Source organism: Gallinula chloropus, assembly GCF_964237585.1.
Source record: "Gallinula chloropus genome assembly, chromosome: 1".
Taxonomy (NCBI): domain Eukaryota; kingdom Metazoa; phylum Chordata; class Aves; order Gruiformes; family Rallidae; genus Gallinula; species Gallinula chloropus.
In genome coordinates, this window is record NC_140085.1 from 63,047,110 (window position 1) to 63,102,181 (window position 55,072).

The 55,072-nt window shown below is 43.6% G+C and overlaps 5 protein-coding genes across 5 annotated transcripts in view; 2 read left to right on the plus strand and 3 right to left on the minus strand.

The window, feature by feature from the left end:
• The window catches only part of KRR1 (KRR1 small subunit processome component homolog), a 6,489-nt gene extending 1,651 nt beyond the window's left edge, over positions 1-4,838 (plus strand). The window contains exons 4-10 of the mRNA XM_084279136.1: positions 72-197; positions 293-376; positions 1,014-1,070; positions 1,578-1,748; positions 1,917-1,994; positions 2,107-2,200; positions 4,204-4,838. Of these exons, the coding sequence (XP_084135262.1) occupies positions 72-197; positions 293-376; positions 1,014-1,070; positions 1,578-1,748; positions 1,917-1,994; positions 2,107-2,200; positions 4,204-4,346 (753 nt within the window). The 3' untranslated portion in view covers positions 4,347-4,838. The remainder of the gene's footprint in view (positions 1-71; positions 198-292; positions 377-1,013; positions 1,071-1,577; positions 1,749-1,916; positions 1,995-2,106; positions 2,201-4,203) is intronic.
• Positions 4,839-8,637: 3,799 nt separating this feature from the next.
• On the minus strand, positions 8,638-19,128 carry GLIPR1 (GLI pathogenesis related 1; the record flags this gene model as incomplete). The annotated part of the gene is made up of 6 exons (XM_084264150.1): positions 18,901-19,128; positions 14,549-14,794; positions 11,765-11,874; positions 10,058-10,140; positions 8,873-8,899; positions 8,638-8,789 (listed from the first exon to the last, which is right to left on the minus strand). Exons 1-6 carry the CDS (start codon positions 19,078-19,080, stop codon positions 8,638-8,640), a joined length of 798 nt encoding a protein of 265 aa, XP_084120276.1. The 5' UTR covers positions 19,081-19,128.
• A 1,985-nt stretch (positions 19,129-21,113) lies between these two features.
• Positions 21,114-27,178, minus strand: LOC311198371 (glioma pathogenesis-related protein 1-like; the record flags this gene model as incomplete). Its single annotated transcript, XM_084272301.1, has 6 exons — positions 21,114-21,770; positions 21,858-21,884; positions 23,147-23,229; positions 24,315-24,427; positions 24,846-25,091; positions 26,999-27,178. 6 exons carry the CDS (start codon positions 27,176-27,178, stop codon positions 21,559-21,561), a joined length of 861 nt encoding a protein of 286 aa, XP_084128427.1. The 3' UTR covers positions 21,114-21,558.
• Positions 27,179-32,210: 5,032 nt separating this feature from the next.
• Positions 32,211-42,580, minus strand: LOC311191930 (glioma pathogenesis-related protein 1-like; the record flags this gene model as incomplete). Its single annotated transcript, XM_084264286.1, has 5 exons — positions 32,211-33,060; positions 34,252-34,340; positions 38,384-38,487; positions 40,288-40,533; positions 42,410-42,580. 5 exons carry the CDS (start codon positions 42,578-42,580, stop codon positions 32,906-32,908), a joined length of 765 nt encoding a protein of 254 aa, XP_084120412.1. The 3' UTR covers positions 32,211-32,905.
• A 55-nt stretch (positions 42,581-42,635) lies between these two features.
• Positions 42,636-51,463, plus strand: CCDC107 (coiled-coil domain containing 107). The gene is made up of 6 exons (XM_084279643.1): positions 42,636-42,973; positions 45,895-46,100; positions 47,274-47,340; positions 49,020-49,110; positions 50,189-50,298; positions 50,847-51,463. The coding sequence occupies exons 1-6, from the start codon at positions 42,805-42,807 to the stop codon at positions 51,116-51,118; spliced, it is 915 nt and encodes a 304-aa protein (XP_084135769.1). The 5' UTR covers positions 42,636-42,804; the 3' UTR covers positions 51,119-51,463.
• Positions 51,464-55,072: the final 3,609 nt, after the last annotated feature.

Here is a 55,072-nt window from a genome sequence, read left to right on the forward strand (position 1 = left end):
AATAAAGTGCCCTGTTGCCTTCTGAATAATACATTTGCATTCAGATGATATTGCTTGTTTCTTGCCTCTAGGCAGTTCGGATCCTTCAGGATGACGTTGCATGTGACATCATTAAAATAGGCTCCCTGGTAAGAAAGAGAGAGACTTTTATAAAAAGAAGAGGACGACTTCTTGGGCCAAAAGGATCTACTCTGAAGGTATTTCCGATAGGTGCAATAACCATAAAATTCTTACTGACAAGTTTGTGTCAGGTCCTCAGTTTACACTTGATTAATTTCCTTTTCTGGTGTAGGCTCTGGAACTGCTAACAAACTGTTACATTATGGTGCAAGGCAACACCGTTTCAGCTCTTGGACCCTTTAGTGGCCTGAAAGAGGTAAGGAAAGGCAGATGAGCAGCTTCTGTTAGCATACTCCTCTGCCCAGCTCGAGCAGACAAGAGGCAAAATCTCGCAACCTTGAGAGTATCTCACTGACTTTTCAGCAGTGTCTTAGTAAGCCACATTGACATGAATGTCCATAGCATCTTAGCTGTTGAATTTTGTTTAGACCCTGAGATCTTTCTGTCTTGGAAGTAAAAAAAGGTATTTGTGAACAGTTTTTGTACTTTGCATTTGAGGTATAAGAGTTAAAATAGTGCAGAGTTAATGATGTATTGCAGACTTAATGATGTATAACCTTAAGGAACATCTGCTGGTTTTAGTAACTACATAGGAGAAGAATGCTTGTCAAAAGGAGGAGTTTCTCATGACACCACAAAATCTGTGGTAACATGGAAGTAGTGTTTGTGGGGTATGCTGGAGTCTATTGGAAATGCATCAGTGTTTTTGATACTTCTGAAGTGTCGTGTCTTCTGCTTAGCCACTTGTGTTATCTCTTTAAATCTACCTACTTTTGGGGCTGGGGAAGAGAGGATGTTCAGTAGTATACCTGGTATTGTAACCAATTAGAATATGAAGTGCTTGTTGAGTTTTCTGTTCTTTTTCCTTTTTTTTTTTTCCTTATTAAATACAGGTTAGAAAAGTTGTTCTGGACACAATGAAGAATATACATCCCATATATAACATTAAGGTTGGCGTCATACACTGTGCATCTTTCTTTATAAGGAAGTACTATTTCCTCTTAGAGAGGTATTTGTTAATAATTTACAAGTTTCTGTGCAGTAACCTCTTCCTGGGAATTTCTGCACTGTGCCTCATTAAAAAAAACCTGTCTCTGATACCCTCCATTTTACCAGGACATAATTTTAATGATATTATGGCATTATCTGAGAAAACATCAAAGGAAAAGTGTAAATAAATTTCCCTCCATATGATTGTTCACTTGATACTTGCTCACTTCAACTGAGGCACCTTCTCCAGTGCATTCTGTTTCCATTTTTAGACATAGTTCTCTCTCTGGTTCTGCAGTTTGTAATTGAACCCCTCTCCTCTTACTGAAGTGAGAGGTGGCAGGTCCAGATGTAGCACAGTCATTGTAAGAAAGTTTAGCAAAACTTGTAGTTTGGAGCTCTTCATTACTACTGCAATATTTATTTTGTTCTAATAACTTCTTTGTGACGTTCTAAAACCACTGAAGACTTTGATGATCAAAAGGGAGTTATCCAAAGATCCTGAACTGAGGTCACAGAGTTGGGAAAGATTTTTGCCTAAGTTCAAGAAGAAGAACTTGAAAAAACGCAAGGAGCCAAAGAAGAAAAATACTAAGAAGGAATACACACCGTTCCCACCTCCACAGCCAGAAAGCCAGGTCAGCTGAAACTTCAGTGTGGTTATGCAGGCATATAGCATGACCTGAAATCAGGTTCTTGCTGACAGGAGGTTGGGAGACCTTTTCTGCCAAGTTCTGATTTGCTGATACTATGCACCTGGCGCTTAATGCACAGTTATCTAAAGTTTTGCTACTTGTCTTACACAGATTGATAAAGAACTGGCAAGTGGAGAATACTTCTTGAAAGACAGGCAGAAGAAACGCAAGCGAGTGGAAGAGATAAAGGTAAAGATCTTCTGACCTGTTCATGTAAAAAACCATTTGGAATTACATTGTCTTTTGTCCCTTTTGCCCTGCTGGACTGGTTACTTCACCTTTCTGTCGGTAACTTTATTAGGCAAAGCAAGCAGATGCAATCAAGAAAAGACAAGAAGAAAGAAATAAAGCTTTTATCCCACCAAAGGAAAAGCCAGTTGTGAAAACAAAGAAAGGTAACCTTTCTTTTCTTCTGTCTTTTTAATTCCCTTGTTTGAAAACTTTCTGCTGTGGATTCCTTCACTGAGTGATTTTGTAGAGATACAGCTGTAGGAGATAAGAAAGGTCACACAAAAAAGTCCTAGTGGTTAGTTCTGTGGCTGGAGTTGCCAGTGGCCCGAGAAGGATCATGCAGCCCCTGTACCTATAAAATGACTGTTCTCTGTAGACTGCTTCCCTCATGGAGATGTTGGGGTGGCCATCTCAATTGATTCCTCTGGCTATGTCAATTTTTGGTTTCCAGTCTTGTAGTGAAGCTGCCATAACTTCTGCACTCAAGTGGCTTTTCTGTTTGGAAGCCCAGAAGCAGTACTGGCTGGGAATCTCATGCCACGAGTGTGGGTGTAAGATAAAGAGCTTTGTTGAAAGTTGAAGCGAAACTCCACTGCATGCAGAGTAGGAGCTTGTGTTCTCAGGTTATTTGTTTTTTTTCACTAGAGAACTAAGTCTCATTTCCTTGGATTCCTTGGTTATACTACATATTCATTTTGTTAGATATACCGTGTACACCTTGTATTAGATATACTACTGACATAATATTACACAGAATCACAAGGTTGGAAAAGACCTTTAAGATCACTGAGTCAACCGTTCCTGTCCTGTGCTAAATCATATCCCTAAGTACCTCATCTACCCTTTTTTTTAAACACATCCAGCGATGGTGACTCAGCCTCCTCCCTGGGCAGCCTGTTCCAGGCCCTGACTACTCTTTCAGTGAAAGTTTTTTTCCTGACATCTAATGTGAACCTGCCCTGACACAGCTTTGTGCCATTTCCCCTTGTCTTATCTCCTGTCACCTGGCTGAAGAGACCATCACCCACCTCTCTACAACCTCCTTTCAGGTGGTAGTAGGCAGTGATAAGGTCTCCTCTCAGCCTCCTCTTCTCCAGGCTAAACATCCCCAGCTCCCTCAGCTGCTCCTCATAGGATTAGTGCACAGTTTCTTATGAACTGAAAAGCTTGTGTTTCTTGAGAAGCCTGTGTGTTCTGCAGCATTGCTGAAGAGCTCCTTTGTGATGGCAGGAAGTTTTTGGTAGTCCTGCACAGTACCTCAGATGCTGTGCTTTTCTAGCTGCGGCGTTTTTTGGCCTGAAATCCTTCGGTCTTCTAGGAGTAAATGACAGTGATAGCTTGTATGTAGGGAAGAACTGAAATCCAAGGACGGCTGGTACCCGTGCTGAGATGTTGGGATGAACTGTGGGAGATAGGGGGGTGAGATCCAGACTCGTGACTCATGCCCAAGAGAGAAAATGCCATCACCTCGATGATTATATGAGTAGGTTATTCATGTTAATCACTGGCACTCCCTGTGGAAGTCTGCTATAAAGGTCTTTGTGAAGGGATCGGATCAGAGAGGTGTATCATATCCTCTCAGCCCACCTCATCTTGTTTCTGGCCAGAAAACAAGTGTAAGGGTGGGACAGGCATGTTTGGGATCTTACCACCTTAGTTCTGTGCAGAAAGACAGAATGCTCTGAAACCTTCCCCAGCTATAAAAGCTCAATAATTAATTTATTCTTTTAATAATTATACCCCTGGATATAAGAACTCAGTAATTGATTTCTTCTCCTATGTGAGACAATCCAAGCCAATGGGCCTATATCCAAGAGAGTATTCATTAATTTCAGAGGAGTACATCTGTGACCCAAGACATGGGTGATAGTAGTTTGTGTGGGTGCAGAGCCTGGCACCTCTGTTCCTAGGCAGTTGTACAGGATTGTTTGTATGACTGTTCTGCTTCGAATTCTGCTGAAAGAGGTTTGTGGGTAATACTAGTTCCAACAACAACAACAGAGTATTAGAATAGTTTATAAAATCATTAGTGAACATAAAATGAGTCATAGCCAGTGTTACAGGATGCAGCTTTACTGTGTTTACATATGAAGTCATCTTGTAGACCGTTAAAATTTAAAAAAGGTTAAATTAATGTCTGTTATCTTTGTGGGTTTTAACTATGCAGCCTCCACTGAGAAAAAAATTGACATTGAAGCCATCAAGGAAAAGGTAAAGAATGCCAAGAAGAAGAAATTAGGAGCACTTCCTATGGAAGAAGTCAAGTTAAAAATGGCAGCAGATGAAAAGAAAAAAAAGAAAAAGAAATAATTCACCACCTGAGGTGCTCACTTTTCTCCCACCTTAATGAACGTTTTCACGCTTGGAAGATGTGGGACTTCTTGCTGTCAGTAAAATTTGGACAAGAAAAGAATAGGTAGAAAGATCATTCTCTTCTCATGAGCTGACTTTAAATAGTGGACCTGAAGCAGCTATGCGAATCCACCGGGGTTGGTGAAGAATACCTGTGCTGCTACGGTGCTTGAGAGAGCGGGTAACACCCATCCTGCCTAAAGGGAAGGTTTCCTCATGGAAACACTTGGGAGTTTGATGCAGGATGTTCAAACATTAGAGACAGAGAACTCAGTGGGAGTTCAAGGTAATTTGTCTGTGAAAGACTACCAGACCGTATGCAGCCTCCATTACGGTGATAACTTTGGCAGAACAGGCAAGATTTATTACTGTGTTATGCTTTTGTTTCTGTAAAAGCTGATTATTTTTGTGTGTCTTGTCTTGGTGTCAATAAACTATTTTAATACGTTGGTTTTAAGTCCTTCAATTAGTCAGCTATGTCACGACCTACATCTTGTTTTCCAGGAAACAAGCTCACAGCTTCGTGTGAGAATTAGATAAACCATAGTCTTAATATTGAATGCCATTAATGAATTGTCATTTATTAGCATTATCCTGGAGGCTGTTAGACATGATGTGGTACAAAGCAAGTGTCTTTCCACACAGACTGTGTGCTGTCTTGTTAGCTTCCTTTAAATATGTTCTTGCTTGCAAACAAGTCTTAAGAAATTGTGTTCCTCTTTTTTGTTTTTTTTCTTGAGGCCCTTCCTTTTATTTTTAAAGAAGTTTAGAAGTTCTTAGTTTCCTGAAAATGGAAATGGTGGTGAAGTGAAGTTCACCAGAAGAGCAGATGTGGCTTGTTTCATACATCTGATATTAAAGAAGCGAGAGTAATGATTGGGAGGTGGTAGAGCCACACCAGAAGGGGTGCTTTTCTACGTGCTTGCCACTTAGGGGTGGGGTCAGTGTTAGTGTTCCTGAGCTTTCCCTGATGTGATCACTTCATTGTTAAGGGAACAACACAATCCTTTTAAGGACTGCATTGTTCAGAAAAGGTGGTTTAATTGCTTGCAGAATCAATCAGGAAAATACAATTCAATGGCTGTTTTGCTGAGAACATGATCAATAAATCACAAGTGTCCACCTTGGAAATGGCAGTGAGCTGACGGCTTTAGTGATACCAGCGCTATGAAAGCTGTACAGTTCTGTACCAGTCGGGTATTTCAGACCTCTCACTGGGTGAAGGGACTAATCTCAGCAGGAGGCACTGCAGTACTTGAGTATTAACCCCCCGGGAAGGAGTGCTTCGGCAGAGCAGCCTGCAGAGCTGGAAGTCCGCCAGGAGGAGCCTGGCTGCAGCCGGGGAAAGAGCATGAGGGGAGCCGGAGTCCTCGGTTCTAATCTGAACAGGATGGGGCATCTTTCACTGCAGAGGACTGGCACTACTGTTGCTCTGTGGTTTGAAAAAGCTAAAATTAGAAACCCACCGGTCTTGCAGGCTGGTGTTCCGTGTAGGGAACCTGACCCAGCTGTAAGTGCCCAACAAAGTGACTGTTACTGGCAGTCACTGCATGGTTGCCTGAGTCATAGTGCAGCTGGGTGGCAGCCTGGCCATAAATTACATACATTGCCACACAAGAGGGCATCTTTTAATTTGGAACCCAGGGCTGAGGCATCTATGCAGCTTTTGCATTAATTCTGATCTGAGGTAAAACTCTAGATGGACTTGAGGGAGGCATATCCAGCTGTTGTTACGGGGCAAAGAGGCTTTGCGTTGTGTTCAGTCTTTTACAGTCCTTGTGCTTGACAGGTCTCAAGGATTGCTGTTTGGACATTTCTTTACTACAACTGGAAAATGAAGAAAGGCTACTCATGCTTCTGCTGGCAGGCTAAACTGAATGATTTATCGGCTTAGAGTCCCTGTCTGAATGGTCACTGCCTGCATGGGCTCACTCTTGGCGCTTTTTGCACCTGTTTTCTCAGAGAATGGCAAAACACTTGTGTAAGAAAAGGAAGAATAGAAAGCTAAGTGGCTTTGGTATTTTCAGAACAGCTTGAACTACTACAAGTTATCTCCTTAAAGCGATTTTAGAGCTATTGATATATCAGTTTTGCATTTATCATACAGAATTCATGGGTTTATGTTGTAAGATAAATGTGGACAACTCAAAGTGGTTTAATCATTAGGAGTTAAATACCTAGATTTTTGGATGTCCTTAAGTTGGGATGCAGTACTTGTTTAGCTTCGACTTCTCGACTTTCAGGCTTTTTGTTTGAAAGGTACCATGTTGTAAAGTTTGGGTGTTTTTTCCCCGTGAGCCCCAGTGATTTACTGACATTTTTTAAATGAAGGGTTTTCTACAGTATTTCCTTAGAGCTGCTGAAGCATATAGTTAAATGACCGTGCTGGGAATGTTCTGAACTTTAAGGGCTCGGTGTTCTGTTTGCTCTCCTGGAAACCAAGCATAGATAAAACTTGGCAGGAGAGAATTCCTGCTGAGCTCATTTTTGCTCCTTGGCAAAAATTAATGTCAAAAAGGCAAGTGGGAAGAAAAAAATAGCTGCTCTTTTTAACAGATAAGACGCTTGGTCTCACTTTCGCAATGGGGTTTTTTTTTTAAACACCCTAACCTTGGCCTTGGCAGTGCTACATTAACTTGATGAACTTAAAGGTCTTTTCCAACCAAAATGATTCTATGATTTGATTGTTTTGTGGAGTTAGGAAGACAACTGAGTTTGTCTCTCTCCCAAGTAAAACCCGCATGGGTACTGGGACACTGGTCAATGGAGCGTGGAAAAGAAACTGCTCATCTCCTGTCTGGGAGTGTGATGTCTGGGCAACAGAGGCTCTGGAAGCCAACAAACTAAATATATAAAGTCCAGAATTTTGTCTCCAGTCATATTTGCATTTTCAAAAAATGATGCTTTCAGGAAATGCTGTGAGGCTGAGATGATGTGAGTGCAATTACGTACCTGGAAAAATAACGTGGGAAACTTTGTGTCCCGGTTCCAGCGTTTCCAGGTAAGACCCTTCCCTGCAGTGGGGTTGGGAGTGGGTATGCAGGAACACCAACAGGCAATACCCCAGAAACAAATCAGGGAGGGGAAGTTCACAGCCTCCTTTTCAGGAGTGTCTGTGCCTTGCAGAGGGGCATGGTGTGGAGGCATCGAACCCCACCTCTGAATACAAGAAGGATCAGGATCACTGTGGTCCCTCTGCGAGCTGCTGCAGCTCTGCTCCTTCCAGCCTTTGCTGGAGCCCAGTGATTGCCATCGGTAGAGGACGGTCCCAGCTGAGGACAGCAGCTGTCCCTGCTGCTCCAGATGTGCAGATGCCGGGAGACTGATCCCTTGGCAGCTGTTGATCCAAAGGCTTAACCGTGGGCCCAGCATGATTTGGAGGTCAATGCCATCTTTACTGGCCAGGACTGTGTTTCTCAGTGTTGTACAGGTGGGAGCTGAAGGTGGAGTTTTCCTGTGTGCCAGCAGTTATCAGTAGATCCATGTTGCAAATACACGATTGCTGTTCATGGGAAGCAGGGAGTAGTGATTTATTGTTTGAAACAGCAGCCTGAAACTGCTCTGCTCAGAAAAACACAAACAAAAAAACAAACGAGTAATGACTGCAGTGATAAGGTGAAACTATGTCTTGGCACAGAGGAAGTGTGTTTAAAACCAAATTCTAAGGAAAGAGAAGTACCAGTGGCCGCAGTGCACCACGAGACTGCGAAGCACACTGCCTGCCCCAGGGTGCAAATGGCAGAGCTCACAGGGGTCCAAAAATTCTTCAAAATAAAATATTTAAATGAAAAACCTCTCCAGGCGACCCTGCATTGCTCTGCGTGGAAGAGTATCCAAGGAAGTAGTGCAATAGGAACAAGGGAGGTGTGTGCTCCGCCTGGGACCTTGGCCAGGGCTGGGGCAGCGCTCCTGGGCTGGGCACCCTCCAGCCCTTGCTGAGGAGGCACCACGGGCAGCTGCCTGTGCCTCAGGGTGCGGCCTGGGCAGCGTGCTCCCTTACCAGCTCACACCACTTGACTTTGAAATAAATAAATAAATGGGTAATTTAAGAACAGTTACTGGTTCTGGGCAACGAGAAAGCTGCTTATCAGCTCTCCTGGCTGCTGCTTGCACTGAAGGTGGTGTTTCTGTACCCTTAAATCAGCTGTGGATGCAAACAATGTCTCAACCAATCTTTGTGCTGCCAGGGGCTTATGTATAGGGAAGGGTTGAGTTGATCCAGGTGTTCTCATGGCCATCTGCACGTGCATCACGCACTGGCCGGTGTGATAGTCCAGTATTTTGGTAGGAGCCAGGTAGCCAAAATTGTCAGTATAAGGAGCAATGGCCTTAAAGCGATAATGGTGATGCAGTACTCATCACATGCAGGTCTGTCCCACTCTGGGTACCACTTGGAATCACCTATGAACAGAACAAGTTACTTGTTTTCAAGTATAACTGCACCAAGGGCAACAAATGGAAGCAATAATTCTGGTGATACTTACTAATGACTTTGTCACGCTCTGCATTTTCTGGAGAAGGAAGAGAAGTAAAGGTCAGCAGACTTGCACAGTACAAACAATTTGATTCTAGGTAAAAGGGGATTAAGCATGAGCCTCATGATGGCCTTGCAAATGCAGCTATGGCAGCTGCGTTGCTTTCCAGGAAGAAGCAAAGACCTGCTGATTTTGGGAGAGCCCTGCAGCAGCTCTCAGGGCTTTGCTGGGGAGCGTTTGATCACACTTTGTTGACTTCTCCCTCACCAGTGGCTGGCACAAAGAGGACTTGTACCCCCCAGGCAGGCTTCACAAGATCACTTTGGGTTTTGCCCAGCGCCCTGTGTTTAAGATCCTCAGCCTGTAGCTAACATTGAACAGCCCTGTGAGCCAGGCACTTCCTCTCGTTTCTGTGGTGCTGGTGTTTCTACACTGCCTTCCTGCTCCATCAGTTCACCTGAGGTCAAGTGCTGGGGAGAAGTGTGACCATACCCTCAGGTTTCCCTAGACAGATGTTCACAGCACAGTGCTTTTTCAGAAGGTCTCCTCTCCTCCTCCTCTCCATCTGTCCTTCACAAAAGCAAGCACAGGTGAATTGAGCAGGCTGCCAGGGGCTCAGGTGAGCACCACGTCCCTGTGAAGGGCTCTCACACCGGTTCATGTCCGTGTCAGCATGGCTTTCTCCTGAGGCTTAAGGGAAAGCAGATGGCCTGGCCAACGTTCAGTGGAGCGAGCAGCTTTGGCAGCACTGTGGCAGCGTTTCCCCCAGGCAGCAGCACGGTGGGGACAAGGCATGTTTGGACCTGCATGAGCTTAAGTTGCAGCTCATGTGCCAAGCAGTGGCTCCCGGGGGAAAGGAGGTGTAGCCCCTTCTCTGTTTCCCATTTCTGAAGACAGTAGCTTCTGGCAGGCTAACAAACCCTTAGACTGCAGCCAAATGTATCCCCTGCATTGTATACCCAGCACCTGAAAAACAGACCCCACCCTGTCACTCCCCAGGGTAGAAAACAGTCTCTGCCCACCCTTCTCCCCCCTCTTTGCACATCACTGCTCACTGGGCTTCTGACAGCAGTTTCTCAGACTATCTTTAGGAACAGGAGAGCAGCATGCCTGCCTCCTGCCAGCATCTTTCAAGTGCTCTTTCCCCTTCTACGTGTGCTTGGGGAGGAGGGCTGGGTTTTCTCTTCTACTTACTGCACAGCTGGCTGGCACACCGCTCGCCTTTGCAGTCGCTGCACGGTGCTCCTGTCTTGTATGGGTGCCTTGGGTAATTCCCACTGTGAAGGAAAGGAACAGCACTCTTCAAACTGCCTGGGCTCTTGGCTGGGTACTACTACCTTGCCACCTCTGACATGGCACCAAACGCAGTTCAGCACTTCTGCTTCACTTGGTGCGTGGCCAAAGCGAGCTCTGCAGCATGCCTCCAGCTACCGGTGGAGACGTGGAGAGGCAGTTTACGTGCCTGCAGTCGCAGCAGTGCTAAACTTCATGGCTCAGCCTCCTTACCCACGGCAAGGTGAGGCTGTCACTGCTTTGTCTCAGCTGAAGGAAGCCCTTTGGAGTACATTTCACCTTAGGAATTGAAATTGTGCACGCATCTTGCTGTGGCCCTTGGCAATTGAAAGCAATTAAAGAGGAGAAAAATAAAGAACTTCTGCTCTGCTTCTCAAAACCCCAACTTCTTAATAGGCAACAGTTCACAAGGTCCCCACCCAGCAGGGAAGAGCCCAGCTTTAAAGCCCTCTCTAGAGCTCCTTGCCTGCCACAGAGCACACTTTCTCTTTGCTGGGTGCTGTTGAGCATTAAGGTCAGCCCTCCCCTTCCCCATGGGGTCCCTGCTGATGCAGAGCAAGCAATCCAGCATGACTTTTGTCCTCTGCACCATGCAGATACTGGCTAAGGGGTGAGAGGAGGAAGGCTTGTCTTTCTGGAAGATCCAGGCATGAGGCTTGAGGGACAGAGCATCTCCCGACAGTGCTGGGGTACTGCTTGCCTGTGCACAGGGTTTCTGCACCATCTGGCATAGTGGGGTGGATAGCAAGTGCTGAGAAGGGAAAGGTGAGGTTGTCCTGGGGGATCGGTGCCTTTTGGCTTGAGAACTGGCAGAGGCAATGGTCCCTCATCCCATTTGAGTGTGGGGCTTCTGGGGAGAGTGGTTTTGTGTCTTTGGCACAGCAGCAACCCTGTCATTTGTAGGTATCTGGTCAGGGGTACATGGTCTTCAAGGATGAAGCATGGACAACAGGAACATCAAACTTGTTCAGGTTCATGGGCTGGCGTGGCCTTGGCCCAACATGCTATGCCTGTAAAGCTGTTAAAGCTGGATGCAGATGGACATTAGCTGGCTGGAGAAGGGTAGAAACCATCCAATTTAGATGCAACAAATACCCTAGTGGCCATGCATATGAAGGACCTTCAGATATACTTTTGCCTTGAGGAGCCCCAGCCTCACAGGTAGTCCTCAGCCTCAAACTCTCATGCTAAAGCAAAGACTGCAGCTGCAAAGCATTCCACACTTCAATATTTACCCAAACCATTGACCTAGAGGCTTAATTCCCCTGGTGCATGTGTAAATATTTTTGGATTTTGGGCTGGCACCTTGGCAACTCTCTGGGGCTGTCTTGGCACTCAGAAGCGAAGGATTTGTTTTCAAGTGATCACTTTAGTATTTCCATTTTAGTATCTTAAATTTTACCCTTTCTATCAGTGCCAATGCTTGTGGCTACGATACATAGCGCTCCCCTAGCCAAAAGCACAGGCTTGTACCTCCTTCTCTATTCTGGGGACCCTTTCCTCCCACAAAACACACAAATGGACGGACTGGTCTAATAAAGTTGCATGTTGTTAGGGGGAAGGGATAGGACCCAAACCCTGTGAAATGTTTATAATGAGATGTCTTACGCGGGGCCGTAGTTGCAGATGAAGTGTGCTGCGTTGGTTATGGAGGAGTACGCTACCCTGCTGCAGAAGTGGACAGCACAGCCGACCTTGTAGCTTGTAGCCCAAACAGTCTGCAAAGACAGAGGGGTACACTGGTGACAAAAGCTTTGCCTCAGCACCTGAAGTGTTAAAGAGAAGACCTGCCTTCTGTTTCATGACAACAAATTGACTGAGGAGCACTCAGGAGCACTGGGCAGGCTTCATGGGGGAAAGCAGCAGTGATGGATCTCAAAATCATAGTTTGTTTCTGAAAAATACCTGATTGCTTTGCCCAATTTTCCAGATATTTGTTAAAAGTACTCTGAACGAAAGAATAACTGGCTGTAACAGAAATTTTTCCTTTCTTGCAAAGAAGAAGGTGAGGTTCATTTCCTCTGCTCCAAGGTAATCTGTTAGCTTTCTGTCTTTCCTACTGGGGAACAGCAGATCAAATCTGTGCAGAAAAGGCCCTGTGACCTGCTCCAGCTCCTACAAGGGCTGATTGCCCCCATGCTAAACCCAGCAGCGATGTATAGGCAAATTGCCAGAAGACATGGTGCTGTGGGAGGAGCAGGGAGAAGGAACATGTCCAGGCTGTGGTCCTGCCTTTTAGCATCACAGCCATAACTAAGACAATCTAGAGGAGGGGGCATTACATCTGCCTACCACAATCCATTCAATTCAATCCAGCATCCTGTATCCATCTTAAAGGTTACAGTGCAGCCAAATCCTCCAGTCTTGGAACAACAAACCCAGCCCATTACAGAAGCAGAGGGATGACAAGGGTGCAGCACTACCTGGGGGCAGTACAGCATGGCTACATGAGGGATGTAGAGAGATCCTGGCAGCACAGGAGATGGAGAAACACACTTGCATCTCCACCAACTCAAGGAAAGTCCTGGCCCTTGCTGTTTGTGCCTGTCTTGGTGCCAGCTCTGGAAGAGGGGACAATCCTCAGGTTCCTGAGGGTATTAGTGCAGCGGCAGCGCAGAGACTGCTCCTGACATCAGTGGTAGACAACTACATCCCTGAAGGCAGCGAAGGACCCAGTCATGGGACCATTCCCATTCCAGGAGGCCACTGGCTGCATTTGTGGTAACTGCAGTAATTGTACCTGTGGGAAACTTCTATTCTCCTCTGCTGCAAAGGATGGAGAGGAACAAAGCGTTCCCCAAAGGTGCAGGCCCAAGGTCACCTCCCAAAGCTGGCATACAATGCAACTTCTAACTACAGTCACTATCACCACTAATCATCTATTACTATCAATACTATCACCAAGTACTAATAATCTTGTCTCACTCTCAGCTACCTGGGCTGCTCCTCTGCAAACAACGTGGCAAAGAGGACTGCACCAGGTGCGGCACCGCACCAGGTAGGGTGCGTGTCACCCCCCGTTCCAGGCGCTCACTCTTGCTGTTTCCTTGTGAGCAAGGTCAGGAAAGCAACACACTGCCACCTCTCGCAGCTCCCGCATCCAAGTATCTTCTCTGCACACTGCTAACCTGCTGGCATCATTCAGACACACCACCAGCTTCAGCTCATCTCTTCAAGTCCTAAATGTGTACGTGTATCTCCGCAGAAAATACTAAACAGCTGTGGATGAACACCTAATTCCTAGAGCCACTGTTGCTGGCAGTCCTGCTCTCCCGTAGGTTGGCAGTTGGTTGCACGGCAGTGGTACTCCTCTTCCTCACTTTGCCCCTTGTCTTTGGGAATCATGGTTGGTGAATATGTGCACGTGATGCTCACGGAGCTGCCAATATCCCTTTACATGCTGGTATTTCCCCAGCTCTTGGCATGTGGAGGCTGCCTGCCAGAACTGGGAACTCATCCCACCATGCAGCCCACAGCCATTGCTCTTGCAAGGTTTTTTTGGCCACTGCTTGGATAAATGTGACTGTGGTCCTGTTTCCCTCCTTGGAGCAAATACAACTGGCATATCTAAAATAAAAATGCAGTGATAACTCCTCCCTGCGATGGGGACAGGAGAGCAGCTTGTGCACACAGGCATATAATCACAGAATCATAGGGGTTGGAAGGGACCTCCAGAGATCAGCGGGTCCAACCCCCCTGCCAGAGCAGCTCCCCAGCTCATATTGCACAGATAGGCGTCCAGACGAGTCTTGAATATCTCCAGAGAAGGAGACTCCACCACCTCCCTGGGCAGCCTGTCCCAGGGCTCTGTCACCCTCACTGTGAAAAAGTTCTTCTGCATGTTGGTGCGGAACTTCCTGTGCTCCAACTTGCAGCCATTGCCCCTTGTCCTGTCTCCACAGACCACTGAAAAGGGGCTGGCCATTTCCCCCTGCATCCTATACTTAAGATATTTATAAACATTAATAAGGTCCCCCCTTAGTCTTCTTTTCTCTAGGCTGAACTGTCCCATCTCACTCAGCCTTTCCTCATAGGGGAGATGCTCCAGGCCCTTAATCATTTTTGTAGCCCTTCTCTGGACTCTTTCCAGGAGATCCCTGTCTTTTTTATACCAGGGAGCCCAGAACTGGACACAATACTCCAGGTAGGGCCTGACCAGGGCAGAGTAGGTGGGGAGGATCACCTCCTTTGACCTGCTGGCTACACTCCTCTTGATGCACCCCAGGATCCCTCCCATCGGCTCTCTTAGCCACTAGGGCACACTGCTGGTTCATGGCAAATAATAAAACTCCAGCACTTGGAAAACAGCTCGCTGACTCTTCAATATAAATAGAGTTTGTGTCAAAATGGCAATGCCGGTTCACGGTTTGGGTGGAGAAAGGCAAAGCCTACCTGCGTATAGTGGCCGCACACTCCTCGGCATTTATTGCTTGCATAACTGTAGTCTTTGACTTCATTGTACCAAGAGGTGATGGCTGCTTCCGGGGTAAAAAGAGGAAGTGAGCCAGTCCAAAGGTTTTCTCCGACGGATGTAAATTTGGGGTGAGCTTGCCCTGGCTCTTTGAGGTGCGTATTATGTTTAAACAGGCACCTCTTTGCCCAAGCCTTCGCGGTCTTTGCCAAATCTGGATCCCAACTCTGCAAAATAAAGACAGCTGAAAATCACTTCAGTACCATAGCAATGCAGTAATTCAGAGCAACCTTCAGGAGAAGCTGGGTCTCGGTGGTGTGTGTGCTTCAGGTGGATTTGTGCATCTCCTGAGGCTTACAGGGTTACATGGCAGATTGGCTGGTCAGTTCTTTCCTGAACGCGGTTAGTGAACCGGAGGAAGTTTTCGGAGCGGTGGGTGATCTTGGCCGACTGGTTTATTGAATGCCAAGAGCCCTATGTCAGTCACACACAGTGTTTGAGGCAGAACGAGCATTTCCAGGCTGTGCTGGCCACTAGAGAACGTTAATGTAATTTAAACAGTGAATCTACAGGAAATCTGGGCATTGGGAGGTACGGGTACTGCGCCAGTCAGGCTGGAGTCTCATGCGGGCTCGTGCGCTAAGGCCACTGCTTGTGGATCAGTTCCCAAGCACACTGGGATTTTGGGGGAGGTTTAAACTCCACCCCTTGGTTTGCATCTCTGTGTTTGGTGGGTTCAGAGGTTAGTGCTTGAATTCGTGTTTGTGGAATCACCCCTTCACCCCCTGTTCAATCGTGCAGAGAGTGGTTACTTTAGCAGTGGAGTTACATAATAGTCTTTTGTTTGCACTGGAGGTGGTGTCTGGATTTGCTGGGCTTTCTTTGTGTACACAGCTTGACTGAGCAAATACAATGCTGTACCTCGTGGAAAATGCAGCATCATGAATGCATGCCTGTAGTTCTGGTTTACATGTTGTGTCATGTAAACAAAGCTGCTCAGCACTGCTGAACTACCTTGGATTGGACTGGTTTTTAAAAAAAATAGATTTTTTAATTTTTCTGTTTCTATATGGATTAAAATATCTCAGTTGCTTCTGTGAACAATAGACTCAGCAGAGAAATTGTTTTGAATGGATCAGTAACATTGACTGAGGAAAAGGTGATTGTTAGATTTTCCACCTATGTTTTGCATAACAAACTTTTTTTTGTACCAGAGACAAGTCTGAGGCAATTTGTGTATTGGCTTTGACACCAATGAGTAGTTAAAAATTGCAAGACTGTACCAAAATATACCTATGGAGTTTTGAAAATATTTTGTAACCTATGTCTTCCCTTTCTTCCTATGGCTAGTATTTGTGAGGGGGTGCCTTTTCCCCTAGAACTAACACATAAATGGTTTTCCTAGGAACTCAGCATATCAATAGTAAAGGTAAACCTGAGGCAGCGGGGGTCTTATTTCAAGTGGGCAGCCAGTATTTCCTTAGGTGATACCTTATAAGGACAATGAACAAAATCTGGCATTGAATCATAGAATCATAGAATGGTCTGGGTTGGAAGGGACCCCAAGGATCATAGAGCTCCAACCCCCCTGCCACAGGCAGGGACACCAACCTTCAGGCCTGGATCTACACAAGGCTGCCCAGGGCCCCATCCAACCTGGCCTTGAACACCTCCAGGGACGGGGAATCCACCACCTCTCTGGGCAGCCTGTTCCAGCACCTCACCACTCTTTCTGTAAAAAACTTCCCCCTAATGTCTAATCTAAACCTTCCCTCCTTTAGCTTTAGTCCATTGTAGGGATGTTACCTTCCAGCCCTAGCACTACTGCAAGTTGAGACAAAGGCTGTTTACATCTTGGCACTTCCAAAGGAGAAGACCATGATGACAGGTGTATGTCAGGAGCAGATGCACCTTAGTGCTTCACTGTCTTTGGTTTTTACATTCTGCTTTTCAAGAGTCTGCACATCCCTTTTCTCCTTCATCCTACAATAGCATCGATAGTAAGTTTAATGTTCCAGAAAGGTATACATGATGCTAAGTTTAAAGGTAAATTAGTTAAGCTTAAATGTATTTTCCTTTTCATGTGTCAATATTTAAAATGTCTGACAGTTGGAAAAGCAACGTGCAGTCCCTGAGAGTTCAGAATTGTCTTTGATTTAACTGCAGTTGATCTCCTTACATGCGTACGAGACGGTGTTTATGCACAAAGATTGCACCAGAGGGTGTGGGGAAGAATGCACAGGACAGGGAGGTTTGCATAGAGATATAATCCTTATTTAACAAAATAGTAGCTACAAATTGAGGTTTTTTCCCCCATGAACTCTGTCTCTGAGTTTTGGTTTTATAGTTCAGACACGTTTGCTGGTGTAGGGAGGGAAAATCCAATGTGTGGTTAAGTGAAAAGTGAGGGGAGGCAGGAGTAAGTCAGAGACGACTGCTGTGATGCTCTGATGAGACTGGTGAGGCTTTCTGCTGGTTCTGAAGAGCCTTGCAACAGGTGTTAAGCAGTGCTTTGGGTGAATGGGAAAGGGATCACGTGTCAGGTAAAACATGTTAGGGCAGGGTTCTCATTTTATAGTAGCTGCATTACAAATACAGATGGTTGGGCTTTGTTGTTTGTCATTAAATAAGTTTCTGTCTTGTTTATTTTTCTGAAAGGTGGAAATGCCCTCAGAGGATTCATTGTTATGTATCTATGTGGACAGTTACTTACAGCAAGCAAAGCTCCCTAGGAAACAAAGAAGTGTTCTTCTTTTGCTCATTTTTGAAGTGCTAATTCAAAAATGAAGAAATAGTCTGTTTTCAGTTCCAATGCTTTTACTTTCATAATACTTTGTATTACAGATCGTACTGTTTTCTCCTCATTAAAATCTTCCTGGGAGGTCATACTTAAGACAAGGGGTTTTGCAGCATTGTAAAAGAAACTTTATTTAGTTTTTGTTTTATTTGTAATAATCTTTGTTTTTTAAGCTGTTTTGTTTGGGGTTTTTCCCAGATTTCAGTTCAAAAGGAAAAATTATAGACAATTTAAAAAGATTAATCCTGCTCTTTTAATACATCATAGCCAGATTTTGTTAGCACAGGACCAGTAAAGGACATGAGAAAAAAGAGTCTGGAGCAATACATACTGGAAGTTCGTTACGCCTTGCTGAAGTAGAAGATGCATCTAGAAGAGAAACTAAGTTGTCTCCTGTCAAGCTTGCAACTCGAGCTTGCTCACTGCTCCCTTACCCCTCAATAAGGGACACTTCTCAGTGTTTTAAAGAAGTGTTTCTCACTTTTTTCCCTTTTTTTATAAAAAAAACAAACAACCAACTTGGCTGTTGCTAATTATAGATGTGGTTATGTCCTCTTCTGGTGGTGACCATGTGATATAGTAAGAAAGAGGAACAGAAGGAAATGGATCAGAATTAGGGCAGGTACATCTGAGAGATCTGTGGAGATAATGCTGAGGAAAAAAACCCATTAGCTCATTCATTTCCCAGTCAAAGCACAAAATGTGATGGGTATTGCAAGAGACAGCTCCTAGGCTGCTGGAACTGATCATCTCACAGACTGGAGATGGGCTTATCAGCCACAAGCACCCTCTGTACTTATGTCTTTATCTTTGAAGGGTTTTCTACGTGCCACCTAGCAGGCAGACAAGGATCATGAGCCATCCGAAATGAGAACTGGACACTTTTGGGTATATTTTGAATCCTGACAGGCCCACTTTTGCACAGTGGCTGCAGATAAATGCCCCCTGATGTGACCAAGGAGAAGGCAGGGGGGAAAAGTGGTGCAGGATCTGATGCCTCCAGCACTGGCTCCTGCTGCACTTGTTGCTTTTTGGCTTCCCCTTGCGGCCCCAGCACCTAGGAACAGCTGCTCTGTTGGCTCAGCCCCTGAGAGCTTTGCAAAGAAAGCTTTGAGAAAGCTTTCCAGCGTTGTTTGGCAACCGCATCTGCCCTCCCCGACTCGACTAGGAAGGGCTGTGCTTAGGTCTGCACATAAATTACACCCCGGGCAGCTGACCTGCTGTGCCTTGGGCTGCAGAGGCTTTTTAGACCACAAAACAACAGCACTGGGTGGAGGCTTGAGATCTTGGGTTTCAAATGATGAAATTAAGCCAGGCAAAACTACGCACATACCCCATTGTATAAAGACATCTGATAAACAGACGCTCTTTCTCTGCTTTAAGAAGAAGCATCTCAGCCCCAGGAGGTTGTTGGTGGTGGCTTTTTTTCCTTTATCATTTTTTATTTTTGCATTTGATCACAAAACCAATCTTTGAGACTCATAAATGCCATCACAATGCTACACGCTCGCACCCAGGTCGCGAAGATCCCCTTACCATGTAGAGCATGTTGCTGGCTGGCGGACTCACTCCGGACCGGAATCGGTTGTGGGTTTGCACACAATCCTCAATAAACTTTGGATCCCCAACATCAGGCAGTGCCGGTGGCTCGTGGGAGTCAGAGGAACGACAGATGTGCAGTAAAGCCAGCACGCAAGCAGAAAACCTGCTTGTCATGGTTCTCAGCCTCCGGTCCTCTCCTCCAGCTTTCAGAGCAGAGCGCCTCAGCTGTACGAGGTGGTTTTCAGCTTCAGCAGCAGCGTTTTCCTTGGAAGGCTTGTGGGCTGGACTTATCGCAGCCATGGTACTGGCATATGGCATCGACCACAGGAAATGAGTCATATTTCAGCAGTGTTAAGAGAATAAGGAAATTAAGCTGGAAGTTCACAGCAGAGTGGTTGCAGCTTTGTCTCCCTTTTATTTCTTCTTCTTTCTTTGTTGTGGTGGGGAAGCTGTTTCTCTCCTGTCCTCTGAGCTTTTCTGGTTTTGTTTCTTTGGCTCCCACCATCCCATCCACAGCAAATGCTGTGCATTGCAGTAAAGTTTGGGATAAGTTTTCTGCTTTTCATGAAAACAGCATTGCTGTTAAGGCTGTTGCTCTGAGCTGAAATGCTTTGAGAAATAATTTATTTGAACTGTGACTTTTACTATGGCATGAACAGTCACTTTGGTTCTACTGGAGGGGTAAGTCTGGCTGAGAACTGTGATTTAAATATGTTGCACTTATTGATGGGCTTCTCCTGTCACAGATGTGTTGCTATATATAAAAAATGGCAGGAGACAAGAACTGACAGTTGTGAAATTAAATAAGTATCTGTTTACATGACGACATTTTGCACCATATGACAAGAGCCCAAAGATTTGGGGCTCATTATTATTCTGTGGGATGCCATGCTCCTCCAGAGCTGCAGTGTGGCTCTGAAGTTGAGTCACTGTGTTCTCAAAACATAAGGACTAAGTGTGGTGGTTTGCCCTGACAGGAAGTCAGATGCTCACCAAAGCCACTCTATCACTTCCCTTTTCAGCTGAACGGGGGGAGAAAATATAACAAAAGGCTCCTGGGTTGAGATAAAGACAGGGAGAGATCACTCACCAGTTGCTGTCATGGGCAGAATGGACTCGACATCATCTAATTTATTACCAAGCAAAGCAGAGTAGGACAGTGAGAATAAGACCAAATCTTAAAACACCACCCCCACCCCCTCCTTTCTTTCCCAGCTCAACTTTAATTAAAGATTTATCTCCCACTTTTCCCCCCAAGCAGCACAGGGGGACAGGGAATGGGGTTTCAGTCAGTTTACCACACATTGTCTCTGCTGCTCCTTCCTCCTCAGAGGGAGGACTCCTCACACTCTTCCCCTACTCCAGTGTAGGATCCCTCTCATGGGAGACAGTCTCCATGAACTTCTCCAACATGATTCCTTCCCACAGGCTACAGTTCTTCATGGGTCTCTTTCATGGGGTGCAGACCTTCAGGAACAGATGACTCCAGTGTGGGTCCCCACAGGGTCACAAGTCCTGCCAGCCAACCTGCTTCAGCATGGGCTCCTCTCTCCACAGGCTGCAGATCCTTCCAGGAGCTTGCTCCAGCATGGACTTCCCACTGGGTCACAGCCACCTTCAGGTGCCTCCACCTGCCCCACAGTGGCATCCTTCATGGGCTGCAGGTGGAATCTCTACTCCCTATCATATTCCACGTGTTGCAGGGGGAAAGGCTGCCTCTGCCTCACCATAGTCTTCTCCATGGGCTGTAGGGGAAACTCTGGTCCAGTGCCTGAGGTGCCTCCTTCCCCTGCTTCTTCACTGACCCTGGTGTCTGCAGAGTGTCTCACATCTTCTCACTCCCTTCTCTGACTGTAAAAGATGTCGTATCTTTTTTTTTTCCTTTTTTTTTTCCTCCTTCTTACCTATGTTATCCCAGGGGTGCTACCACTGTCACTGATGGTCTTAGCCTTGGTTGGTGGCAGGTCCATCTTAGAGTACAGGATGAATGTCATCTACTCCACATTTCAGATTCTGTCACTATCTCACATCCTAAAATTAAGCTCTCCTCTTTGTCATCCCATCTTAATCCTTGCTCTACCAATTTTTCCCTGTTATTCTTCTAGCTATGGAGGACAAAGCTTAACTCTGGGAGGACAAGAACAAAATAGTGCAACTGACAGTGGAGTAACTGTAACAGAGACTGATACACACAGGGTAAATGTAGTAAAGGACAAGCTTTATTCCTTCTGTTAAAAAAGCAATACGTACAGATGTGCTGTTTGAAAATGCTGTTGGGAGTGACTGAAGGTTAATGGAGATGAGCTATTGCTCCTTTTGGATATAGTGTGCCACTTCAGACATGTCTTCATGATACCCCAGGTTTCCAGGAGTTAGTATAAATACTAATAAATAGTCTATGTAGTCCCTCTAGCCGTCTACTTGGATCCAGAGCTAAGAGGCTCATACAGCGTGTGGCAGCTACTGCCAATAAATTACACTAACTCTATGCACAGCCACTTAAATCTTGTGTTGAGTGGAGAAGGAGCCTTTGCTATGCTGGATAAACACCAGAAGGATAATGGAGAGGTGACCAAGTGTTTTTCTATAAATGTGTGCAGTTCTCTGAGGGTAATACAGCGGTAGGAACACTATCCGTGTCGCAATTCATCATTACTCATAAAAAAAGGTGTGTGGAAACCGCTGCTGTACTAAAACAACAGCACCAGCCTCCAGTATCAAAAACAGTGGCCTTAGAATCAGCACAGTAACACAGTACTGGTCACAAGAGGGAGGCGGATGCTCAGCGGGTGGGATGTACGGCGGTGCGGAAGGCCTCGGGGGACGGGGCTGTGTATCCCAGTCTGGATACCAGTTGGAATAATCTAAAACACAGTGAAGAAACAGGTGTTAAGACCCATCAAACTTAGCCATACGTATTGGCCAGCAACTAAGAACAATTGGATACGTACCTATGAGCTTCTCACGTTCTTTATTTTCTGTGAAGAGACGAGAAGACAGAATAAATGTGAGTTACATTCAGTCAGTGGTGGTGCTTAATGTAAGAGGTGAGCCACTGCTGGTGCCTGGCTGATTGCCCTGGTGGTGCCCATCAGTGCCTAAAGCAGTGTGAAGCAGGCCAACAAGAGCAGGTCCCAAAGTGGCCTGGGGCAGATACATTTCATTGAGTATAAAGAGAAGCAGGAAAGAAGTAGCTGTATTAGGAAGAATTTGTGTCATGGGGAGGAGGGAGTAGTAAATAAAAACAAAATATGGAATTCATTTGAAGTTGATAGACAAATGTAAGTAGCTACAGACAGAGAAATATAACTATTAAATTTACCACAGAAGTACACCTTTACTAAAAGATTTGATGCATTTGCAGGGTTGGCTATGTGCATACTATTGGAATTGATGGCTTTCCCTAAGGGGACTATGGTAAAACGGGTTGTAGGACCTAGCACTTTATTTTTAAAAGCTCTCTTCCTCCTCTTCCTCCCCTCTAGTCTTTGAGATTTTTCTAGTTTTCCTGTGATGCATCAGTCATCATTGAAGATGAGTCATCCAGGATATCACAGAAGAAAATAAGAATACCAAATGCTCAATTATTTCTACAGCTGAAGCCATCTAGAGCCTGGCTAGTAGAGGTCACCCCCATGAAGCCTCTGTATAAAATACATATTTGATTTAAGGCAGTGTCACATGTCCTTAAATGTAAAACCCTATTTCTGACTAATTTGGGACTAGGTGTAACGGCATGGAGGTCCACAGCTGCAAAGTGCTGTGGAACAACAATCTCGCATGACTGCACTGCAGGAAATTGCAGAAGTTCGAAGTTACACGTGCTTCTCAGTGTAGACTCATTGGTACAGAATGATGTGTTTCTGGAAAATGTGACAGAAGGTACTGAACAGGTAAGAAAGCTGAAGTTGACTATACCATTTCTGCTAGAACTGGATGGAAAATATTCGTTGTGACTAAAGTTTTAGATTTGACTTCCTGATCAGCTGAAAAGAGGTAAGTAGCCTAACTCACACTTCACCAGAGACTCTGGCTTCTACCTCTGAGAGCCTCCAACAGCCAAGTATTTCACTTAATTCCTTCTCGTGCTGTTCTTACCAGGGTTTGACATTGTTGCTGCATGGTGGCCTGCAGACCCACTTACATTCCTAGTGCAAACTGACTCACGGTTATATTTCCCCTGATAATAATGTCACTTTGGTTTCTTTGCAATTTGCTGAGTTGAACACTTTGTTCTTACCACAGAGCCTGTCCATGCACTTCTCATTACTGCATCCACTGCATGGTTGTCCAGCTTCATATGGTTTTCTTGGGTAGTTCCCCCTGCAAAATAGGAGAGCGGTGTTTTGTTAGCTCAGTTGTTTGGAAAGCAATTTAAATACATGGTTTCATCACACTGTTAGAGTAATTTATCATGCAGAGCTGTTATAGCGGGGAGAGGAGGAGGGAAGAGGAAATCCCTTTATCCAAAACCTGATAATTGCAGTTGTTTGAAATTCCTTTTAGGCCAGATTAAAGCTCTTATGGCATGAGGAGCTGGTGACTTCACAGGCAATTCTGTATTGTTCAGCATACTAGAAACCGCCTCTAGTCCCTCATTGCCCACCTATGTTTCAAAAACAAATCTATAAAAAGCAAAGTTCAGAAATTACAAGGTATGAGACAAACTAGAAGGCTGTTTTCCTTTTATTTCTTCAACTAAAATGTCTTGAGTGAAGTTCAGGTGGGGCCATAGAGAGATGTCATCTTTCTCACGTGGAAAGCTTGCACCTTCCCCACCTGTCCTGGTTTCAGCTGGGATAGAGTTAATTTCTTTCCTAGTAGTGGATGGAATGCTGTGTTTGGGAGTTAGGATGAGAGCAGTGCTGATAACACCCTGATGTTTCCAGCTGTTGCCAAGTAATCAAGGGCTTTTTAGTTGTTCGTATTTCCCTGCTAACGAGAAGGGAGGGGACACAGCCAGGACAGGTGACCCAAACTGGCCAAAGGGGGTATTCCATGCCAATCATGTCATGCTCAGCATAAAAGGGGCGCTGGTGGGGGGAGGAGCAAGGCAGCTCCAGGACGCATGTTTTTGGGGAGGGTCCGGGCTGTACAGCCTGAGTTGTGTGGTTCACTGAGAAACTGGATTGTGTATCACCAGTTTCATATATTTTGCTATAAAGTCCTGTTATCATTGTTATATCTATCTTTCTGCCATCCCAGTAAACTATCCTTATCCCAACCTCTGAGGTTTTGGTTCCTTGGGTTTTCTTTTCTTTCCCTTTCCCCCCTCCTTCAATTCCAACCCTCAGGCCCCTCCCCACTCCCTTTTAAAGAACAAGCGGCTGCGTGGTGCTCGGCTCTCAGCTGGGGCAAACCCACAACAAAAATCCCCTCCCCCCCCCCCGATGCTGTAATTAACTTACGCTGGCCCATAGTTGCAAATGAAATGTGCTGCGTTGGAGACTTCTGGAAAAGACTCAACCCTATTGCAGAAGTGAACTGCGCAGCCAACTTTATAACTCTCTGCCCAGACAACCTGAAGGGCAAAAGGAAACATGTAATGCACCTGCTCAAAGTCTGGAAAAGCAGCAGCGTTAAGGGAGGAAAGCAGAGGGAAGGATCTTGTGGAAGTTTGAAACAGCCAACAGAGAAGCAACATTGATAACCCAACGGGCAGCTTATGCAAACAACTGATTCACAGGTGGTTTTGCATTTGTTATCTGGCTCCCCTGGAAATACCAAATTGTCAGGGGATAATCCCTTTCCAACATTACGCAAAATAGGACTGGGACATCCCTGGGGCTCAGGATATTTATTCCCAATCCCATGCAGCAATAAACTGGCAGGAGAAAACCCCTGCTGTAATTCCTATTCCAAAGCAGCCTGCTCCAAGCCTGTACTTGAATGTTCTATGAAACCATTAGATTGTAAGCCACTGGGCATGTAAGACTCACCTGGGTGTAATGACCACAAATGCCACTACAGTGATTTGTGTGGAAAGTATAGCTTTTGACTTCTTCAAACCAGTCGTTGAGAGCTCTGTCCACGGAGAAGATGGTGGCTGTGCCAGTCCAGATATTTTCTCCAACAGGAGTAAAGGTGGGATGCACCTTCCTTGGCACTTTTAGGTAGACATTGTGCTTAAACTTGCACTGCTTTGCCCATGCTTTGGCACTCTTGGCTAAAGCAGCATCCCAGGACTGTAGAAAAGACAAAAAACATAATATATCCTGCACTTCAGTGACTTAGCTGAATTAAACCATTTTTAAGCAGAAATGTGTTAAAGGTTATTCTCCCCTGTCCTGCCTCCCATCCCAGAAATCAGTTTACTTCTCTGGCATGACATTCCTATTCCCACAGCGATTTTCTATTCTTCTTTCTCTCTTACTAGCTACTACAGGACATGTAATATCTGTCTGCTGTCTTGTGGTATCTAACTTGTTAACATATTTAGAGCTGGGTTGCTCACTTTAAGCTCCTACACCTGAAAGGAAGTAAGTGGGTGAAGCCCCCCTGCTGCAGAGGGGCTTGAGGGATGTTATGCCTTTGAGCTGTTGGCTGTCTAGAGATCTGCACTTTGAGATTGTGGCCAGAGCAGAGAGGAATTATGTTCTGTTGGCCAGGATGGAGAGGCAAGGAGTCACAGCTGCTCCCTTCCCCAGCCCCTTCTGCCTCTTCGCCCTCCTCAGCCTGTAGCCAAAGCAAGTAAAAGGCTCCCTCATCTCTTCAGGGCTGAGGAGGAACTGTTCCCATCCTGAGTGGTGCAAGTGATAGTTTGAGCAACCAGCTTGAGAGACATGCAGAAAGACTTCTTGTCACAGAATGACCAGCCAGTAAAACGGCAAGTAAAATTCAGTATGCAGAAAGGCAAGTTAAGGGATCTGAGGGGGAAAATAAATTTAAATTGACAGGTCAGAGATGGTTATTACCCCATGTAAACCCATGTATAGTAGTAGCCTAAAAAGCAAATAAATTAGAAATCCCTTGTTAGAAATTCCTTGAGAAGGACTGGAGAAGAATGCTGTATATTTAATAACAGCATAGTGGATGTCCTGTTAAACGCTGTGTGCAGCAGCCCCACTTAAGAAGAGGACATCAGAGCTGCAAAGAAAAGATAGAACTTGGAGGAGAATGTTTATCCTCAACCATGGAGGGCTTTCGTAAAGCAACAGAGTTGCAAGAAAAAAAAAAAAATCCAGCAAGAGCTTTTAAATACAATGCAACACCTTTGATTCAAGAGGTTTCTGTGTATTTGTCCTGCTCTTATTCTAGGCTTGTTGGATCTTCTGTCTGAGCAGCTAGGTTTGCTCTTGTGCACTGACATTTTGAATTTAACATTGTTGGTTTTGTGTGTGGTTTTGTGGTGGTTTTTTTTTTTAAGGGCAAGGAATTAAAATCCTGAGTCATCTAGATTTTACCTCTTTACTGTGAATTTCCTTTAGATAAATGATTCATATAGTGCATGACTTCCTTTCCAGCTATGCTGCACTGCTGGAGGGCTCAGAGTAATGACATGGACTGACTGGGGTTACCTCCCCCAGCTATCTGTGTGCCTTTTCCCTTACACATCCCACCCAGCAAGCTGAGACCTGTCCATGGCCTCTTCTGGTAGCCACTGTATTTATAGGAACCTCTGCTTTCCAGCCCAGATATTAGTATCTCTGCTCCCCAAACCCTGCTACAGCAAATGAAGGTCAGGTATCTAAATGTATGTCCTGGAAAACCCCTTTCTTCAACCTATGTTAGAAACAAGGGGAGATGACGGGTTTAACTTCTCAATACCAAGCTGCTTCTCTGTATGAAACTCAGAAATAGATTACTATCTCTCTTAGAAGGAGATAAACGAAATGCTGAGAACCAAACGCCCTTCGCCCTGGCTGAAGTTCAGAGCAGAATCCGCCCCTAAGCAAGGGTTTCCCTTCAAATTATTAAAACTGAAGAGTACTGTAAAAAATTCTGTCTTTTCTACTTCCTATGAAGAACTAACATATATAGTACAGAAACCCCTGACGGAAAGGCAAAGAAGAGCACAAAGCAAATGAAGAATGTGGTGGGCTAAGTCAGCAGTACACGCTAATTTTCAAATGGGACCCAAATGCCTCCTTACCATGCGCAGCATGTTCTTGGCTTGTGGTTTCACTTGGGCTCGAAAGCTGTTGTGAGCTCGCACACAGTCTTCAATAAAATTTGCATCTTCTATGTCAGGCAAAGGATACTGTGGGGAAGCATGACAGCAAGCCAAGAGATCCAGTAAGAACAACTCAGCAAGGAAAAAGGTGTTTTTCATAGTTCTTCGACGGTATTTCTTTTTTACTTTTTTAAAAGAAAAATCTTTGAGGTGGAGGTAATAGTGGCAAGCAGCTCTTCAGAGGGTTTTCTCTTGCTGTGGAAGCACCTACAAATGTTAAAGTAGCAGGAAGTGAGATTGCTTCATGCAATAAGCTCTATCTGACATCACAGATAGGTGGTGTCAAAAAGAAAACTGTGAAACAGGCACCTGCCATGCACAATAGCAAGGGGGCAGCTCTCCAGGTAGACTTTTACCTTGACTTTGAGCGTGCTGCATTCTGGTTGATTGTTAAACCATTCTGACCATAGGTCTTATCTGAAGAGATGCTGGACAACAGCTTTCCTTAAATCTGTGTCAACCATCAAAACCAGAGCTTTGACAAAACACAAACCTGCTGTTCAGCTATTTTCCTACATGCTGTGGTTTTGCCCTAGCCAGCAGCTAAGCCACAATCAGTGGTGCAATTTCCCCTTCTGCAAGGAAGGCGGGTTGTGAAAACTTGTGGGCTGAGATGAGGGCAGGTTAATAAGTAAAGCAAAAGCCACAAACACAAGCAAAACAAGACAAGGAATTAATTCACCTCTTCCCATGGGCAGGCAGGTGTCCAGCCATCGCCAGGACAGCAGGGCTCCATCACATGTAATGGTTACTTGTGAATAAACACCATCACTTCAAATGTGTGTCCCCACTTCCTTCTTCTTCCCCCCATCTGTATATGCTGATCATGACATCATATGGTATGGGATATCCCTGGTGGTCAGTTGCGGTCAGCTGTCCTGGCTGTGTCCCATCCCAAATCCTTGTGCACCCCCAGCCATCCCACTGATGGGGTGGGGTGAGGAGCAGAAAAGCCCTTGGGTCTGTGGAAGCCCTGCTCAGCAGTAATGAAAATATCTCTGTGTTATCAATGCTGTTTCCAGCACAAATCCAAACCTCATCCCTCTACCAGCTACTGTGAAGATAACAAACTCTGTGCCAGCAAAACCAGCACACCACAGTACAGCTTAGTCACACCAGCTCATTTAAAATATTTTGTAGGACTCTGCATCCATTTCAGAATTACTTTAGGAATAAACAGAATTAGGGAAACTGCATATATTGAAATCTGATTTCAACACAAGAAAAAAACCACATTTCCTGAACAGTGGCTTGCTGCAGAATAGACCTTCTGACCTGGTTTGGTATGCAATGAAAGTACAACTTGGAAATCCCAAGCTTGAATATGTGTTGATTCTCTCCTTCCTTAGCCATTTGCCATTTAGGGAAAGCTGGAAATCACTGGAGGAGCTTCTTGTGCTCCTGGACAGACAGCAGCTATGGGATTAGCGCTCCCGGTGTGAAATTCCAAGCCTGATCACTTCTTGGGGAGGTGAGATGAGCTGTGTTGGGATTTATATCCCCTCACCAACTGTTCTACAAGCTGGTTGGACTTTTTCAAATCTAAACCAAACTGTATAAACATACAAGAGGATAAGGACAACCATATGTTTTAAGAGACAAGGTCTTGCAACTCAGATTTGTGTAGGTTTACAGAGAAAAATATGCTGTAGATTGAAAACAGTATTAGTGGCTCTGATTGCGTGCTCAGTTTTGCAGGTCGGCCTTATCCTGCTAAACACTGGTGGGAATTGTCATTTAGGTCTTGCCTTCTCCAAGTACCCTTGATTTGCTCCAGTCTTGTATCAACCTGTAGGCCTAATTCAGAAAGGCTGCTGGAGCTGTAGCTCCCCAGCACCATCACAGCACTACCTATGTAGGCTCCTGACAGGAGGCACAGAACTAAGTATTTGTGTGTGGCTGCCTGTGCATTTCTCACTCTCACACTCCCCTAACCCTGCCACGATCCCTGGATCAATTTCAGGAAGGTAAGGGCAACTGCAGGAGGCAACATAGTAGCTGAGAGACCTTCTAGTGTTTGGGAAAGAAACATAAAGCAGGGCTACAGTTATTCTTGTTGAACAGGCTTAACACAGCCCTTACCAATAAAAAGCCTTCAGAGGCACAAGAGACCTAGACAGAGAGGGAACTGAACAAGTATTTCATATTTATCCTTTAAAACAAACAAACAAACAAATCCTGTGCTTTCCAGCTCTCCCAGTAAAATAACCATTTTTTTTTCTCTGATAAATTATTTCTGTTTAAAAGAGACCAAGCCAAAGCAGTCAGTGGAAGGAGACCAGCCGCTCTCCCTTTCTCTGTGGGCACAGCAAGTTGGGTGCAAGATGCTTTTGGTCCTATCACATCCGCGATGAAATGACGCACGGAGCACTACCAGTCATCTCAAACCCTCACCTCCCCAAGCACATAAAGGGAAGAAGGAGGTGAAGCAGCCCCTGACACAACCCCAGCCCAAGGCAGCAGTCACACCTGCAGCCCAGCCATTGGCTTTTAGCTCTAATCATTTTACCTGTTCCGCTGCCAGAAGTTGGCTGTGGCTCCATCTGCCCCCACAACATGTATGCAGTGGGCATGACCTCACCCACAGTTACTGGATTTACCTGCTGACTGTGCCTCCTGGTGTGTCACCAACACTGCTGAGGTCCCTTGTCTGGCAGACATAGTCTGTTCTCTTCCACTCTCATGCTCTATCCCAGGAGCTGTGTGTGGGCACCGGCAAAGGTGATGGGTCCTCAGCTGCGGTGGGATATTTTAAAAGGTAGGGTGGGATGGTCTCAGGCTGGCATTGGTGACTGCTGGGATGGTGAAGGGGATCTTAGGACTGGGGTTTCATCTGTGGGTGCTGTTGCCTTCTGTCCTACCACAGGACAGAGGTTACTCTCTCCTATCAGCTGCTTGCTTGTGGGTTACAATGACCCTCCAATCCACCATGTGCACTCCTGAAGCCCACAAGGTACCATCCAGGTGCCACTGTCAGTATGGTATGTGTGTGGAGCATCAGGTAACGGAGAGATTCTTCAATCAAATCGTGACAGTTTAGATCATTATGGTGAATGGCCCCCTCCTCTCCTTCTAAACTGACCATCAAAGGACTGTCCATCGCTTATTTCCTTCCAGTCATTTGCCTCTCTTCTAAACCAGGGCCAACTGCATTCAGTTTACAGCCAGTTATTCTTTCTGAATATTACCTTGAAACTGGAAAGCAAGCATGTTTTCTCTTTCCTTTCTAATAATGCCCATGCAATCTATGAGAATCTAAAGCCTTTGGTCTGCTGGACTTAATGCAAACCCACAATTATATTATAACCACATGCCATTTGTGGAGAACTCATCATCACACTAACAACTGCTCTGCTAATTTAGCAGTGATCTCACAGTCACATATGCATGTGGCTGAAATTTTGTGCTGCGATCTGAGATCTTTAGGAAGTAGGGATTTATGCCATGTTCGGGATAGCCCACGTTGTAAGATGCTTTCCTGCAGAGATGACTCTGGCTCCATCTAGTGATTCTGCCTATAAAGCCAAAGTCCAGCCTGTCCTCAAGCATCTGTAACGGATGTTGTCAGAAAAAGGGGAGTTATCATCCTTTGTGGGCATTAATCAGGAGATCTTGTAAAAAAAAATTTGAAAATTAAGCTTCGGGATTTGGGTGTCACATTGTATTTGTCTGGACAATACAAGCATTGCCTGTCCCTGCAGAGATCTCAAGTGAACTTTGGCACAGTGATCTGGGTGCGTGTGGGAAGCTGTACAGCAGAATGATTCTGAAAGAAATCCCCACGTTAACATTTCGCTTGTCCCCCCGTTCTCAGGTTTAAATGGCTGCAAACAGCAGACCGAAGTTTCTTAGCTTTATCCCTCATGTACGGTTCTGTCAGAGGACCAAAGGCTGGGGGATTACAGGCTGTTTGCCACACCCTGGGCTGCACCAAAAGAAATGTGGCCAGCAGAGCGTGAGAGGGGATTCTGCCCCTCTGCTCTGCTCTGGTGAGACCTCACCTGGAGAACTCTGTCCACCTTTGGAGCCCTCCACACAGGAAGGACATGGACCTGTTGGAGCACATCCAGAGAAGGGCCACAAATACGATCAGGGACTGGAGCACCTCTCCTATGAAAACAGGCTGAGAGAGTTGGGCTTGTTCACCCCAGGGAAGAGAAGGCTCCAGGGGGACCTTATAGCTGCCTTCCAGTACCTGAAAGGTGCCTATAAGAAAGCTGGGGAAGAACTGTTCACGAAGGCATGTAGCACTAGGATGAGGGGTAACAGTTTTAAACTTGAAAAGGGGAGATTTAGGTTGGATATTAGGAAAAAGTTCTTCAGTATGTGGGTGGTGAATCACTGAAACAGGTTACCTAGAGAGATAGTGGAGGACCCATCCCTGGAGATATTCAAGGTCAGGCTTGATGGGGCTCTGAGCAATCCTGACCTAACGAAGATGTTCCTGCTCACTGCAGGAGGGTTGGACTAGATGACCTTTAAAGGCCCCTTCTAACACAAGACATGCCATGATTCTGATTCTGTGAAACCAATGGAAATAGCTGTTGCTCAGGAACATTCATACTGCACAATTTTGCATGTAGAAGCCACCTATTTATGGGTTCAGGTATAGAATACTAGCCTTCTAGATGTAAGAATTAAATCCAAGTTTTAAATAATAAAATTTGTATTTCAAAAATTCTGTTCTGTATTTTAGTAATTTCATAATAGAACACTTAGAGAACAACTAGCTAGCACAAGCCTAATTTTAAATTATTCTCCAGTAAAGCCTATCTTACTTTCTTTGAGACTTATAATAATATGAATTCTAAGTATGAAGAAAATTGCAGTATTTGCAGGGGTTTTATTTGTGCATTTTACAATAAGGGTAAAACATTACTTAATAATAGTAGTAATAAAGAACTTTCATACGGTCATATTAGCATTCACTAGAAAAGACTAAGATACCCTGAAGAGAAAATCTAGTTTGCTATGCTGGTAAGAAAAAAAAGGCTTCAGATTCTGGTATATATTTCATCTGTCTTTTTGAGGAAGTGGAATTAAAGCACGTTAATGAAAGATTTCATGTCTTGGAGCTAGAAAAGAAAAATCTGTTTTGATTAAATGGACTTGAGCAAGTTTCAAGATAAAATAGAATTTATTATTAGAACTTTAGTACACTTAAAAACCAGTAAACACGCTATGTGCCATTAACAGGAATAAAAAAATAAAATTAAGCACAAGGTTTAGAGGGGGTTTAGAGGGAGTTAGAAACAAAGTACTTCATAATAAATCTAAAGCTTCACATTTTGAATGAGGAACAATAAATGCATTAGCTTACAACTGTACAAACTTTGTAAACATCAAGACTTCTGAAGAGAACTTCTATAAAATCTTTTTGCTTTTTACGTTTTATTCAGAACATGGTGTTGCTCTAGGGAACAGGACTGAGTACACTATATGATGATAGCTCTCTCTCAGTACCTAAATTAAGTGATTGTGATTTCAAATATTGTACTGGTATGAATTCTAAGAGTTGCTTGTTTGGCACGTACTTTTCTCCTTCAGTTCCTGGAATGGAGTATGTCACAGTTTGGGGAAGTCTGGTACTTAAAAATAAGGCTCTGAACCTTACCAGATACCATCTTAGGTTTAATATTTTCCCAGCATGGGTTTTACCCACGTATCGCCTCACTTTCTTTGGCATGTTAGCTTTCTCTAAGGAGCATAACGTAATAGAACAAAATTATTGTCAAAGAAAGTTGTCTTTAAATTCACAAGAGCACAACTTTTTTTCTTAATTCATTAGCCAGCATCTTCAGAAGACAGCATGTTTTTCAAATCCAGTTAGGTGGACATATGCATGTTTGTAAAGTGTTTTTTGATAAAATGAACAGCTACAAAGGCAAGAAACATCAGCGACGGTCTCAAAACTACAAGAGCGATACAAGCCTCATCGCGCACAATTCTGAACTCCCAAGGGGGGTTCCATCTGGAATAATCTATAAATAAGCATATAAACATAAGATTTATTTGGAGTACACACATTTGAAGTAAGCCAGGAATATAATTAGCAATGTAAAATTGTGATACATACTGATAATTTTATCGCGTTCTGGGTTTCCTGGAAAAAGGGAAAAAAAGTTTTAGCAGCCAGTCATGACTTCTCTCACCCCAAATCTTTTCTAGCTATCTAAACCAAACTGATCAGATTTAAAATCAACAGGCTTTGAAAATTTCAATTTGAACCTTTCTCTTTCTCAAAATAATACACACTGTTTAATATTCAGAATATACACATGAGCTAGGAAATACAATTTTATGGATGAGAATGAGAGACATAAGTGGAGCCTAACTATGGGATCAAGTATCAACTTGCATTCCTTCTGGTTTTTAGAGGTGCCTGCTACCTAAAAGTTACAACCTACAGGGTTGATGAATGTTTTTAAAGCTATGCTAACATATATATTGAGCAAATATAATAACTGTTAAACAGAAACCACAAGCCTTACTCTCAGTTTATTATATGAAACTTAAAAACTTATGTCCTAACTTTAGCCACAGGAAACTTTCAGCTTGTGACCTCCCATCAGGTAGAAGCTGACAGGTCTAGAGAATTCTGAAGAGAGATGACCTACAGTCCCTTGACTCCACCAAACCATGAGGCATACTTGGCAATTCATGACTCTTAATTCATTCTCTTGACAAGAATAGAATTAAAAGAATTACCCAGTTTAAGGAATGAATCCTATGCATCACAGGGAATATACTTCATAGCTAGAGAGATACATTAGTCTGTAACTCTCAGGTGAGAAAGACCATTCCAGTCTCTGCATAATTTCTTTCCTAACTCTAGTGTGAATTACAGACCCAGGATGACTTTCCCACCAGTACTGTGACTGTTCACCGAGTGTATCAGCATCAGCTATACTGATGCTCAAATGCAATTTTGCTGTAGCTGTGCAAAACAGTCACAACAGACCCAGTAACTGCAATTTAAACATTTTAGTCTAAACACAACTGCTCAGTACCTTTGCAGTTTCTGAAGGCCTATGAGACTACTCTAATGTTGCTGCTAAATGCTACTTTCACTGTGTAGCTAGATGCTGATTTCTTTGGTATCATTACTGAAGCCAGAGAGTATCAGAGTGCAACAGAACAACAATACATTTAACTACAATCATGAAGTATACCTGTCAATAACCATATGAAGAGTTCATAATGACCACTGAGGCCCAGATTCAGTAAAACATGATCAATTTGTTTCCTGATTGTAAACTGCCTTTAAGAATAGATTTAAATTACAAATGAATAGGTCCTGAGAGAACACCATTAGGGAGTGAAAAAAAAAAAGCTTGCAACACTCTTTATCAGGTAGGAGGTTGTATTGTTTCCTCTCTTGTGCTGCATTTTACATTTGTTTTTACTTACTGCACAGTTTCTTTTCACAGGTGTCCCCTTTTGAACAATTCCTGCAGGATTGTCCTTCTATGTATGGTCTTCTTTGAAAAGTACCACTACAAAGGAGAAAGTTTCATACCCAATTTTAAATGATTTGCTGAATGCCTTGAATCATCTGTTGGAAGTAAATACTTCAACGATACAGTAAATTGCTGACAATTTGTTAAAAACATCAAAATAATTTTCCTTCTTTTCATTTTTCATTGTTCTGTCTCTGTGAAAGAAAAGAATCTAAAAAAGCTATTCTTTTTCTTACTGGAAAATACTCAGGCTTTTTATTCAAATCCTCCATCAGTATACAAACTACCAAAACACGATGTTCTGAATGGAGCTGGGTTTTAACTGAGGAAAAATGAGGGCTTCAGAGAGGAAAATTTGAAAGCTGACACACTCTCAAATATCTTAAATTAAACTATTTAAAAAGAAAAGAAAGAAAAAAGCAAGCATCTTGTGAGCTACTTACTGTTGAGTTAAAACCTTGAGAAACTAGACCTTCATTCCACAAAGCCCAAGTGTCTAAAAGTATGCAGTCTTAGTAAAGACAGCACATAAATCCTTATGTGCCTAAGTACCTCATCCAAGCAGGACTGAACTGTTTGAAGTATGAAGAGCAACTGTGTACCACTGCATATTCTCAGAAAGGCTCCTTACACGGGTAACTTGTCAAAACAGTAACACAGACACCTTCATCCTGGCTGCCCATACTGTATAACTAGGTAATGGGAAACACAGTAACCAGGCAATGCCACATCCATTTAAAAAGATGAACCAACGCTGTGTTTCACAGCTAATCCTGGGAACATGGGGAACAGATTTAGCCCCCTCAACAAACTGTGGGCTATTACAGTTGGGTTTGTCACTCTACTCCTCTCCACAGGGGCACCCTCAAAGCAGATAATTTGCACCAAGACCTGGGATTTTTATTTTTTTTTTTAGGATTTTAAGTTAGTATTTATGCTATTATCTCTATATCGATATACCTAAGAGCTTCCCACCAGACATACATACCTAAGAGTTGGTATAATGCTGTTGCACCAAATGGATGGACAAGAACATCGCAAAAGATTACCTATCATTCTTCTTCTTCACAGTGAGGGTGACAGAGCCCTGGGACAGGCTGCCCAGGGAGGTGGTGGAGCCTCCTTCTCTGGAGATATTCAAGACCTGTCTGGACGCCGATCTGTGCAATATGAGCTGGGGAGCTGCTCTGGCAGGGGTGTTGGACCCGATGATCTCTTGAGGTCCCTTCCAACCCCTATGACTCTGTGATTCTTTGAAATGTCTTCTATATACATTTGCCCACAAGTGTAGTGTGGGCCTGACCTATCCCAGAAGTATCTAGTGGCATATTGCAACCATATATGCCCTGACATGCAGTCCAGCCAGTAATAAAATGCAAGGGGAAACTTATGGTTCTGTTTTGAACTTGTCGGAGAAGAGCAGGAGAGTTGTTAAACCATACATGTATACTTAAGTATCTCAAAACAACAAAAAAAAAGTTACAGGTTATGGAACACATCTTTCAGGTGACTGTCCATGTATACATTCAGAGCAAGGGTGATTCCAAACAGTAACCCACAGAGTCACACTTCCCAGAATAAGAAAAACTGAAGGACAAAGCGTTGCTTCTGCAAGCTCTTGCAAGAACAGAATGCCTCATAAAGGTGCAAAAGCAGACTCACTTGGTGACTGGGCATGTTTCAGTTGCAAGAATGCAATTCAAAGAAGCCACAGATGTTGCCTCAGCTGCAATTCAGCAAATCTTTCTTGGTATCAAAGGCTTTTACTGCAAGTGATAATTACACTATTACTTCATGCAGTTCATAATCCACTGTGAAATCCTCTTTGAGAAAACTGATAAAATTCCCAGCCACAGATCCAGAGAGATGAAAGACCTTGCCTTTTTCTCTGAGGCACCTTATCATGTTATTACAATTAAATAAATGTATGTATCTATCTACAGACTGGTTAACACCTAGGTTGTAGAATGATACTTCATTGAGAAGGCATAAGGAATGGGAAAAAAAAAAGGCACAAATGAACTTTTGGAAGAAGGAAAAAAGTCACTCTCAAGAGGACCTTTGGGTGGCTTCTGAACTCTACACTACTTAAATGGAACAGAATATATGGGAGACTATCATACTGGATTTAATTTCATTTATCTTGCTGGTGTAAGGCATAGAAACTAAATGGTTACCTCTGTGAAAGTAACATTACCGTGGCTTATGTTTTACTTTTTAAAAACAATTTAATTAATCATTACTGCTTTTAGAATTTGTTTCTGACAGCTAAGGAATGTTGAGCTTACATTTTCCATGTTTACAGGTAACTGCCTTTTCCCCTGCCTATCACTTCATATCTACCCACTTGGATTTTCATTTACCACTTTACTGACCAGACAACGAGGTCCCCTAACATTGCAATTCCCACAGCTTCTTTGGGAGAAAATCAGCCCCCAAAAAATGGCAAATACAGCCACCTCTGAGGGACATCACCCATCTTTCTAAAGAGGTGGTGGAGACCTGGAAAGTCATAATCACGGAAAGATACAACAACAAAAACATAATGTATTCCTAACAGCACAGAAGCATCACGGATTGTCATTCTTTCATACGACAGGAGAACTGAGAAGCATGAGTGAAGACTGGACAAAGAGGTAGTTTTTCACATCTGTGGAAAGCTCGGGCACATCTCTTGTTCTGAGGATGCCATGACTGCTGAATAGGAAAACAGGGATACCCTGTCCCAGCTGATATCCAGGACCTCAGCGAACCTTCTTTTGATGTGAAAAGGTGAAGTGACAGCATTTGGACTGACAGCTCTTAAAACTCACTAAATAGAGGTACTACTTGTATGATGGACTTAAGAGGGATATGGAAGAACACATCTTGCTCTTTAAAGACATCCTTCTCTTTTTAACTCTGTTGGGATAACCTCAACCACTACAAATCCTAATGTGAAACTGTAAATACAGCTGTTTTAATTCTGTAAGATCAGCATGTGTCATCATCAACTCACAACAGAAAGCAGTTTTAAAGTCCTTTGCTCTAAAATAAATGGAAACTTATAGCTCCAAAACCAGGAGAGGTTTTCCCCTTCTGCTAAAATAAGGTTAAGATCCAAACGTCCCTGAAGAACTTCCATTTTATACAGAAATACAAATAAAAGCAACAGTCTGTCTATCTGTGTGGTCTTTGGCACTTCTAACCACCTCGTACTGTAGTGACCCTGGTAATTCTGCTACACAAAGAAGTGTGAGAGGAAACTGAGCATGAAGATGAAGGCTTTCAGCTGGGATAGGCGATTTGCATGCATTAAACTAGTTTGCCTAGAAGTCGATGTATGATTAATCACTGTCTCCTCCTGTGAAAGGCAAATGAAATGAATGAACTTAAGCATGAAAAGAAAAATATTAGAAAAGGCTTTGGAATAGAAGCAGAGATGCTGTGCTAGCGTCTGGGAAGGCATTTTTTTAAGTGTCTCAACAGAGACTTCCTTCATAAAACAGAGGGGAAACTATCTGATTTCAGAAATGACTTGAGCATCATAAATATGTGGATATTGCTTAGTTTTGGAACAAGCTGTGAGCTTCAGTCTTCTGGGATGTCCTCATGGGGCTGGTGAGTGCAAACTCTACCTGGAACATAGGAAACAAGGCCAGCCTCCGACTATGAGACACCAGTGATTGATTCACTGGATCCACTGAACCTAATTTTGTGGCTCTCCTGATAACTGAATTAGACAGCCACCGTCTTCTTCCATGGCATTTACAGGACAACCAGTAAACAAAGACCCCAATTTTCCTTCAGCTGAACACCCTCACACTAGCTTTCATTCTTTTAAATGTTTAAACCAGCAACTTACCCTGGTGAATAGTTGCAAACAAAATTTGCAGCATTTCGTATTCCTGCAAGTTCCTTACAAAAAGTAACAGCACAGCCTATTTTATATGAAGAGTCCCAAACAACCTAAAAGAAAAAGGTTTTAAAATAAATGGGAAACTACACTCAACAGTAACCTAGTCTAGTATCTTGCAAACTTCTGTTATTTTCCAAGATTTTACATATTTCATTTTGCAACATCTGATGCTTTCATGTATTTAAAACAAGCTTTTTAAGATTAACTTCTAAATATTCACCCCTCAAAATGAGGTGATCTATGCTGCAAGTTTCCAGAATCTTCTATGCTGTTTCAGTAAGGCTCACTGACTTTATTATCCAGGGATAGACTCCATGAAACTGAAGGGAAATTAGAAGCAATTACCCAACAGCCCCTGTAATTAATTTCAACATTTATAGCTTGGGCCTGCAAGAAGGGCTTCTCCTGTCTGCTAGAAGTGGTCTGGCTGATAACTACTGTAAATTTAAGCTTACAGTAACCACCTTGTAATATAGTGACCCTGGTAATTCTGATACACATTTTCCAAACACGACAGAAAAGTGAGCATGAAGATGACACTAACAAGTGTTATCTGCCATACTTGAGTCAGGATGGTTTGCTATCACTCAGTTTGGGCATCTGCTTTTTCTTGGGAGACTCTTGCTCTACCTTCTGCATACAACAAACCAAACAGTACTGAATTCAGGTAAAAATGTTTAACATTAACAATCATCTGGGTGACCATACATTGCACTTCTGGAAAAATTAAAGACACAGTGGACTATTTTCAGTATCTGCCCTGTACAACAAGTACAGGCCTCAGACTGACAAACTGATTTGAACACCTCCAAAAGTCCCATCTCTTCAGTTATAACTGCAAGAAGTGGTTATGTTCAACAGACATAACCCGTCCTTGAAAAAGATCTTAATGTGGTGTCAGCCGAATCCTGGATTAAGTACAAAGCATTTCAGAGGCCATTGTGTAACAGCTTCTCCCCCACACTTTTTTTTTTGAAATTTCCACCATTTTGAGATTTCTGTGCCATGGTTCTCCTAGCAGGTCTACATGTCCTATCCATTTATGGTTTGCAAATTTTACCCATTTTCAATTTTGTGTCTGAGCCTTCAAGACCATGATGGCTCCTGGATCATATGGGGTCTTTGCTTATCAATTTTGATGACATATCACTGGTGTTTAACCCATGTACTCTGCTTCTAAAATTGTCATCTGGTGTAGATCAGTGAAATATTATGTATTTGCTCACAGATAAAACAAATTTTACTGCAAAGCTTATTTCTTAAACATGGGAATGAAAAAAATCAATTTAAAATATTAAGTGCTCAAATAAAAGCTTTACTTTCTCAGAATTAAATTTGTCAGGATTACCACTGAGAAATCAGAAATACATCATAACTTGCCTCTTTTGTTGTTGATGGTTGATTTTTAATTTTTTTTTAACAAGGTTTGTAGAGAATACAATGTACTTTGGCTGGATTTTCTTCTGCTAACATTTCTACTAAGGAGTACCCACAGACACTCTGCAGTTACTGGGATTATTTCGAACAGCATCTCCAAACATGCAGAATTCAGAACACTGTGGCTTCACAGCCGAGGAATTAAAAATTATTCTTTTATAAAGTTCACTGATACAATGAAACTGGGAGTAAGGCTTTCAGTGAGGCAAATATTGTGCAGAAGAAGAATGGATTATTTCACATGCCAACGAGACGGAGCAGCGCAGGGCCAGCCAGCAGTACAACTACTGCTTAAGATTACAAAACCCAGAAAGCTGTCAGTGACTGCAAACCACATGTACAAATCTGTATCATTCACAGCCCCTACTGATTCATCTGGTGCTACACGAGGCATTTTACCAAAGGCAACCTACCTGAAGGTAATGGCCACAAACCTTCGTACATTTCTTTGTTGCAAAAATATAGAATCTGACCTCATCATACCATGACTGAATGGCATTAGCAACAGAGAATGCTTGATGACTTCCAACCCAAATATTCTCTCCAATAGATGTGAAATTAGGATGGCACTGATGTTTCTTACGTAAGTATACATTATGCTTAAAAACGCATTTATTTGCCCATGCCCTTGCGGTCTTTGCCAAAGCTGAATCCCAGGTCTGCAAAACATGAAAGGTGAAACAGTTGTGCAATGTGAAGTTACAGCTGGATCTTAAATAATGAGATAAATCCAACCAGGCAATAAAGTATAGATAGATATCATATGCTGGAGTTTCCTATTTCCCTTATTTAGACAAGTACCCCTGTTTTATTTTCATGGACTTTTCCTGTAGCAGTGCAGAAATATGAAGTAATTTGTTTTTTCTCCCATCACTGTTGAAAATTAACTTTTTAAGAGCACTTGCTAGCAACTGAAAAGATATTTGAAATGCACTTTTGTCTTTAGGTAATAAACTACTGTCACATTAACTAAACATGAATTTTTTGTGGAGGTTTTTGTTGTTGTTCTTGAACAGGTCATTAAGGACTTCCATTTGGTACACAAACATTAATTCAAAGTAAAAATGCACTGCTACTGTAGATTCAGATGTATAAATATTTTAAGTATTTTAGAGAATTCCTCCAGAAACAAATATTTACTTCTCCTATGGTAAACCTTTAAATACACATTGGAGTACTTTACAAAGACAGTTTCACAATGTAATGATGATGTATGGCCAGGAACTCATTCTGCTACTTTTTTTGCAGTTTGACAGTGTTAACAAATCTTACGATTCCCGAATCTGAACGATCTTTGGTACCTGTCTTCCAGTCATAACTGCTTTTCATCAAGTTTCTTCTGCTATTAAAATATCTAGTTTTATGACTTATGTACAAGATCCAGTGTTTTATTGCCTACGTATCTTGGAGTTCATACATTTCAGTTCACTCTTGGTCTCTATGAGGACTGCATAGTAACTCCACTGGCTGCCACTACTGTTTTATCCCTGAGGCTTTTAGTTTTTCCTAACCATATTTCTACTTTTCCAATTCATATATTATTTCCTATTCATATTTCTTTATTCGTATTTTTTCCTGGTTTTCCAAATCCTGAATACTAAAACCAGGTGCAGTGTCTTTCACAAGCTTCTTCACTTCCAAGGCTATACCCTCTTATCTGCCATTCTGGCTTCAAGCCCACCCAAACGACATTCTTTGCCATCAGTTCCTGCACTTGTGGTTTCCCAAGCCTTGCTCAGGATACTCTTCCTTCAGCTGCTCATTTGCTCATAGCCATTTTCCTCTTGTGGTACTAAGTGCACTAAACATCAAACTGCCACTTTTTCTGTACGTTCTTCAGTTTTGTTTAACCCTTTCCAGCAAAAATTCTGAGGTGCAATTGGTTTTGGTTATGACAAGCAAAGACTCTTTGATGCCACCGAAATCCCTTTCAGCCCAAATATTGCAGTTCATAGCCTTGCTTTCGATGGAGAGCCTAACTCATCTGGATCTGCCTGGCTTCTGGACCATTGCTTCTTTCTCCTTAAGGTACAATTGCTTGGGGTGAAACGGGAACATCTTCAGCTGCCCCGTGTCATTGCATCCTCATCCTCCACACCTCTTGTTTCTAGACTCACCTGCCTACAACTGACCCAAGGCACTAAAATGCTTCCTACCAAATAAACACGACAATGTTTATCTTGGAGCATAAGAAGTTCTGCACCAACATGCGGAAAAACTCTTTCACAGTGAGGGTGACAGAGCCCTGGGACAGGCTGCCCAGGGGGGTGGTGGAGTCTCCTCTGGAGATATTCAAGACCCCTCTGGACGCCGATCTGAGTGATATGTCCTAGGGAGCTGCTTTGTCAGGGGGGCTGGACCCAATGATCTCTTGAGGTACCTTCCAACCCCTATGATTCTATGATTCTATGTTCTAACTCAAACCAGTGCTGCTGTCCCTGTCACCAGGGACTACTGAGAGGCCCCTGGCCTGACGCCCCAACCCCTCCAGGTGCTCCCTGGAGCCATTAATGCACCCACAGGCCTGTCCCCTACCATGTACAGCATGTTGCTGGCGGGTGGCTGGACCTCTGCGCGGAGATCATTGTGGCCACGCACACAGGCCTCGATGAAGGTCTTGTCCACGATGCTTGGTAAGGCAGGCAGCTGCCTGGCTGCACCCCTCAGCACCAGCCACAAGGCCAGCAGCGCAGCCCACAGCCTCATGGCCCCAGCAGCCGTAGCCTCGCATCAGAGGCACCCCTCTCCCTCATCTGCCGCCCGCTTTTCCCCGCCTTCTTCCAGAACCTTCCTGGCCAGGGACCGGCCGCCGAGCCCTGCAGCGGCGTGGCGCGGGGAGCCCGCCGGGTGGCGCTGTGTCGCCGGCAGGGGAGCGGCGGGCGTCTCTCCTTCGCGCAGGGCGGCGGCTCGTTGGTAGGAAGGTGGCGGTTATGGTGCTGTCGGTGTTGCAGCAGGTGGTGGTCTCGGTGGTGCTGGTGCTCTGCCTCTTCGTCGTCATGCCCAGGATGTTCGGAGGAGGAGGAGGCGGGCGGGCCGGCAGGTCCCCACGGGGCGGCAAGGCCGGTCCCGGCCATTACGATCCTCGCCAGCACCGCAGAGGTAGGAGGCGCGGCGCTGCCGGAGGCCGCGCCGAGGTTGGCGTTTGGTGTGGGAGCTGCTCGGCGCCGGTCCCTGGCTCGGGCGGGCTTGAGGGGAGCCCCCAGGAAACGCGGGGCCGTCCTCCGGCCTGGGTGGGCGGCGCTGGGAGTTGGATGCGGCCCGGGAAGGGGGAGGCCTTGATGGGCGGCCCCGAGCTGCAGCGTGTGCTTCTCGCCTTACCTGCCCGCCTAGCCCGCTGCCCGTTTGGTTTACCCACGGGTTGTCTCGAGAAAACTACCTTGAAGTGCAGGGAACGCCCCGTTGCTGGAAGCGTGTCCGACAGGGGTGCCTGCAGCGGCACAGCTGTTCGCGGCCGGATGAGTAGCTGCGAGGTGACACGGAGAGAGCAGGCAATGAATGCCCGGCGCCTCCTGGAACCGCCGTAAGGAATTCCGCCGGGTGCCCCTGTTAGTGAGCGTCAGCGCAGAGTCCTGTCAGATCTGTCAGGTGGCGTGTGGGAAAGGGCCCGAGGTGCTTGTTTCGGGAAGGTATCCTGGCCGAGGGAGCTAAAGTGCTTGTTACAGCTTGAGCGCTGAGAACGTGTGTTCTGTGGCAGTGTACGTCAGCTGAGGGCTTCGCTCCAGGTCCAAAGGTTCACTTTCGTTTTGGAAAATAACAAAAAGCCTGGTTTGTTTTTTGGTGGTTTTTTTTTTTTTTTGGGGTGGCTCTGTGGTTCATTGATGATGCTTTCCAGGGCATTGTAAATAGATGGACAGATAATTGCTGTAATCCTCCAAATTATGTACCTGCAGTTCCCCAGCATTACCTTTCAGAGGCAGAAAAAGCGAGGCCTGAGCAACTACCATGTTCTTCCCAGCTGATATCAAACTTATTGTGCTTCATAAGCTCAAGCCTGGCCTGTTTTGCTTGCTAACTTTTAAATTATATGGTGGCTGTCAGTTCCTGTAGATAAGCTATTTTAAAACCAGACCTCAAAAAAAAGCAATGCTTCACCTGCATCTGATTCTACTGATGTAAAATAACTTTCAGGCAGATCTGCTGTGCTTACCTGTCTTGGTGCTTTTCTTCTGTTTGGCCAGTAACTGACCCTGCTGTTTCTTCTGTGAGATAAATTTGATGCAGGACACTGGACTCCATTGGGATTCAGCATCCCTCCTCTGTGCCAGTAGGGTGGTGGTTCTCTTGACCCACAGTCTTACTTGTTATGCCCTGTGGAAAAGTGTTTACCCCTGCTGTTAGGTATTTTAGTAAATCTCATTTGCATTAAAACCAAATAGAGCTATGGAATAAGGCAGCAAATGTGAAACTTGTAATCAGTGCAAAACATTCTGAAAGGAGGAAAACTGTATGTAAGCTAAAACATGTTTTCCAGATTTAGTGCAGTTCTAGTAAGTCTAAACCTGGTTGTGTTGAAAAGAGAATGTCTACCTGAATTTTCATTAAATGATTAAGGAAGCTTGAGTTCTGCCTGCATTGGTTTGAGCATTTAATTTTTTGTTTAACTGTCCAGTTCCATTTTGAGTTCCAGGGAGCAAACATACAGATAAAAGGTCTGCCCTTGTCACACAAACCAAACCAGATACTATGTTGCAGACTGATCAATGACACCTGGAGGAACCTGCAGTAGGTGCCAGGCAAGACTTGGGCTGCAGAGCTGACTGTGAACATTGCTACGGTCATTGTCATCACTGGAAGTCTGAACCACTTGTCTGGCTAACCCATTTTAGGCACTTCTAAAAGTGCCTAAGATCTCTTATCATGGAATACTGGCTTAGGTCAGCAGAATTAGATTTCTCTTTCTCTAGTATTTGGAAGAAGCTGTAGCCAAGCAATTGTTTCACTGAGAGTTGTAACTTCTCTACCTGATTGTGGCTTTCTCTTGCACACTCAAGTTCTGTTACTGTAAATTCTTGAAATGCCATTGTTTCAAGGAGTGATTTACATAGTGGCCCTTTGTTTGGGAGGTTTTATAAACTGTGAATCTTGTTTTACCTATACTCAGTCCTGACATATTAAATTACAATAAGCTAAATGTTCAAAGGGATTTGAAAGTATTAGTCTAGGCATTCAGTTGAGACATCAGCGTAAAGCTTCACACCCCCATCAATCACCTGCTGTCTGTCTCTGCAAGCATCTGCAGTCAGTCTTTAGCTGATAGTGTTGTTTCTCACGTGTATGTCCCACGAACCCTGGATTTAACTACCAAATAACCAAATTCCTAAGTCGAGCAAAGATGTTGGCTGTTCTTTCATCTACTCCCTGTTCTGGCAGGCAAATGACATGCAAAAATACTTCAGACTTTGGAAGTTGCATCTTTTTGCTATTGGGTAATCTTTTTTCTGCCAAGTACTTGATTTGCAGCAGTACAGCACTTCTGCACCTGTGGGAATATCCATATAACACTGAATTTACCGTCAGAGTAATGAAACCAGCAGCACAGAGCTTGTGTTGGTGCATTTCAACAATTTTTATCTTTTTTTCCCCATGGGACTAGTCAATTCAGTTTCTACTTCCTTTGTTACAGAGGAAATATACTAATTTTTAACTGTTCTCAGTATTATCAGTAGTTTTTCTGAGGATGCTTTAATTTCATGATGTAAGTTGTTTCTTGTTACATCTACATTTCTGGGGTTTGACAATGTCATTGTGAAGAAAGGAAATTAAAACTCATATCTGAAAGAAATACAGGAACTTAGTTTGATAGTCTTTCCTACCTTGATTTAACTTTGTGTTCTATTCATGAAAGAGTGATTCTTAATTTTATTTGTAGCTTTATTTGGATGCAGGGCTGACCACACCATCTTAGGAGAGTGATGAGCAAGGTTCATCACACAAGAAAAAAACAGTTTCTTTCCAGTTTTGAAACTAATTGGACTCTTTATTTCCTTTCCAACCTTGTCTTCTTTCTCTCTATTTTTAAGGTAGTCCTCAGACAGTTCATCACATGCATCTGAACCCAGGAAATTCTGACAGTAATACTTATCAGAGTATTCAGCAGATGAGAAATGCAATGGAAAAGGAGATAAAGAGTGAGAGAAGAAAAGGAAATGGTAGAGAGTTAGCATTCACCCTCATGCCGTTATATGCTCTGGGAGTGGGAGTGTTTGCAGCATACAAATTTCTGAAGGTAAGTCTTAAGAGAAGCATTAAGCTACTGAACTTAGAAAGAAGTGTAGCTGGTTTGGGGTTTTTCTTCCCAATTCTGGTCCAATCTATATGGTTGTCCAAAAGCCATTTCTTTCTCTGAATGTGAGCTCCAAAGTTAAACCTACACCATTATCTGTTTCTTCCTTATACAGGCATCTGTCTTCTCTTTTTAGAAGTCAGAATCTTACACTCCCTTAAATAAGAATCTGAGAACCTAAACAGTCATGTTACCTGAGACTGTAACCCAAGCTTTTTCATTCTTCAGAATGAGATTGAGTGTGGGAAGGAGATAGACAACTCCTGCAGAATAATGGTTTTAGATTAGCAATTGGAATAGGGAGTAGTCTAGACTTCTTATTTGGGCTTCTCATTTGGTCATGCAGCTGTAACATAGACTTCTGACCATGAAATGTGATAACCTTTTCTACCACTAGGAAATTAAGGAAGGAGAACACATGATCTGCTGAGTTATTTGTTTTGTTTTGGTTTTTTAAATATCAGTCATGATTTGTATTATTTAAAGTAAGAGTTATTACAGCATTTGCAGTGCTGAGAGTGCACCTGGAACATTGTTGCTTTCCTTCAGGAAAAAAAAAATCCACCTGAACAGGACCAGAAGCAGCATCTTAATTTCCACAGTCAGTTTCTTATCTCCTATGTGATAAAAATGCAACAGTTCAGCAAAATGAGCAGAAAGGCTGGACAGTTTCATTTTAAAAATATATTTAATTAGGTTTTAAATAAGATTTTAAAATCTTATAAAGAATAGGTGTTACAAGCACCAAGTATAAAGAGTTGTGGGATTGAAATGTAAATATTTTTTTATAACAGCATCTTTATTACTTTAAGAAAAGTTTTACCTTCTAGCCAATGGTAGGAGACTGTGTCAGGTAACCCAGAAAGTTCCTTCTGTTAATTTTTGAAAACTGCAGTTGAAATACCAACTGCTTTCTTCTACAGCTGTTTGTCAGTTGTGTTGTCTTTGCTTAAAGTTAGAAGTGTTAGTTTAAGATGAGAAGAAAGTATGGCAGAAAAAAGTTTCATGGAGTAGATTTTCAAGGTTGCTGTTTAATTTCAGTAATTCTCTAAATGCATTTTTATTTTTAATATACAAATAGTAATCAAGTCTTCTAACATGATTTATTTATTAAAGATGAAGTCACATGAAGAAAGTCTCTCCAAAAAGGAAAAAAATACAGAAGACAAGGCAAAAGAAACAGGTAAGATAGTATTCACAATGCATATGTTCACCAAAAATATGTACATCATAGAATCATAAAATCACAGAACGCTTTGGGCTGGAAGGGACCTTGAAGATCATCATGTTCCAACCCCCTGCCATGGGCAGAGCGACACCTCTCACTAGACCAGGCTGCTAAAGGCCCCAGCTGACAACAAGGCCCCATACAGCTGCTGAGCTCTTCTGAGATTTAGATGTTCTGGACTTCTGCGCCCAGTGTATAGAGATGAGTAGGACTGCACATTCTGACTCATTTCATCACTGGTGGAATGAGATTTTGGATGCCAACAGCAAACACCTTCTAAAGACTTTGTTGAAACCTCACTACTGCTGCCAAGTCTAAGCTGTGTAACACAGAAGCAGATTCTAGGTCATGAACAAGTTGGCAGTTCAACTTTAGCATAGGCAGCATTTATTTTTAGCTGTTGCCCCTGGGTGGTTTTCAAGGCAGGGTCTGGCCACTGTTGGCTCATCTGCCTCTGCTTTTATTAATGGAACTGGTAACGCTCAGCAGGTACGTAACACGTACACACTGGGTTCCTGCTGGAAGAAGCTACGTGCTTTCATTGACCTGGTCTAGCTGAATGAGAGCAACCCTTTACCTACATACAGTTAGGAACCTACAGAAAAGCACTGTGTTACTCTGTATATCTGAAACACTTGATAAAGTTTTATTTCTAAAGTCTGGGTGGTAATGTTCTTTAAAACAGGTATAGCAATACAGCGTGGTTCTCTGCCTTTCAGTGTCTGTGTTTCTCACTTAGGACCTGTTCAGTTTTTTTTGGTGCAATAGTGCGTTTAAATAGGATACAACACTTTAGAGTTAATAGAGTATTAAAAAGGAGCCATATTGATAAACATTCTAATAGAGACTGTTGAATTTCTGGGCCAAATTAAAGACCTATCAAAACCATTAACTGTTACAGAAGAGACAGAGTAAATGATACCGTCTTCATCATATGAAATACTCTTGAGTGTCTTGATTCAGTCTATTCTGTGTGTGCCAAGAAAGGAGCTTTTCTTTGAAGAAAAAGTTGTGGCACACCAAAGTTGAGCTGTTTTGATTCCCCCCCCCCCTTGTATAGAAAGGTTTTAATTAAACAACTAGCAGCCTCTTTTAATGTCTTTGTACACCAGATCTGTAATCAGGATCAGCAGTGATACTCTACACTGCCTGCCTTCCATCCTTGTGAGTTGCATTCTGCGTTCTTTAAAGTAAAGTGTTATTTTAGGAGTTACACTTCTCGACTCTAGTGTGTTATATTGAATGTATTTGCAAGGTGTCTGTGGGCAAGTTCACAGTGATACATTAAGTATAAATACACTACTTGGGCATTTCCAAGACTTCCTGGGGTATAGGGGTTTTTTTGAGGCTGGGAAGGAGAGCACCACATTCTTGCTCAGTTTCTACCAAGGTGTCCTCTGTTTGGACACTATTTGAAACAGGTTATTGGATGAGAAGGACATCTGGTCACACATAGCAAGGCTTCTGTTCTTACTCCCACCACTCCCTTTTCATATTCTGGAATTTTATAAACAAAAATATTTCTGTTTTTGAATCTGACCAACCAAAAGTATAAACTAATATCCATTTGGAATTTTAAATGATTTCTTAATAATGTTTTCTCTCTCTCCTCTCTGTCTTTTCTTTTTTGACAGAGCATCAGCTTTTAGAACTGGAGCAGCATCTAGCACAAACGGAGAAGATGTTAAATTCTTTATTGACTCAGTTGGATCCACTGTCTAATTGGTGAGTGCTTCTAAAACAGTGAGTATTGTTCTCTGTGAAATGAATGCCTCCAAGATGTTAAAAAAGAGTTCTTAAAATTTTCCTTATATTAAGGTAGGGAACAGTGTTTAGGAACCTACTTTTATTACTTACTGTTTCACAGGTAATACCTCTTCTGCAGTTTGTGACCTTTTCCACTCTTGCTTCTTACTAAACATAAAGGCAAAAGCTCAGACTTCACGATAACATCACTGGCTTAACAAGTCTGACTTCATTATTGAACAAGGAGACAAATACTGAAAAACTGTTTTAAGCTCAGTAGCATTTGGAAGCTGTTGTGGGAATTAGATTTCTGGTAGCAGAAAGGGTTTATTCCCTTTGATATAATTTTATTAATGTATAGCTGCTTATCTTTATGCTTTGAAATTAACCTGATATATTTCCCTGAAACACAAACAACTTCTGTGTTGTAGTGTAGCAAGGGAAAAATTAATGTAAACTCCTTGTAGTTTTAGAGATGTTACTTTCTGAAGAAGCTGCTGGGAATAAGTATATCCATGAGGTCCATTTTGTGTAGATTGACATCCTTTGTGAAGCCTAGTTTAAAACATGCAGAATTTCATGATTGTTCCTTAGTGTAATTCTGAACTTAGTATGTGCTGAAACTATTAAGCATCAAATTCACTGACCAGTGTGCCTAACAAACTTCTAGGAATGATGGGGAGAGAGTAAACAAAATCTGAAATAAATGAGGAAAGCCGTAAACTGTGAAGTTCTTTATTAGGCATTTCTGTATTAAAAATAAAATTAGTTTGGATAATTGTTTCTTTCAGTAGTCTCTTCTAAACCTTGGCCGTTTGGGCTCTGATGTTGGAATTCAGTGACTAAGTAATTGAGTGGGTGCTTGTGACGGGCTCCCCATTTCTCAAGAGACAGTTCTTAAAGAAAAGCGTGACCTAAACATTTTGCGAACTTCCCTCTGGTGTTTATCCATGGAAGGAGATACTGCAGGCTTGTTCATTATGATCAAGCACTCACTTCCAAGGTAATCTTTCAGCTGTTGACATCTGTCTCTTTTTTTTTTTTTTTCTTCCCCTAGTGTTAATGCTTTAGCATGTGAGCAGAAAGATGAAATAATGATACAGCTCCAATCAATTAGACGACTGATGAAGGAAAGTGGATTGGATAAATCAGAAAACACAATGAAAGGTACTTAGATTTCTGTCAGGGTAGATAACTAAGTAGTTTGCATTTTGAAAGAGTAAACAGATCCTACTGCATCTTAGGTAGTGTGTAGGGAATTAATATTGTGTAGTACGACCAATCTTCTTGTTTGAAGTGTATCTAATTCCAAATTCTCAATACATCATGGTTTTTTGAAGAATAGGTACTAAAAGGCATTGAACAAGAATAGACCACACAGTTGCATTCTGCTTTGTTAAAACAGGCTTCTTGAATTTGAGTTTCTGAGCAGTCTGTTAGTATTAGACTAGCTTTAGTCTGAGAATTCCCAGATGGGGACCTCTTGAGGCTGTGGGTAATGTTACTTAACAGCTAATTGGATATTAGTTTCAGCTGGAGACAGTAGTCCAAGAGAAATATTGCATGTTAATAATGGTTCACTAGAAATTTGTGGAACTTTTGCATTAGTTAAGTCTTGATACAAGAGAGAAAAGAAAAATTAATTCTACTTCTAAACAAGCCTTGACATTTAGAGTCTTTTTAGTAATTCCATTTTTTTCTTTGTGAATTACAAGATGTCAGTCACGTTTGTAATGAGAAACTTGAAGATCTCATTCAGTCATTTGCTGAACATTCTCAAGAGAAAGAAATGGATGACAGAGAAGATGACAGTAATGAAGATTTCCTTGAGGATGTTGATCATGATTACAAAATGGAAGAGCACGAATTATATGATGAATGTGAAGTGCATCAGTTTGAGCCAGATGTAGAAGAGCAAGAAATCATAAACAGCGATGCCGTTGAACCAGAAGAGATGGGATTGAGGAGACGTAATAGATATGAATAAGATACAGATATGTAAAACTTTTGAAAGCTTATGAAATATTTTTTATAATGTATGCACTTTAAACTGTTTGAATGAAGTTATGTGCACTGCTATATGCTTTAAAAAGAGGGGTGAAATACTGCCTGTGCTCATCTCTCGGATGTTTCTGTAACTGACTTCAGTGGCAGGAGAATTTCATTCAGGATGTTTACGGTTTTTTTCCTATTTATTTTTCTTCTATAAAGATATTTCTGTACTCTGTATATAATGCACTGTAACTATATCTGATGCTTCACAAAAATATTAGAATGTAATTAAGACTATAAAGAATAGATGTTTCAAAAATGTTTTGTTATTATTAAGCATGGTGCCACTTGAACTGTGACTTTCTTGAGTTCATTAAAGAGCATGCACTGAGAAATTTAGTTCTTTGTGGAAAAGCTTTCTCTTGGGGTGGGGGGCAAGGGGTGAAAAGCAGTATGAGTTAAGTCTTAGAGATGCATATGTAATCAAATTTCTTTATGTGGAGAGAGAAATTTGGCCACAGACCCTATTTTAAAGTAACTAAGTTTGTGGTCTTCTCAGGAACGATGTAATTTTCTGTGTAGGTAACCTTAATGCTTTATTTTTAATCACTTAATTTCTTCCCACCTGTCACTTGTTAAACTCAGCAGCTGTCTGATAATTGATTGATACCCCTTAGTACCATACCCCTGTTTCATATTTATTTTAACACAATAAAATCTGGCCTTTTGATTAATTGTAATACTTTTTTTTTTTCTTAAATCAGTATTAACAGATGTATTATGTACTGCCTCACCGCTGTGTCTGGGAAGATCACGGAACAGATCCTCCTAGAAGCTGTGCTGAGGCACATGGAGGGCAGGGAGGTGATTCGTGACAGCTGGCACGGGTTTACTAGGGCCAAGTCCTACCTGACCAACCTAGTGTCTTTCTACAATGGAGTAACTGCATCAGTGGACAAGTGAAGAGCTATGGATGTCACCTATCTGGATTTCTGCAAGACCTTTGACACGGTCCCCCACAACATCCTTCTCTCTGAGTTGGAGAGATACGGATTTGATGGGTGGACTGCAGAGTGGCTAAGGAATTGGCTGGATGGTTGTATCCAGAGGGTGGTGGTCAGTGGCTCCAAGTCCAGATGGAAGATGGTGACTAGCGGAGTTCCTCAAGGGTCTGTGCTGGGACTGGTGCTGTTTAATATCTTTATTAATGATAGTGACAGTGGGATTCGGTGGACCCTCAGCAAATTTGCTGATGGCACCAAGCTGAGTGGTGAAGTTAATGTGCCAGAGGGACAGGGTGCCATCCAGAGGGACCTGGACCAGCTGGAGAAGTGGTCCCCAGGTGAACCTCACGAGGTTCAACAAAGCCAGTCTTGCCCCTGGGTCAGGACAATCCTCATTATCCATACAGTTTAGGACATGACAGACTGGAAAGCAGCCCTGCGGAAAAGGACTTTGGAGTACTCGTGGATGAAAAGCCATCAATGGGCATCTGCCACCTGGAAAGCCAACTGCATCCTGGGCTGCATCAAAAGAAGTGTGGCTAGCAGAGTGTGAGAGGGGATTCTGCCCCTCTGCTCTGGTGAGACCTCATCTGGAGAACTCTGTCCAGCTTTGGAGCCCTCAACACAAGGAGGACATGGACCTGTTGGAGCACACCCAGAGGAGGGCCACAAAAGTGATCAGAGGGCTGAAGCACCTCTCCTATGAAAACAGGCTGAGAGAGTTGGGCTAGTTCAGCCCAGGGAAGAGAAGGCTCTGAGGGAAACTTTTAGTGGCCTTCCAGTATCTGAAAGGTGCTTATAAGAAAGCTGGGGAAGAACTGTTCATGAGGGCATGTAGCAACAGGAGGAGGGGTAACGGTTTTAAACTAGAAGAGGGAATAAGGTCTTCAAATATGAGGGTGGAGATCACTGGAACAGGCCCCATCCCTGGAGATATTCAAGATCAGGCTTGACGGGGCTCTGAGCAACCTGATGTAGTGAAGATGTTCCTGCTTACTGCAGGAGGGGTTGGACTAGATGGCCTCTAAAGGTCCCTTCCAACCCAACACATTTTATGATTCTATCTATCATTCAAGAACTGTGGGGCTTGGTGGGGAGGGCCAACTCTATAATGTCTTTTTTAGGTCAGTGTTAAGCATTTTCTTCCTTTGCCAGAATAATTTTTTTGTCCATACCTTTATTTTCTATTAATTTCCTGTTCACTTAATGCACATACCTATGGAATTGCTACCCTTTAATGACAGGAATTACAAGTCTGACAGTGCATTACTGTTAAAATTTCTGTTGTGTAATTGCATGGCTTTTAAGTAGGCCAGTTAGAATGCCTGAACTCTTTTGCCATTTTATTCTTGCAGGAAAATGACATGTGGGTATGTTTTTTTATGGAGGAAATGTACTGTAGTTAAAGACTTCAAAGCTATTAACTGTGTCACTGACCGAAACAGTATGAATTGTTCAGTCTTGCGTAGAAACATGGTACGTCATTGGTTATAAGGAAGTGGATCACACGGGCTTGGAAGTAGCAGCATGTGGAAATGCATTCTTAGCATCTGTTTATTGGCAGTTTGGCAATAAGTGAGATTTTTGCCTAACGTTGCCTGATTGACCAAGAAGCCAGGGTTTCTCAAGAGGTGACAGATTTTTTTCCCTGCCAGAATGGATGAATCGGAACTGGTGCTTGGACACAATGTAATTTTTAAAATAATTGATGTAGGTCTGGTCAGTCAGGACAACTGGAACAGTTTAAAAAAATCATATAGAGGCAATCCTCTGCGATGACTAATAAGTGTAATCAAAATGAACTGATCAGAGGAAATGACGGAATGGGAACCCAGTGTGCTGCTCTGCTGTGGAGTTTGCTGTTTGTGTCTCCATTGCTCGCTCAGCTGTGAGAGCTGGTGTGGCAGCAGGTCAGTATTGCAGCCTTCCACATGCCACTACTGCTGGTGAAATTCTTCCCTGCAGGATTTCACTGCCTTGGGCAGCGTTTGAATCATCAGTGCTGTGGCATTCGTGACTGCTACTGGCAGCATTTGTCCATAAAGCTTTGAGCTACTTTGAGGTGCTTGCTGTATTTCTGACCCTGGGCTACAGACATTCACTGCGAGCCCTTTTGCTGCTATTTTGAGGGCTCTGATTCTAGCTGCCTGGGTTTCTTGAGGACACAGATCCGTGCAACATGTAAGTGGCCTGGCTTTCCTAGCAGGTGGTTGCGGAGGCTGCAGAGAAAGCTGGAGAGGACCATGTAGTACACAGGACAAGGTATAATGGCTTGAAACTGAAGGAGGGTAGATTTAGATTAGATAGGAGGAAAGTATTCTGCACTCTGAGGGCAGTGAGGCACCAGCACAGGTTGCCCAGAGAAGCTGTGGCAGCCTCCTCTCTGGCAGTGTTCAAGGCCAGACTGGGTGGGGCTTTGGGCAACCTGGTGCAGTGGAGGGTTGGGACCAGGTGGTCTCTGAGGTCCCTTCCAACCCAAAGCATTCTAAAATCCCGAGAGCACTGGCTGCCAGGTCATGGCTGGCAGCCTTTGCAGGTGAGGGCAGGGACGGACGTTCAGGCTGGCAGCCTGAATCTCCTCAGGGTAGACAGGGAATTCGCCTTCCCCCCTCAGCTGAGGTGGTAACCGGCGAAACCTTCCTCCCCAGGCTGGCCCTTCCGCGCTGCTGAATCAGGCAGGACCCTGAGGCGGCCGCTCGCTCGCAGGCGGAGGCAGGGGCGGTGCCGCGGGCGCAGGCGCGGCCGGCCGGCGGCGGGCAGGTGGGGCGAGGGCGGGAGGCGCTGCCGCCCCTCAGGCGGCGGGCAGGTAGGGCGCGGGCAGCGGCCATGGCAATGGCGACGGGGCCACGGCGGGGGACGCTCGGCGGGCCGGCGGCGGGTTGCGGTTGCCAAGGAGCCGCACGGGGGCGGGGCCTTCGTGTCAGCCGTGCGCGGCCCTCTGGTGA

Excerpts from the sequence above, each read along its gene's own strand:
- CCDC107 (XM_084279643.1), top strand. The coding sequence starts at position 42,805 with ATGGTGCTGTCGGTGTTGCAGCAGGTGGTGGTCTCGGTGGTGCTGGTG. Across the intron at positions 42,974-45,894 it reads TCCTCGCCAGCACCGCAGAG|GTAGTCCTCAGACAGTTCAT; the intron begins GTAGGAGGCGCG and ends TCTATTTTTAAG. Across the intron at positions 47,341-49,019 it reads AGACAAGGCAAAAGAAACAG|AGCATCAGCTTTTAGAACTG; the intron begins GTAAGATAGTAT and ends CTTTTTTGACAG.